Here is a 72,089-nt window from a genome sequence, read left to right as displayed (position 1 = left end):
CATTAATGAGGACAATATTCTCTAAAATGTAAACAGAGCAGAGCTGTCCGCTGCTGCTGTGCTCATTTACGTACGAGGCCAGCAGTCAACAGCGCAACTTCATTGATTATTTCAGAAGCTAAAAGTTTAGTTATGTTTTCATAGTACATTGAGTAAATGTACACATTCCAAAGTTACATTCCACCACTGGTATTGAACTTCTTTGAGTCAATTTCTCTGAACTGCATTTCTGTGGAACTGATCTTTAACCTGAATATGAAGCTGCTGACGGATTACCAAATATAGAAGTGTTGTTTCTGTCACCATGACAACCAGGGCAGGCTGAGATGTTCCTATCACATTAATGCTGTCAGGCTTCTTATTATTTCCGACAGACATGTTAACATCAGCAGAGTCTGTCAGAGGAGACAGAGTTACATCTGCAACTAACCATTATATTATTGTTGATGCATCTATTCAAGGAATAAATATTAAGTATATAAAACAACAGTAAACAGAGAGTATGAACAGCACATTTATCAGAGTCCAAAGTGACGTCTTTAAATGCTTTGTTTTGTCCGTCCAACAGCCCAAAACCCAAAGATATTGAGTTGATGTGAATTTCTTTGTCTGACGTCATGCACACATGGGCAACGATAACCCCAAGAGATCAAGGCGGCCACAGTTTTGAGACGCAGGCAGTGCAGTTGCTTTCCATCGACTGCAAGACCACAGGACTGCAGTATAGTGGTATTTATCGGGGGAAAAAACTTAGGAAATTACATTTGTATAGTTCTGTTTTCACCGTTTCAATCGCAACCCCTGCAGCTTCCTTACCCGCCATATTCACAAGTTTGAAAATACATTGGTGGTCTTGTAGCTGCCGCTCTGTAGCAAAGATGGCAGCCATTAAGTGTGAGTAGCGTCAAGAGTTCCACACTCAATGTTCTGACTGCTTTGAGTGCATCCAGGTATTCGTCGTGCACTGCATTTGGCCATACTTCATCAGTGTGCACGCACTGTTCACTCAAAAGTTTTCATAGACAGTACATTCAAGTGTAATAGTATTTATCCTATATATTGTTGTTATATATTGAAGTATAATGCAAATATTCTCCACACTTATTTCCATACTACATTAATTATAATTTATTCGTGTTTTCATACTTATTTTAGAATAGGAGCAAGGGATCAATTACGTATTTCTGATTGTGATGAATCTCTGAAAGACAACAACTTTTTTGGAATCTCCTTTATTACAGAAATGTCTACAACAGGGTGCATTCATAAAGTCTGTCTACAATGGTCAGTCCATGGTGCATGTCCATGGTTCATGATTACAATGTTATAGTCTACAATAGTGATTCGTTCAAAACAATGCTGTTCCAGATGGTACTCAAGAATGTTAATAGATGTTTCTTATACTCTCTGCAACAAACACATTTTCCCAAAATGTTGCACTATTGGTTTAAGTCTGGATTAGTTTCAGCTCTTGTAGTTTGTTCCAGCAGGGCCCTCATGTCCAACAGTGCATCCTGCACTGGTTTGGTCATATGTGTTCTATTTTCTTTGCCGGTATTGGATGATTTAAAATTGGCCACCGTGAAATCAATGTGATCGTTCATGATACTGTAGATGATTTCGTTCATTCCTGGTTCTTGAGCGCCAAAACATATCTGATTTCCAGCCTTGCAGTGTACCTGGTGAACAGAGCCAGAAGTGAAAAGGCAGTGGTTAGTAAGGCTTCAAAAACTGAGAACTCTGATATGTGTTTCAGGGAAAAGTACGCTGATAAATCTCTATGGAGGGTTGCCGTGGAAAAAGTTGATCAGATTTCTGAGGCAAAATCCGGGGACATTTTCAGCTCAGAAGCGTAAAGTAGTTTTGGAGACATGCCAAAAATTGATGGCGAAAGATATTCCCCAAAAGTATGCATATGCCTATTTAAAAGTAAGTGCTGTAGTACAACCAGCAAGGGTGCTTCTATGTGCGGAGACAAGTTTGAAAATACATTGGTGGTCTTGTAGCTGCCGCTCTGTAGCAAAGATGGCAGCCATTAAGTGCGAGTAGTGTCCAGAGTTCCACACACAACGTTTTGGAAAGGTAAGTGCTGTAGTACAACCAGCGGGGGGGCTTCTATGTGCGGATTAGTTTTGGGCTTCTATGTGCGGAGTAGTTTTGGAGACATGACTCTCTGTAATTATGACATATATTACATCTATTTTTGGCAAAAAATATTCTCCAAAATTATGAGTATGCTTATGTTTGAAAAGTAAGTGCTGTATTATAACCAGCAGAAGACTAATTATATGTGAGGTACATTTAGAGACATGACTCTATTTAATTATTAAAATATTAAATGTTTTTGGCAAAAAATATTCCTCAAAATTGCTTTTTTTGTTTTTTTGTTTGGAGACACTACATTATTTAATGATTAAATTAATACATATTTTTGTTGTATCTCTTTTCGGTGTTGTAGTTTGTAGACAGTCTCTAAGCACTCGTCTTACAGCCGTCTCACCGCCAGCTGCTCGTAGAGACCAATGTTATTTCTCCAGGTTGGAGGATGGCTCGTTTTGATGAAAATTTGTTTGTAGCTTGTTCATCATTTTATGTCACAGTTTCAACCCTGATCCTTACCTGACTTGGATAGAATCCCTTGTCTAAGGTTTTATAGAAGGAAGTGTCGGTAAAGATCTCAGGCATGGAGATTTTTTCCTCAACAGCCTGCATCTTCAGAGCCCAGAGGTGGCTGTATATGTCATGGCCATTCATTGCCTTTTAGGATGGAGACAAGACAATTTGTTTACAAAGCTGATCACCACATGTTGTACTAAAGGAACCCTGTGGAGTTCACTTGTACACCAAGATACTGTTCTGTTTTTGTCTTTTGCACTAAAATTAATTTTGTAGCCTTGAAGTATAACATGTGTTAGAGGTATTTCCTTTCTCAAAACAAAACCTGGCCTAAACTTAACCTGATTCCTCCTCATAGTTTGGAACCTGCACTGTTTATGATTATGGTTTCTTCTTCCCGACCATTGCTGGTGAATTTCAGGTATATTTTAATACCAGTGATGGAGTAATACTGGAGTGGAGTCGCGATTCTCTGGAGTCGTGACTCAACTTGGACTCGTACACTGATGACTTGGACTCGGGCCCGAGGATTTATGAAATCGGAGTCGAGCATTAAAAAAGAAAAGAGAGCTTAGCCAGAAGGCAAAGCTCTCGATCTACCGGTCAGTTTTCGTTCCTACCCTCACCTATGGTCATGAAGGCTGGGTCATGACCGAAAGAACGAGATCCAGGGTACAAGCGGCTGAAATGGGTTTCCTCAGGAGGGTGGCTGGCGTCTCCCTTAGAGATAGGGTGAGAAGCTCAGTCATCCGTGAGGAGCTCGGAGTAGAGCCGCTGCTCCTTTGCGTCGAAAGGAGCCAGTTGAGGTGGTTCGGGCATCTGGTAAGGATGCCCCCTGGGCGCCTCCCTAGGGAGGTGTTCCAGGCACGTCCAGCTGGGAGGAGGCCTCGGGGAAGACCCAGGACTAGGTGGAGGGATTATATCTCCAACCTGGCCTGGGAACGCCTCGGGATCCCCCAGTCGGAGCTGGTTAATGTTGCTCGGGAAAGGGAAGTTTGGGGTCCCCTGCTGGAGCTGCTCCCCCCGTGACCTGACACCGGATAAGCGGACGAAGATGGATGGATGGATGGATGGACTCGAGCATTCATGATATAGGACTCGGAAGTTGGATGAAGTTTCTGACTACTGCCTAAATTACCTCATGACCAGTACTGAATAGCAACCTGGATTTTGGTGCCACTTAAATGCCTGTGCTGCTCTCTGGTGCTCCGAAACAGATATTAGAGAACACACAACCATGTGACACTAGTTAACCTTATAACTTACAATTGGCAGCAAGTAACGTTAGCCTACCATTAGCTTGTAGCTGCACCCGTTTAGAATGCTGACAGCTAAACGGTGTGAAGTGTGTCTGGTGTTGTTGAAAAAACTACACACTTCCAATTTAAAAAAAAAAAAAACCTGAACAAAAGTCTTGTGGTGTATTCAAAGTTATTTAAAAAAAACGCCTTTTGACATCTTGTGGTTCTTTTTGTCATTTAACAGCCATTTACAGGTGAAATAATTTATTGTTATAGGTTAACATTTTAAATAAATCATTTAAATTTGAGCATATGGTCTTAGCAATAAACAAGCAGTTCTTTAATGTCACAGACTGAAGTTTCTTGTGCTCTACTTTTTTTCTTAAATCTTTTTTTTAAAGTATTGGTTCAGGCACCATTTAGGCACCGGCACTGTTTTAAAAATATTGTTTTAGTATAGAAAAAAAACAAAAACAAAAACGCTAATAGGTCATAAAAATGTCATATGAGTCTGTAACTGTTTCATGCAGGGGCAGGGTGTGTTCTCCACCTGCAACTGTGGGTCATGATGCGCGGCCCCTAGTACTACATGTTCACATTTGAAAGTTGCAGAGCGATGCAGACTCCGACTTTTCTTTAGTGACTTGGACTTGGACTCGAAGACTGCAGACTTGAGACTTGACTTGGACTCGAATTCAGGTCATAGTGACTAGACTCGGACTCGACTCAGACTCTTCTTTGGTGACTCGGACTTGGACTGGCACTCAAACACTGGGGACTTTGATACTTGACTCGGACTCAACAGTTGGTGACTCGACTACAACACTGATTAATACAGTAACTGCTTACACATGCATGTGTATCCCTGTGCACAAGAACAAACAACATGGGGATCCACATGTACAACATTGTTCCATAGCACTAATAGTGGTTGAAAACTTAAAAGGGTACCTTTAGCTTTCTGACAGTTCTTTTGTCAATTCACTGTGACACACAAAGGTTATGAATGAACCGCTAAATCAATCTCCTTAGTAGGAAATTGACCAGTACACTGAAAATAGAGCTGTCCCCTGAAAGTCGAGCAGTCATTCTTTTGGTTGTTGTTCCTTTGTCAGTCAGTGTGCAATGTACATCTGAGGTCATTTAGGCAGAATTAACTGCTGAGTGAACTTCTTGCTTTTCACACAGCTCTCCGGGTTAAAATCATTACACTATGTCAAGTCGTGGCGTCCCATTTGCTCAGTAAAGATGTCTGCGACGGGTACAGGCAGCTGCATATGAACACAAAGCTCTCGATCTACCAGTCAGTTTTCGTTCCTACCCTCACCTATGGTCATGAAGGCTGGGTCATGACCGAAAGAACGAGATCCAGGGTACAAGCGGCTGAAATGGGTTTCCTCAGGAGGGTGGCTGGCGTCTCCCTTAGAGATAGGGTGAGAAGCTCAGTCATCCGTGAGGAGCTCGGAGTAGAGCCGCTGCTCCTTTGCGTCGAAAGGAGCCAGTTGAGGTGGTTCGGGCATCTGGTAAGGATGCCCCCTGGGCGCCTCCCTAGGGAGGTGTTCCAGGCACGTCCAGCTGGGAGGAGGCCTCGGGGAAGACCCAGGACTAGGTGGAGGGATTATATCTCCAACCTGGCCTGGGGAACCTCGGGATCCCCAGTCGGAGCTGGTTAATGTTGCTCGGGAAAGGGAAGTTTGGGGTCCCCTGCTGGAGCTGCTCCCCCCGCGACCCGACACCGGATAAGCGGACGAAGATGGATGGATGGATGGATGGATGTTAATGTATGTGTTCAACATTATTTCTGTGGAGGCTTCAAATAAGCCTCTCCCTGTACTGCATATTTTTTTGAAATGTGTGTTCAAGCTTGTGTGGTTGGATAGTGTAAAAGGACAACTCTTTATAACAAACCAACAACAGTTATTGTATTAGTAAACTGAAGAGCAGAAGCAGAAGTAAACTGCGCATAAACTGAACTGAAGTATTGAGTTTTGCTGTGAATGATACTCACCAAGTTAGTGTACCATTTGTGTGCCTTTATAGCTTTCTCCAATAAATCAACCTTCTCTGAGTTCTGCCCAAAACAGGAAGAAGACAAGAATGTTACTTAACTTATGACATGTAGTCGGTTAGTGTTAATACTGTAATTGCAGTTCACAAATATTATAATGTAAAGCAACCCAAGTCTCTCTGATAATCACATATTTCATTACATAGCGTTACGTTATATAAGAGTTGCAGTGGAAGACCTGTTTTTTGGGGTCATCAAAGGCCTTGACAAAGGTAGCTGAGTCAGGCGAGTTTGAACTGATAAAACCCAAACGGCCCAGTCTGAAGGTACGCATGGAGACAGATTCCAGCGTAGCAGGGATCTGCTGGTGTATTCTGACAAAAGAAAGGGAAGAAATGTTTTCAACAAACTGTTACGACATACAGAGCCCTAAAACTTCTTGACCAGTCCAAATAATATGGAGGTTCAGCAAACACAGTGACTGTAATGTTTCACTAACTATCCAGTTTGATTTTGCTGAGAGCATTTGTTTCCAGCACTACAGTTTCTGGCTGATGAGAAAATGTACTGCTTGTGCCATATCACCTGGTTTCTTTACGACTAAAGCATTGAGCACAATCTAAAAACACATCAATATTAAGACAATGTGATCATTTAGGGATATAGGAGGTATGGATCTCACTAATGTAAGGTTATATAACCTAGTGTTTGAAATGTCTGCATCCTAAAGATGCTAAACACTGGAGGAGAACAAGCCTTGAGCTGATCTGGATCAAAATCGACCAGGAGCTAGTAAGCCCTTTCAAACCTTGAGATATTCTTTCACAAAATCCTAATAGATACTATCACTCTTCAAATTCAGTTCTAAGGAAGTATGGAGAGAAATACACAGGATGTAGGGTATGTCGCACATAAGACAATCCTATGCCTCTCAATGGCACAACCCAGCCATACAGAAGTCAGTTTATTGAAATGAATGGCTTATAAAAGGAATATACATGATAAGTGACTTGTACTTGGATTGAATGTCAATATCCTTCTCTGACCTTGTTCAGATATATAATTTCGAAAGTAAAAGTCATTTTTGGAAGTACTTGCAAATAAGAGATACTGAGGGCCAATTCATTCAGGGCAGGAAACCAGTGATGGAGCTTTTGGAGTTGCCTTGTATAGCACACAGGGCAAGTACTGTATGTTCTATAAAACCTTTAACAGGTTGCAAGAAAATATCCGTAAACAGTTGTGGGTCGTCTGGCAGAGGGACCTAGGATGTGGTTTCATGGATGAGGAATGGTTAAAAATACTATCACTGGGAAATATTCAAGGGGAGGCTAGGGGGACATTTATTAAGTTAATTCATAGGTCCTATTTGACCCCTTCTAACTCCACAGAATGGGATAACTGACCAGTAATTTATGTTGGAAATGTCAAACTAAACCAGGAACTTTTGTACATGCAATTTCGGAGTGTAAACTTGTTTAGCCATTTAAAAAAAGTACGAGAACACATAGGCAAGTGGTTAGGTTCAAGGGTACCTCTATCACCAAGATTATAATTTCTAAATATGTATATGTATCAAAGGCTTTTGTACATCTTGTAAACAAAATGTAAGGATACTGTCTGTATATGTATAGGTAAGTGAACAAAGACTTAATTAACAAAAAAAACACAAATATTATAAAGCCTGTACAAAAAGACATTCCATCTCCACATGACTTTTAAGCACCTCACCTGTAGTAGGCCAGTTGTATCGCCATCTGTACAAAAGCATCAGGGCTTAACTTGTAGGACTTTAAGAACGTTTTCCCAAAATTGTCAAATGTCGTAATCCTTACGTCCAGGTCTTGGGACCATCTGTGGTGGTGGGAATGGGAGACATTTCTGGACAGTGATACTTTTCTTTGGTAGTTTGACAGATTTTTGCAGAAGTATTTGACAATTGAATTGGCAGTAAAGGAACCACACTAAGCTGGTTTAAGCCCTATTAATCAGATGTTTTTGTGTGTTCATGTTCAACTTGAATCCTCCATGCACGCTAAAGTTAGCCATGGTGTTTCACATGGCTCTGTGCTTGCAATTCTCTTCTTCTTATATATGCTTCCCCTAGGCCAATTATGTTCTTCTTATATATGCTTCCCCTGGGCAATATTAATAGGAAATACTCCATACAAATTCACAGTTATACAGATGATACCCAATTATATACAGTATATATCAATCAAGCCAATAGAAATTAATCAGTTACTGTAGTTAACCCTCTGAGCCATCTTGGCTCTGCCCTTGGTCTGCATCGGCAACGGCATTTTTCGGCTTTTGAGAGCATGTAGACTTTTAATATGAATCCTACACACTGTGGTATAAGTGAGACCCAGATCCCTGGGTGTCTATGTAACTATCACAACTACTGTAAAAGCTGCTCTCACATGTCCAGGTGCCGCTTGGCCTCCTCAATGTCCTTCTTGAGTTCTGGTGTGATGTTGAAGTGTAGTCTCTGGGGTACGGGCAACGGCTCCAAGGGAGACTGCATCACCTGTTGCTTTTTCCTGTTTTCACACACAAAAGAAAATAAATGATACATAGGATAGAAGAGAAGGGAATTAAATGAACAACAACATTAAAATACATGGATATACTAACCAATCACATCTGACAGCTGACACAACAGGAGCAAATAAGTCTTAATTAGCCAATACTGACAAATAAAATAATACCTGGATCTAAGATCCTGCAGATCCATTTGGGACAATGTTGATTTAAATGTCTGATTTGATGAACCGGATAAAGTAAGGCTTAGACAAAGAAAGCCCAAAAAACAAAGAACTAAACACACAAAAGAAAAAAGCTGAATGTTTACTGGAACAGACAAGATGGCATAGAACAAAGGGGAAGACATAGATATACAAGGGAGGCTGGAAAATGAGGTTACCCTGAAGTTACTCTGTTGACTCTTCCTGCCTTCTCCAAAACTTTGAAGCAAATCGTCTTTGACTGCACTAATTGCAATCTTTAGGAGGAGGGTTGCACTCAACAACTCAAAAAATCCCTTTATTGTCTTCTGTAAAAAAGGGTCTTAATTTTGTTGAGTGTGACCCTCTTCTGTCATAAACAGTCAATATTTACCACTTTATTTTTAGCTCAGTGGACACTCCACACGCAAGGAAATGCATTCAGTATGTTTTTTAGGCCCATAGACTGCAAAAATAGTGGACGTAGCATCAGTGACATCGTCCATTGGTTTATAGACTGTGGTTTTGATGCCTGGAGTTTGGCAATGGGACGTCACCATCTAGTTATTTTTAAATCCAGACGTAATGATTTTTGATGAGAAGGTGAAGCTAGGAAGGATGACGTGGCAAAGGCAGTGTTGTTTATGGTTGCAATGGCACTAGGTAAAGCTAAAAAAGAGAGAAATTTATTGATTTGTAACCCTTCTAAAGCGAGTCATCCAGTGGAGATTTAATGTTGGGTAAACATGGATTTCCAGGTACTAGTGCCATTCATCTGCATGTAGTACAGAACATCTAAAAACTTTCTCTTAACTTACTAACTACTGGTAGCGCTAGCTAGCTCGGTTGGCTGAACGCTAATCAAGACATTTTAGGTGACCAAAATTTTCCAATTAACTTTGATGAAGTGAAAACACACAGTGAGAGGGTCAAATTTTAAGATGAAAACATGGAAAAAACCCAAAACAAGTTCATATCTATTTTACTGTACACAGGGTTTCTATCATGATTGCCATGTCAGCACGCCTTAAATCACCCCCTGCTTTATTGTTAATTTTAAAATAAATAGGACCATAATTTACAAAATGATCATCATGCTGTATTGAAGAAGACGATCGATTAAGGCCATAAAGTACTTAAGAAAATGTTTACTGATGTAATAAATCAAGTGAGAAGGAGGGTCGTTTTCTCAAACCGACTTCTTATTGCGGTGGTGTCGACCCTTGCTGGAAATGATATAGAATGCAGTTTCAAGGCACTTTCACATGGGCATAACTTTTCAGAGTAACACTGAATATAAGCAGAAACCTTGTTTAAAACATAACTCCACAGGGTACCTTTCAATAGCTCTTGTTGTAGACATGTGTGTGATTTAACAATGACAGAAATTCTTCCACCTGTCCACGCCACAGCAGGATGTTATGATTTGAAAGTCTATGTGTACTCTTTGCCTCATTGCTGAACTTTTTAATCATTAAAACAGTAAATCAAATGCCTACACCTACAGGAACGTATTTAATTTTAGTCAACTTACATGCCAGCTAACAATGTCTCGCACATGTTCATGACGACTACACCATCAGCATTAGAATTTATGGTGTTTGTACCACATGTCCCGTCTTCTCCAATAATTATCTGAAAAAAGTATAAGAAACAATTAGCAATGCATCCCAACTCATCATATGTCTGTTTGTTCCTGTATGTGCCGTGTTGCTGAAGTTATTCTAATTAGTAAATGCTAAAGGGAGAAGTTTAATATTAAAAATAATAATAATACATTTTATTTATATAGCACTGTAAATGGTACTCAAAGACACTTTACAGTAAAACCAGCACATATAGTAAATAAAAAACAGATAAGCAATAAAAACAACACATAAAACAAGCATATTAAAAAGCAATTAAAAACAATTAAACCAGGTGAGAAATGTAAGACTATTGTTATTATGTGTGGAAGGCTAATCTAAAGAGGTGTGTTTTGATTAGTGTTTTTAATTTGTCCAGGTCAGGACAGTCACAGATGTGTATAGGTAGGGAGTTCTAGAGGGAGGGGGCTGCAATGGTGAAAGCTCTGTCACTCGCTCACTGCACTTATCTGCTGTCATTGCTGTAGCTACAGTATGCTTACATCCACACCACCTTCTTTAGCTTTTTGAGTTAACTTGGCATAGTTTTCTGGTTTATATTGTGTCGATTTTGTGCAATGTCTTAATGATTCCCCTGCTGCAGTTGACATTCCAGTGCCTTTATGTGAGCAAAACACAATTTTCCGTTGGAAACCATGGGTTACAAAAGGATTTAGGGCAGAGAGTGGCAGACAAACCGGTACTAAATGCATTTTCAGACTGAGAAGAAAGAGAGACAGTTAACCCTTAGATGCATAAGTGGGGTCAAAAATGACCCCAGCGTTTGTTTTTTTGTTTTTTTGTGGTCAAAAATGACCCCAAGCATTTTCTATGGAATTTCAAAGGTTAATTCTAGGAGCCTTTGATTTTTACCAACTGTGACTGTCAGGTATACATTTACTGTTGATCCACACATCTAATGGCAGCATTCTCACCACCCTGAAGGTTATTTTTACTAAATGTTAACATTATTTTTAATACTCTCTACCAATTACTGATCTGATCACTGCTACTAACAGTGCATTAGTGTATTCCTATGTGAAACAGTGCTTACCAAAATCCCTTCATGTTTACTTTACTTTACCTCAATTCCCTTACCATGAGTTAAGTTATACAAATACTTTAATAAGTTTAAGTTGGAAGTATTGTTTAGTAGTAAGTAGTTTTTTCAAGAGGCAGTGATGTGGTTAGTTATATAATTTCTAACTGGTAACCACCAACATGTCAGAAAGGTCTGTTGGCACTTTTACATTTCAGTTGAAAATTAATTTCAGTGCTCAACATTGTGTCAGTCAATTATAATGTATCACGATGACATTCAGCCTTGATGAAACTAAATATTGGTGTGTTTACATTTCCTGTCAGTAGCTGGGATGCAACCATAGACTGTAAATATTATGGCTGCAACTTATGGTTATTTTTAATCAATTAAATGTTTAGTCTATGGAATGTAACAAAAGTTACAAGCTATAAAGACAAGCACGTTTTGCAAGATTTCATGCGCTTTCAGTAGAGCAAATACGATTTCAAAATGATTTATTATTTTTAGTAGTGGCTCTAAACCTGCTAGCATTTACAGCATTTCTCAGTAGTTCGTGAAATGGTCACATTATTTAATCTATAGATTCATGTACAAGGACACGTTTTTGTCATTTTTTTGTGTTGGTGAGGACGATTTTTAAACTAATGAATTTCAATGGGAAGCATATTTCGTGATCACAGCACGATTACAGTAGCGAGTAGTATTAAATGCAGAAAATCCAAGGAGGTTAGTTGGGTGTTGGATGGTTCGAACAAGACAGGACTTTCACCCCGGAGACCAGGGTTCATGTCCCAGCATAAACCCCAACCGTCCCATTGTTGTGGCGCGTCGGCATCCCAGAGACCTGGGATTGCGTCCCGGCGTGTGGCGTGTCCTTTCACCGTGCTTCTTTTCCTAAACCCAACCGTCCCGTTGTTGTGGCGCATCAGCGGGGCGTTGGCGTGGTGTGTCTTTTCCCCGTGCTTCTTTTCAAAAACCCAACCTCCATATAGATGCTTCCCATTATATGCTGACCACACGAATAAATGACATGCTCAGCAACGAGATAATCGTGTCTGTGTACACGAATCAATAGATTAAAAATCAAATATTTAAAAATAAATAATTAGACATGCACACTATGTGAATATACTCTTGATCACAATCATGAGGTGTGTGTGTGTGTGTGTGTGTGTGTGTGTGTGTGTGTGTGTGTGTGTATGATATTGTATTGTTAAGTAGTAAGTCGTTTTTTGACTTAAGATAGAAATTTATTAAGTTTACTGCATAAAACGCATTCATTCTAATTGGGGTCATTTTTGACCCCACTCATGGAAGAGTGTTTGTATTGGTAGGTCATGCATCTAAGGGTTAAAACAACTTTGACAAAGAGAGAGTGAATTTAATTAAAAGTATTTAACAATAAAAGGTTTCTTCTGGCCATCATTGCCAGTGTTGCCAACTTAGGGACTTTGTCGCTAGATTTAGTGACTTTTCAGACCCTCTTATCGACTATTTTTTACAAAAGCAGCTAGTGACAAATCTGGCGATTTCCTGTTGAAGCACACAAGGTCTTTCTCTCTTGTGGCTGCTAAAACACTCACCTCGCTCTTCTGTTCGGTGACTGAGAAGTTCCCCTCCAGTGCAGCACTGTGCAGTCAGTTGGAAGGGGAGGGGGGGCAGGGTGTGGGGGCCGGGCTGGGCCACATATACTTAAGTAATAATTATAATTTAATATAAATTCCTATGATGACTTTGTTGTTCATTTGGCTAAAGTTGTATAGTTCTTTCTATCTCCCTTGCTCTTAATATCTGTCTTTCTGCACCTTACACAACCACAAAGCTTTATGCAAATTATTGCATAATGACGTCACCAATATGCAAATGAACATATAACGTCATCTAGCTACTTTTAGCAACTTTTGGAGCTAGTGCTAGCTACTTTTATTGTAAAAGATGTTGGTGTGTTTTTCTAATTTGTAATATCTGTCCCCATTACTCGTGCCAGAAAAAAAACATCAGTGTTTTGTTTAAAAACTGTCATAAGTGTTATATCACCTGCAGCCCCTTGTCAAACCAGCGGTTTCCACTGTTCCACTGACTTCCTCCTCCATGCAGCACTTGGTCAGTGGCATTGTTGTGAAACGTCTCACCTGGAGGCATTGCTCCATCCAAACACACTGTGAAGATGCCGCTTTGGATAGCCAACACTGACTTTTTGTTGGTCTTATCTAATAATAATACAAATAATAACTTATAATACTTATTTAGCACCTGTAAAAACAGAGTTTACAAAGCAAGGCAAAAGCATAACAACAGAGAGCTAAACAGTTGGGCCAAACATTAGCAAGACACAAATTTGGGTTAATACAGACAACAAGACAAAAGAGTAATCAAGAGAAGACAAAACAGAAAACAATTAAAAAACTCCAGGAGGACTTCCAGTGGCTGCAATGTTGAAGGAGGGTGGAGGCAAAGTTGAGAAGTTAATAAAAATAAATGAATAAATAAGAGAGGCCCACTAAGAAGGAAAGTGCAAACAAACGACAAGACAAAGGGAATTACGCCGGGGACTCCACGGCGGGGAGGAGGAATCCGTAATATTAACAGAGATATGTAGGCTATGACAAGAACACCCACACGCAGACAACATAGGGGCCTTGACAAGATTGGAGGCAAATGTGTTGGAACTTGTGGAAAAGACTGCATCATTGGAGCAACGAACAGTAGATATGGAAGAGAGGCTGTAAGATATGGAGGCTAAGATATCGCGGCTGGAAAGAACAGTTGGCCTTCTACTCTACGTTATACCGTTCCCGCAAGATCACTTTTTTTTACCGTGGATAAGTTGATTTCACATGTTCTCATTAATAAGAGCAGAGTTGTTCTCACCCTTGATGAGGTCGATGTAGGTTTTGCTCCAGATGTCACGATGCTCTGTGGTGAGGATGCCGACAGGCTCCATGTTGTTCTGTAGTGAGGAGTTGCAGATCTTCTCCAGCTGAACACACAGCTGATCAACTGTCAGCGGAGTCCCATCACTGTTGTACACGTCCAGCACAAAGAACTTAATCAAAGGGGAGAAAAGCACATGAAACAGTATTTATTTGCACATATTTACATTCATGTACTAATTTTTAATGATTTGAAAAAAATAATAATAATTAAAGCTGCAAGCAGCAATGACGGGCCCTTGCTCCTTGCCCAGGGGTTACTGGCAGACGCAATATCACATGTAGACCACACATTCTAAGATTCATGTAAATCGGAATAACTTTTTTTTTCGACACCCACCTACAGGAAGTTGGTCCTCCATAAGTTGTGCATTGTTTTTAGCTATCAAAAATCTTTTTATAACTTTTTGTTGTGGGGGTCCTCCAAGTCTATTTGCAAGTTTTCGTGCCGATCAGACTCGCGCTCCAGGAGCAGTTAGACAAAGTAGGTTTCCCATATATCGATATATTGCAGATTATTGAAATAAAATTAAAACAGCGCCATCTAATGGGTGATTGCTGCCATGTTTGGAACAGATGCTAAACTGGCCATGTGAAACAACTTTTTCAAGTTTCGGGGGCAATCGGAATAATTGTTGCCAAGATAACGCAACTTCCTGTTTAGACAGGAAGTTGCTTAGACAGGAAGTTGCTGTAACTTGCGCATTTTTTCAACTATCATAATTCTTTGGATAACTTTTCGTCATAATGGTCAACAGATACTACCTGTAAAGATTCAAGAAGATTGAAATGACGGCCTAGGACGAGTTCGAAACAATGTAAAACACCTGAAAAATGCATAATTAAAAAAGGCCACCTTCCGGTTGGGCGGAGCTAATGAAGGTAAAAGGGAAATATGTCCGCAATGATTAGAGCAATATGTATATTAAATCTGGTTAAGATCGAAGCAACGCTGTCCAAGTTGAGGGCTTCCACGCATTAGGGGGCGCTATGGTGCGCCTCGCACTTTCATGCTCGGGCCCTAATTAAAGCTGCAACACCTCCTTGCATGTCGGGGATACTGGCAGACGCCGCTCCTCGCGACCCTTGGGACCGTGCGCAGCAGTCAAACACTGCAAATCATCACCAATGAAAAGGGAACTCTCTGCTGAGTTTAATGATACCTCTCACAAGACTTTACCTTAAATGGGTCACCAGTTATGAAAGGGGGCGTGGCTTAAACATAGGGGATACTGGCAGACGCCGCTCCTTGCGACCGTGCATTTGTGCAGCACTCAGACACTGCAAATCATCACCAATGAAGAAGGAACTCTCTGCTGAGTTCAATGAGTTCAAATGTTATGAAAGGGGGCGTGGCCTGATTACATGGGTGTGGTTAAAGTATAGGGGGCAGCTCAGTATCACATGTAGACCACACATTATAAGTTTCATGTAAATTAGATGATGTTTGTCATATAAGGCTGATTTCCTGTTGCAAGCAGGGGGTGCTATGACCAAAAGTCAATTTTGGCTTATAGATGTCCTAAAGCCTGGACCCTTGTCAATTATGAGAAATTTCAGGCAGACATGAAAATGTACACTCAAGTTACAATAACTTCTTTGTTCATTGATAAATGCTCAAAATGGCTGCCATGCCCACACCATTGGACGAAAAGTTTTTCTTTTAATAACTTTTAATCGTGAAGGTCTTTAGATGACACAGACCGAATTTGAAGTTGATCAGATGAAATCTCTCAGACTAGTTCTTAAGTATAGCACTTATAGTTTTAGGCCTTCTTCCTGTACCCACTAGGGGGCGCTATGACTTTGAGTCCATTTTGGCTGGTAGATGTCCTCAGGGTTAGAGTCTTATGAATCATGAAATGCTTCGAGCCAATTGAACAATGTACACTCAAGTTACACCCACTTCCTGTTTCGATGGCGAAACACACAAAATGACAAAACTTTTCATCTTTACGGTCTTAAGATGGTACAGACCAAATTTGAAGTTGATCGGATGAAATCTCTAGGAGGAGTTCGTTAAAGTATAACGTGGAAATGGCCAAAATCCCACTAATTTCGAACTTTCAATTAAAAATGGCAGACTTCCTCTTGGGTTTAGGGTATGCTCCAATCAGCTTTTTTGTACGTCTTGACATGGTATATATGTCTACCATGTTTCGTTAGTCTACGTTAAACGTACTGCAGGGGCTCAATTTGTTTTGTTTTTTTGTAGGGGGCGCTAGCAAGTAATATTTGTGTGCCTATTCCCTAAACCCTTAAAATACGTAAATTGTCACCAAGGTTGAGGCAACCGCCAATTTTGGTGAGTTTTTGAGTATATTAAGCCCCTCAAAAAGGCGATTAATTTGCTGAATGAAGGAATAATAATTATTTCTTCAGTTTCAATTGGGCCTTTGCTGCTCGGGCCCTAATAACAAGAAACAACAATCTGGCAACAATCAGACTACTTCTTATGCTGTGTCCAGGAGTAAGTTGCTTTATTAATGATTATCCACTTTTAGTTAGGGAAGGTGTTTACGTAGGTGGACCTTTCAATGCATTAGGCTGTGAGAAAGTGAAAATGGAATTCGTGAGCAGAAAAAGTGTTGTTCGGCAGTACTTTCAGTCAAAAGAAGGCGATTCAAGTCGAGCTACATGTTCAATTTGCAATGCCGATTTGTCTTGTGGTGGCAAGGACCCTAAACAATACGCAACATCAGAATACGAGTTGTGCATGAAGGAAGCAAGAGAGAGCAACAAAGCGGGAGTATGCTTGGAGGAAGCTTTCTGCCGACTGGTCATCGGTGAGGTCCACATGGACGGCTCTTGAGGCCATACAACAGAAAACAATCCCCCAGACCTCCTTCTTTTAACAGCCTCTTTCATCTCCAAAACGGTCAAGGATTGTATTGATTGATTTCAGTACACTCTTGAGGAAGATCACTCATTACTTGCTGGCACATCTTGGTTCTTCGCTTTCTGCAGGTGTTCCTGGGCTGGGCTCCTCCTGAGAATAGTGCCGAGAACGCCTTCCTCCAAAGTCCTACGATCTCTACAGCAACAGAGGGGTTGATCTCTCTGGCAGTTTTCACAGGCCAATCTGGCAATTTCAAATTCAGGCAACTTCAGACTGATCCTTCAGCACGCTCCTCAGGGGTTGCCCCCATTTTGATGAGGTCGGCGATGTTCTGTCTTCCTTCGACCCACCTCCAGCTCTCTACTGATCCGGCCTTTTGGATTTCTCCAATCCGGTTGGCAATAAATGTCTGATAGCCATAACTATCTTTATGGATGGCTCCCAAGATTGTCTGACTATCGACAAAATGGGTCCACCGATCAACCTTGATGTTGCAGTGCTTCTCGAAGTAAGTCTTCAGGCGGGATGCGAAGACAGCCCCGCACAGCTCTGCTTTAATGACATCACCTTTCTGGTCTAGAGGGGTGAGCTTGGCCTTTGATTCAACCAGCTTCACTACAACTCCATCTTCTGTTTCCCAACATAGGTAAAGAACTGCTCCGTAGGAAGCTTCACTACCATCAAAAACGTGATCCCCATAGGGTGACCTATGGTTCGAAGAGGTGTGAGACACTTGTTGAATGTGAGTTGGCCAAGCCTCACGTATTGCTCAAAGAGTTTTATTGCAGCCTCTCGAATACGTGGCAAAAGAGGATCATCCCAGGTGTCCTTGGAGGGGTGGTCCCTTCCTGCTTCCTGAAAGAACCCTGCGATCTGACTCAGCAGCATGTCGTTGTGTGAGAGGGTCGGGGGTGCTGCCTCTTATCTAATTTTCTCTCAGATCCAGACCAGTCCTCATCTTTCCTCGCCTCTTCGAGAAGTTCACCGACGTCAGCACACAAAGTTTGTCAGATCCAGGTTCATATCCCAATCCCAATGCTTTATTCTCCTTGTCCCGCATCAGGTTGGGGGTATCAGGTGATGAAGGTGGACCTCTTCATCCTTCAGCCACACTGAATTATACATTTTTTTTAACATCGCCAAGAGCAGCATACAATCTGCTCCTGAATCTCAGCAGATCACCTCGGATTGGGTCGAGGACATCAGGGCCTTTGTGCAGGAGGTTGTTCAGGCTTAAGCCTTTAAACTCCTGGCTACTGATCCAAACTATCCTCACTGGCGTTGAGCTAGAATGAGGATTCGGTGCAAGCAGATGTCTGATGTACCAGATTGGGCAATTCCAGCACTTGATCTCTTCCTCCATGATCTTGATGGCTGCTCCTCTCGATACCATCTCGCGGATCTGCTCTCCATAGGCCACTTTACACAGAGGCTCTCTTGCTGAAAGAGCTTTGTGCTGTTGAGCGCTTTCCTTTTAGGGCCACTAATTCTGCTGAAGCCATCTTCCTTTTCCTGCACCGACCAAGGCGCTGTTACACAGAGGGGTCTATTCGGCCTATTCTTCTTCCCTTGGTGCACGTTCACTGGTCAATGCTGATAGGGCGTTGGCAGACTTAGCGTTGACCTTGGTTTATTACTGTTCTGTGTTCTCCCCACGGAAAGGGCAACCCAGTGTACGAAGGATATTACTCGGTATTCCACATTTGTTTGTTTATTTCTTTTTGTTCACAAAGGGAAACCAGGTACATATACAGTCTATGATCGCTACCCAGTAACTTCAGCCGTACAGACAATAACGTTAATTAGTTACATTACAACATTTTGTTTATAAGAAACGAGATGAATGAGGACAGAAACGTCAACATAAATATTGACGTTTCGCGTCAGGTTCCTGATCACCCTGTCAGAGTTGTATTCGCTATAACGACCACCTCGCTCTACATTATCCCTTATGTAGAACATCAATTTAGAACATTAAGTCTAATTCACCAGAACCCGTTAGTAGTTGTCCTATATCACTTTTTAATCGGAATTCACCCCGACCATGGTATGATGTGATGTTCCTCACCTGACAGTTGTGTGCTACAGTGATGTGTTTCTCTGTGTAGAACTCCAATGAGTCTTTCTCCAGACCAGGGACAATGCAGGATGACAGAATCTGCTCATACTGCTTCATACACAGCGGCTTCCCTCTTATGTACTCAGCTGGCAGTGTACCACTGCAAACATACAAACATGAAACATTAACTCAGCCATTCAGTGTCGTATACAATTCTGGCCATTGATGACCCTGAAGCTGCCACATCCAGTGGCTGTTCAGGACCACTTTGAGTAATGTAGCTCTGCCTCCATCTTTAACGTAAGTTTAGTCTCTTCACCTACATAATAAGAGAAACTAAGGAGGCCTACACTAGCTGGAAGGTAGTACTGATTAGGGGTGGGCGATATATATCGTTGATGATAATATCGTCATTGTTGTGTTAACAATGTGCAAATTGACATTATCGAGAATTTTACTTACTTAGAAAAAAACACTTCAAAACATGCATTGGAACCGATTGGAACACTACACATTCACGCACGATTGTGCAGCGCGCTACTAGCTCTCCTGTCGGTTTATATTTATACAAGTACAGCCACACTGAAATAATCAATACAGGGCTATGATACAACACAGCCGTTACGAGAGCCTTCCAGGCGGCTCATAACATCCCGGAGGACATAGCCAGATCGGCTGCTCCAGGTTGTTTTCGGGGCTAGCACGCCGAGCTAGCTACTGGCAGGATGAGAAAATAAGTCCAGAGGCGGAGCGGAGGACTGCATTTTTGTGCACAATGAATGGAGTACCGACCGCAGGATTGTTGCCCAGCACGTCTCACCTGACCTGGAGCCCTGTCGGTAATATACAGGCCATTTTATTTACTACGAAAACTGCACACTGCTGTCTACGTAGCCCCTGATGCTAACGTTAGCACAAGTTTGGCTCACTGCTAACCATAATGAACAAACTGCAGCGTGATCACCTGGAGGGGACTTTTACAAGGCGTCCTTAAAGTCTGTAGCCTACTCCCCAGCTTTTTTCCAGCATGTAGATTGTGCTACTAGAAGGAAGAACACGCTAGACCATGTATACTCTAACCGGCAATTTCCACTCTGCGGAACGTCTCTGGAACGTCTCCGGAACGTTGACGGAGTCATTAGGTTTCCATTAAAGTCAGTGTGTGTATTTCCACTGACTGCGGAACGTCTGCGTCCCTACTCCGTCCCAGTTCCGTCAGTCCGCAGCAGATACGCAGAGCTTCTATTTTTGACGGACGACGGAGAGCTCTGCAGCAATTCAGCACATGGCAGATAGTAAATAAATATCCGGTTAATTTTCAAAATAAAATACACTGTGCTCACGGCGGATCATATTTTCCTGCACTACACCTTGAAAACACAGCACAGAGTCGTTTCCCCTCTAGTCCTCTGAATGGAAACAAACTGTTGTTGGTTTTGTGGTTCTATTCTACCTGAATTCGCGACCCGGTGGGTATTGCCGGACGGCGGAGCACGCAGCAGACACACAGCGGAGCCGGTCCGCAGCTGTTACGCATCAAGTGGAAATCCCCGGTAACATCAAGAAAGCACACAGAACTGCTCCTCTCCCTCGCCTGGGCCAGTCAGATCACATAAACTAATCCTGATCCCAGCATAAATCCCGGTCAGAAGGACTATCAGAACCTGTCCTGACAATGCCCTGTCTCATCTCCAGGACTGCTTCCAATAAGGACATGGTTGTGTGCAATATGTTACAGAACAGAGCCCTTTGTTTATTGTTATGATTTCATCTTGCTTGTATGCTGCACAATTTACATTACAGCAGAGGTGTACAACTGAATGTTTACTCAGAGTTCAATCTTCCTATACTAGTTCAATTAGTATTAGTATAGTATTAGTATTTTGTCTTTGAATTGTTTTTACTTGAATACTTAAATTTAAAGAATTATTTTAAAGAAAATAAATAAGAACTGTTTTCATTCAACATTGTGCCCATTTTTATCATCAGTGATTAAGTAACTTGGACTTTTAAAAACACATTTTTAAAGGATATCGTCTAATTATTGTTATCGTCAAAATCTGAAAAAATATCGAGATATTATTTTTTGTCCATATCGGCCACCCCTAGTACTGATATAGTCAGCTCACAGTTCGCTGTTACCCATGATACAGCATTTGATGCACACACAATATTTTTAATAAAGATTGAATGAAAACAAACTGTTGTTGATTATATTGTTCTTTCTAAGATGTGCAAAAACTGTTTTCAGCTTTTGCCATTTTGTTTTTGTAATAGTGTTACATATAAATATTGGTGCCAAATACAAATACCAAAACTGATCCAACCACAGATAATAGTGTTCTTATAAAGACAGATTAAATGTCTGAACTTGGTTGAACTTTCAACTTAAGTTGAATTCCAAACACCCTGTAACGTCATTTGTATCCTATTTGATACACAACATTCAGTGACCTCTATGTCATCCACATGATCAATACTTTCCTGAAAAACCTGTTATATGCAATCTGATGTTTTCTTCCCCTTGGTGCATCCTCCATGAACTACAGGCAGTAGAGGTCCTTTGAATATAAAATAAATAAAATGGCTGCCCTCATTCACCGACCTGTAGATGTTTTGCATGCAAATCTTAGATACTTTTTAAATAATTAGGCTACAGTAATTTCTTTAAACCAATCATAAGCCAAACAAATCAGCTGATCGATTTAACAGTTGATGTTGTGTCTCTGTTAAGCCTAAACAGGTTAAGTTAGGCAGAACTCATTAATTGATTTCCTTCAAAAACTGCCTGCTTTTCTTATTCATTTTGAAACATCAATCCATGAATCCATATCTTAACCTCATGATCTGTGATAACCGTCATTTATTTTGCCATTCAGTCCAATTATCTGATTCTTTTGCTCTCTTAACCTGATTAATAAACTCTTTTGTTTACTGATAAAGTCGTCGTCTGTCTGTCTTGTTCATGAGTACAATTTTGCAGCTACAAATTTCACAGTATCCAATTTAAAACTGAAATACTGTATTTGTTGATTGGAATATCTTTTGTCATTAACTTATGTTATACTTAAGATTTTATGGTTTATTACAGTCAATCTGAGTGACTTCTGTTTTTAAACGAGGTGGTGCCCTATATTAAATGAGTGCAAATTGTATTCATCTATTAAGCTGGTTGACAAAACTGAATTTGAAATGAATCTAATCAAAATCTAATACAGGTGTACTAAACCATTGATTCACGTTACAATACTGAGGGCCCTTAACAGTCCTAAAGTTGCATAAATTAGGACTGACTGGAAAGTTGAGACTCTTGTTGATTCAGTGAGCCCAAGTGTATTCATCTATGATGATGTTAGTCCCCATTGGAGCCATTTCATTCTAGTGAGAACATTTTCTGAAACTTTACAGCCACAAACTAGATACATTGTGGCATTCAGATGCTTTTTGGCTTTGTTAATTTGTTTTTGTGTGTATTTTCAGATAGAAATAAAGTACACTGTATAAGATACCAAAATGTTTTTTTTTTAATACTTTATTTTACATTTTGTCAAAAGGTCCAAAAATACTTTGGTCCAAAATGTTCTGGCCATTACAGTATTAGTCTTATTTAGGGTTTACTGGAAATAAACATTACAATTCTTCATAGAACTGATGTTATACTGTATATCTGGCTTAAGATAACATCATTTTAAAAAGCATATCACTGTTTCCAGGCAGCAGTGGAAACTACTGAACGTTCTTAATGTTAATATGTAATGCGACTGCTTCTACTGCCAAAAAAACCCAATCAGCTTAAGGTAATATTAAGATTAACAGACATAGCTTATTACATTGTGTTTAACAATAACTCATGACAGCAAATAATCTTAATAATAAAGATATTGCGTGTCTGGGGGAAAAATGAACATTTTAAGCTTAGTACTCACTTCTCAAACATTGTCTTAAATTCCAAAACAGCCGTAATTATTTGGGCAGCACACCTGGACAAAGAAAACATGGTTATTCATTTTAATGTTCAAAAGGAATTCTAAAAATTTGAAAATGAGACTTTATTTATAAAGGAATGGTACAAATTACAGAAGCTGAGATATCCTGACTTTTTGTTCCTCATATAGGTCGATCTCCTAAAACTAAAAATTCTGTCTCAAGGACAATCCAAGATGACCCTGATAGGGTTGGGTACTGTTCCCTTTTTTTCCAGAACCGGTTCCGATAAAGGTACCTCAAATTCAGTTCTGGTACCCAACGGTACCTTTTTTTCGGTACTTTCCCATTACGGTACTTTCCTGCATAACAACAATTTATTTCAGTTGTAAAAATAATTAACCTATTTATCCAATATACTTACTACCATCTTGTTATTTATTAAGAACATTTTACACACCACACAAAATAAGAAAAAACAGCATTAGATCAAATATTTTTTCTTGTCTCAAACTGCACTGAAACTTTTATTCTTGTATTTGTATCTTATTCTATTTTAGCCTTTATCTTAATCTATTTTAGTTTTTATTTCATATATCTTTTTAATTGCTCTTTAATGTTTTATGTTAAGCACTTCAATTTCCTTTGTTGCTGAAATGTACTTTAGAAATAAAGTTGCCTTGCCTTACAATCTCAAGCATGTAAATCAGTCAAAAGGGCATAGCGAACAATGTTGGGCCTACAATCTCCAGCCTGTCAGTATGTCAAAAGGGCATAGAGAACACTTTGTGTCTTTCTAATAGTACGTGTCCACATACACGTTTTCACGGATGGAATCCTTCCTAGAAAAGCATACTACTGAACTTGCTACCAGTTTATTTTCACTGACCACTGACAAGCAAAGAACCGCGATGGCTGCAGCTGATTGGACGAACGCGTCACGTGGGGCTGGCTTCTCCCGAATTTCAAAACCGACCATAATGGTGGCTCATTCGGAATACGATCTTTTATGTTACAAAAATAGTTCACCGAAACGTGTTTCTGAAAACATTTTAAGCGAGAAATAGACCATGCAGTTTCTGAATCTGTCTTCATTTCAGATCGACAAAGGTCAGTTTAAAAGATTTTTGTCAGCTTTTGAGAGGCGGTGAGCCGTGTCGGACGTTCCTCATTTGCATAAAGTTGGCTGATGCAAATGAGGAGTGGGTGACTCGACGCCCCGCTTCTCCAAAGTCCCTGCGACGCTACCAGAATACATTGCACGGCTGCTCCCGTAGAAATTAATGGGAAACAGTGAAATGATGCTGACAATGGACACACAGAATAAATGGAGGTGTAACTGCACTGCGACTTGCCATTATATTCTAATGCAGCGAACGGTGTCTGCATGGAGTTTTCAAAAGTCTAACCACATTTCCATGATGATTCATCATGTTTATTAATTAATAGTAAAGTTATAATTTTATAATTAGTTCAGTGTCATCAAAAATCATTAGTTTATATAAATTAATATAAATTTGGGTAGATAGTTTTGCAAGCCATCTATAAACATTATTTGAATGGCTTTTCCAAAGTTGCATGTAATGCTAAACATAATTAGTTAATTAATTAGCGGTTTAAATTACGCAACATACACTTGGCCCCATTAAATCTTTTTTTGTTGATCTATAAAATAAATGAATATTTATACCCTGATGGTAGCTGAATCATGTTAATAATAATATAATAATAACATTATAGCATTAGGCTACAGTGTTTGGTACAGTAAAATAACTGTTAACTCAAATGTTATTAACTGTGTTTATTAGTGATGGTTTTATATATATATATATATACCAACATTTCTTCTAATGTTTTGTTTATGGTAAATGGTGAACATAGAAGTATCCGAGAGGGTTGTCCCTCATGATGCTATACTCTCTGGCCATTGAGCCTCTCTTGAATCAGCTCACACAGGGTCAAAGGGTTAACATTTTCAGAAATGTTCATTTTAGTTAGCTTGTTAGAATATGCTGATGATGGCAAAGTTTTCATCACAGGTCAAACAGATATTGAAACATACAAACAGAAGCCCAAGGGGATGGAGTGCTTGGGTATTTTTCCTGAATACAAACTGGACAGGGCTAATAGAAATGGTTGGTGCTCGATGGTATAGATGGCCCGATGGTCTAGATGGGCTAGATGGTCCAGCCTCAGTTGTCCTACATGAGGAGGGTTCTTGTGTGTGTGTGTTTACCTTATTTGTTGCTTTTTGTCCCTGAAGTCCATTTGTGGAAAGATATACCCAGACTTTGAAGAGCCCAACAAAGTGTTACGATTGTCGAACTCAACCTTCATGAAATGGTCTGTCATCTACAAAGAGTTACAAAAGTATAAGTGACAAAAGATACATACAGACAGACAAAGTATTTTGAGTTTGTGAAGACGCTGGTGCCTTTAATTTATGTAAAATTTTTCTGGGCATTGTCTGTCCAAATTAAAGGTAGAGTAAGCAATGTAAATCCAATTAAAGTTTTGTCAAATTCAGCGAATATCTCACTTGGCTCTCGATTTTTGTTGTGTGAGCTGAAAAAATAATCTGGTACTCCTACACAGCTTTGGCTGTGTAAATGGAAAACAAACAGAAAGGAGCAGAAGAGCCAGAAAACACTATTCCAGCGATTCAGGCGCCAGTTGCTCGAGCAAGACAGTGATGGGGGCGGGACGAGGCAGCACACACATACAAACACATGAAGGACGAAGAGCCTTGTTAACATCAGTGAGGTGTTTGTTTTCCCCCTGAGTGGCTTTCCAGTGGTAGCGATAGTTTTCTAATCCACGCTTTAGCCAACCCTCTGTCTACAGAACCACACTCTCTCTGTCATAGACCTAAGTTTATAAGAAATTAATTTTATTTCATTGGTTTAAATGCAGTCAAATCATACGTTGTGAAGTAAAACATTATTTAGTCAAGACAATCATTATTTTCTAAACTTGGAAATCTTATAGAAATCCCATCCCGCACTGTGTTTTGAGCTCTCCGTCACTGGCAGAAGATGTCTGAATGACTGATTTGGAGCTAAAACACTGCAGAATGTGTGAGCAGGTCACCCCCATTGTGTCAGTGAAAGGGTCTAAAGATGTAGGTGTAGTTGTTGAGCTCACCCAGTTCTCAACGTTGTCTGCTTTCCTCTCCAGGCTTCTCTGCAGTCTTTCTCCAACACCTCCTGCTTTCCGAAACTCTTCCATCAGCTCTTTTGTGCGCTTCAACTCTTTCACCTCCACCATGGGCTCCATGTAGCTCAGGTAAATATCACAGGTCTGCTGCAGAGGAGGGGGGGCAGGCATCTTGGGCAGTTCTTTCTGCTGGCTCAGGTTTCTTCCAGCAACCAGAGTCGATGATACAGGTTTCACCAATTGCCCGGGCTTCACCATCCCCACCTTCACCTAAAGGACACAACAATGTACTCAGGGTCAAAATATTAGCCCTATAACCCAGAAAATGGTTACTCTCTGAAAAAAATAACCTATCATTTTAACCCAACACAAATAACCCAGAAACTGGGTTAAAGAAATAACCCAATAGTTTTTAGAGTGTAGTTTTATGCATTCATAAACAGATGTACCCACATGATGTTGTCTAGCTAGTGTTATTTCAGGTAGCTACATTCTAGACATTGTAAACAGGCAGAATTTTTACTTACCAAAGCCCTGCTGCAAATTCTCAACATTGTGCTTTTCAGAGAAACCCCCACAGACTGAAGTCAGACACTATTTACCAATTAAATGTGTTTAAGGAATACAGGTGGATAATGTCTGGAAAAGAAAAGCTTCTGCTATATGAGAGAAGTTGGTAACAACGGCTCTGCTGCCAGGTCAGTGATCTCACTATCTGACATCAACTGAATATAAGGACTGGGGCAAGAACTGAGCAAAACTTTGTCTTTTTCCACGCCTTAGCCTGCAGTGTTTGTCCAACTCAGAATCACGCCAAATTCAAAATAAATTTGAACTATTCATTTATTTGCATTTTACTCAGTTTTGTTTGAATAAAATCAAACATGGATGTTACATCAATCATCTGCCTCACATTTCAGGACAGCTGTTTTCCCAAAGGTTAAGTCCTGTTTAAAATCATCAGTACTTAATGAACGATACCTAACCCAGGTTGATTTAGCAGTTGAACATTGTTTTTGCGTTACTGAGCATGCATACTTTACTGAGCTGAAGCTAAATTTAGCTTCTCTCCAAAAGTTACATCATGAGAGAATCGGGGCGAATGACACAGGGAGGGCACCATTCTCCCATGCCTTATGTTATTCTGAATAAAGCAACTATGAAAATGCATCTGCAGCACACTGTATTTTGTGACCTCAGTATAATTTTTGCCAAATCCCTTAAATTACTTAATACATGCAATTTTATGCTACCATTAATCATATCCTATTTATCAATGTTATAGATGGACCAGGTCAGCACATTATTTGAAGGGCCTGAACAAGAAGTAATGTTTAGTTAACAATGATGACAACACTACAATTCTTCAGAATATATGTACACTGCTCTGACTGGTCAGTTTTTGCTGAAGAATACATGAACATCATTAATAAATCAGAAATCATGATGATTGAAATACCTTAATTGATGCATTAATGAACAACCCAGTCTCACAGCAGTTCATAATGGCATCACAAAAAGAAATCTATTAGATCGTGATACCATCACAATACTTTGAAGATTTTTGTGATGCAATCACATTTTGTAAGCTAATGTATTTCAATGGGACGCATCTTTCACAGCACAATTCTTTCTGCCAGATAGGCTGCAGCAGAGAAGCTGTATACAGCTTTGCTATCATTGGTATTTTTAATACAAATACATAATATTCGTTAATATTAATGTTTTTGTCTAATGTTGTATTTGTGAATTAACAATGAAGATAACATGCATGGATAAACAGATGTACCCACATGATGTTGTCTAGCTAGTGTTATTTCAGGTAGCTACATTATAGACATTGTAAACAGGCAGAATTTTTACTTACCAAAGCCCTGCTGCAAATTCTCAACATTGTGCTTTTCAGAGAAACCCCCACAGACTGAAGTCAGACACTATTTACCAGTTAAATGTGTTTAAGGAATACAGGTGGATAATGTCTGAAAAAGAAAAGCTTCTGCTATATGAGAGGAGTTGGTAACAACGGCTCTGCTGCCAGGTCAGTGATCTCACTATCTGACATCAACTGAATATAAGGACTGGGGCAAGAACTGAGCGATACTTTGTCTTTTTCCACGCCTTAGCCTGCAGTGTTTGTCCAACCCAGAATCACGCCAAATTCAAAATAAATTTGAACTATTCATTTATTTGCATTTTACTCAGTTTTGTTTAAATAAAATCAGCTTTGAATCAATGAGTAAAATGTAATTGTATTTTATAAAAGAAAATTGCTAACTTACTTATTGGGATGTCTTTGGTTGTAATCACCTTAAACTTTTGGCCATTTTGCGCCACATGGATGTTACATCAATCATCTGCCTCACATTTCAGGACAGCTGTTTTCCCAAAGGTTAAGTCCTGTTTAAAATCATCAGTACTTAATGAACGATACCTAACCCAGGTTGATTTAGCAGTTGAACATTGTTTTGCGTTACTGAGCATGCATACTTTACTGAGCTGAAGCTAAATTTAGCTTCTCTCCAAAAGTTACATCATGAGAGAATCGGGGCGAATGACACAGGGAGGGCACCATTCTCCCATGCCTTATGTTATTCTGAATAAAGCAACTATGAAAATGCATCTGCAGCACACTGTATTTTGTGACCTCAGTATAATTTTTGCCAAACCCCTTAAATTACTTAATACATGCAATTTTATGCTACCATTAATCATATCCTATTTATCAATGTTATAGATGGACCAGGTCAGCACATTATTTGAAGGGCCTGAACAAGAAGTAATGTTTAGTTAACAATGATGACAACACTACAATTCTTCAGAATATATGTACACTGCTCTGACTGGTCAGTTTTTGCTGAAGAATACATGAACATCATTAATAAATCAGAAATCATGATGATTGAAATACCTTAACTGATGCATTAATGAACAACCCAGTCTCACGGCAGTTCATAATGGCATCACAAAAAGAAATCTATTAGATCGTGATACCATCACAATACTTTGAAGATTTTTGTGATGGGATCACATTTTGTAAGCTAATGTATTTCAATGGGACGCATCTTTCACAGCACAATTCTTTCTGCCAGATAGGCTGCAGCAGAGAAGCAGCAGGAGTAATGTATCCTTACCAGACTGACATATGTTATTGTCGAGGTTGAGACCTTTCCAACGATGTGTTTGCTATAGTCCTTCGACAATATTTAAATTTTTACATATCATGGAGACCAATTTGCAGGCAATATTTTATTGTCCCCAGAGAGATATCTGCTTTGAGTTCAAATGCTTCAAACATAACACTTGTGTTATGTTTGAAGCATGAAATGTTTTATCATACAGTCCATTGTACATATGAACACCAAGGTGCCTATAGGAGCAGAGCCGATTGATTGGTTCATCATTTGTGACCTCTGATACCCACAGTTAGTGAAATGGTTGAATGAGATGTCAGAGTTGTGTCTGTTTGCAGTATAGGCTGAGGTAGAAGTGTGCCAAAAATGCCAAAACTAGGGATGCACCGAAACCCAGAGTTCGGTTCGGAATTCAGCAGAACTTTGGGCTTTTTGACGGAGTTCGGGTACTGCGAACATTAGAATTTTTTTCTGGGAGAATGGTGCTTCTGTCATTCTCCCTGTGTCATTTGCCCTGATCACCTGTTCTTTCTTGAACTTTTGGAGAGAAGTACAGGTTCTTTTGAAAAAAAAAAACTTTTGGCTGTACATATTCGCAACAGCAGTCTATAAGCAGCCTGAAACTGTAGGTGCGCCAAATTGCAAAACATAATGCCAATACTATACAATGTTGCGGTTGTTGGATGGAATGTGCAAAATACGGAGTGTGGAAGTGTTCACAGTATAAAGAATTAAAAAAACAAAGTGCACCCCCTCCCCCCCACACACTCCCTGACTGTGACAGGGCAGGCCTATGTCCTTGATTTCCCCATAACCACTTACATGCTGTACCAACCACAATAAACAGTTTTCTCCCTCCGGCAGATTGCTTGAAGCCAGCTCTCTGTGTCCCTATTTAATGAGAGCTCTACATTTGGTAGGGAAATTTTTTTTCAAGGTAAATTTGTTCGTTGGTTTTTGAAATAGTGGGTGGGGTAAAGCCAACTCTTGGTGATTTAATGTGTGAGGGAAATGTGACTATGGGCCTAGAGTTTGGGTTTTTGCTACTATTAACATAGCATAATCTAGACAAATGGCTATAAACAAAAAAGGACAAAGCTGATTGTTATTGTGATCCAACCTTACATGAACAATAATTCTATGCTTTTGTCTTTTATTGCTTGTCATCCCTTGCATGAACAATACATAAAAATGATTTGGGCATGCATGTTTTGTCCCCTGAGAATTGTGACATTGACATTTTGGACAATGGAAGGCCATAAAGAGAGCTTAGTCCAGTGATAAGTATCAGAGACATTGGCCCAATCCCAAAGTGAGCCCTGAGGACTAAGGACTAAAGACTCACAGACTTAATTGATCTCAGGTGCTTAGTGAGTGAGTGTGTGAGACCACATGGGCTCAAATAGGTATAAATGGGATTGGGACAGCACTTCGCACGAGATCACATGTTACCTTGGCGATGTTTAATAAAAAAGATGTCGCTGACACTTGCCGGTTTGGGAATTTTCATTTTAAGTTTGTTGCTTTCCACACGGCCAAGGCACAGGAGACGGCTGCGTGATTCCACATTATTTCAAGCTCTTGTTTTACAAACTGAAAAACAGGTTGGTCTGTTCCATGGCCGTGTGTCATGCTGTTGTTTACCTTTGTAATTTCCGGATTTCCATACGGTCTCCGCGGTAAACGTCACAACGCTTTGAACTGTGGGTAATTCCCTTTGGTGAAGTCTGCATCGATGCAGACTCATGGAAAGGGCTCGGTAAGTGTGTACTCAAACCCTCACGCCCTTTGAAATTCGACATTGGGACAACCCTAAGCCCTTACGAATTTCGCGAGAACGCGCACCAAAGTCCGTGAGTCTGTGAGTCCGGACTTTGGGATTGGGCCATTGTGTCCCTTTTATTTCTCTGTGTAAAAGTATTGTTGGATAGTTTAGATTCTTCCATCCATCCATCTTCCATCTTCGTCCGCTTATCCGGTGTCGGGTCGCGGGGGGAGCAGCTCCAGCAGGGGACCCCAAACTTCCCTTTCCCGAGCAACATTAACCAGCTCCGACTGGGGGATCCCGAGGCGTTCCCAGGCCAGGTTGGAGATATAATCCCTCCACCTAGTCCTGGGTCTTCCCCGAGGCCTCCTCCCAGCTGGACGTGCCTGGAACACCTCCCTAGGGAGGCGCCCAGGGGGCATCCTTACCAGATGCCCGAACCACCTCAACTGGCTCCTTTCGACGCAAAGGAGCAGCGGCTCTCTCCGAGCTCCTCACGGATGACTGAGCTTCTCACCCTATCTCTAAGGGAGACGCCAGCCACCCTCCTGAGGAAACCCATTTCGGCCGCTTGTACCCTGGATCTCGTTCTTTCGGTCATGACCCAGCCTTCATGGCCATAGGTGAGGGTAGGAACGAAAACTGACCGGTAGATCGAGAGCTTTGCCTTCTGGCTCAGCTCTCTTTTCGTCCACAACGGTGCGATAGATTGAATGCAATACCGCACCCGCTGCGCCGATTCTCCGACCAATCTCCGCTCCATTGTCCCTCACTCGCGAACAAAACCCCAAGGTACTTGAACTCCTTCACTTGGGGTAAGGACTCATTCCCTACCTGGAGAAGGCATTCCATCGGTTTCCTGCTGAGAACCATGGCCTCCGATTTAGAGGTGCTGATCCTCATCCCAACCGCTTCACACTCGGGTTGCGAACCGATCCAGTGAGTGCTGAAGGTCGCAGGCCGATGATGCCATCAGGACCACATCATCTGCAAAGAGCAGCGATGAGATCCCCAGCCCACCAAACTGCAACCCGTCCCCACCCCGACTACGCCTCGATATCCTGTCCATAAATATTACAAACAGGATTGGTGACAAAGCGCAGCCCTGGCGGAGGCCAACCCTCACCTGAAACGAGTCCGACTTACTACCGAGAACCCGGACACAGCTCTCACTTTGGTCATACAGAGATTGGATGGCCCTGAGTAGACCCCCTCACCCCATACTCCCGCAGCACCTCCCACAGTATCTCCCGGGGGACCCGGTCATACGCCTTCTCCAAATCCACAAAACACATGTAGACCGGTTGGGCATACTCCCAGGCTCCCTCCAGGATCCTTGCGAGAGTGAAGAGCTGGTCCGTTGTTCCACGACCAGGACGGAATCCGCATTGTTCCTCCTCAACCCGAGGTTCGACTATCGGCCAACCCCCTCCTTTCCAGCACCTTGGAGTAGACTTTACCAGGGAGGCTGAGAAGTGTGATACCCCTATAATTGGCACACACCCTCTGGTCCCCCTTTTAAAAAGAGGAACCACCACCCCAGTCTGCCACTCCTTTGGCACCGTCCCAGACTTCCACGCAATGTTGAAGAGGCGTGTCAACCAGGACAACCCCTCCACACCCAGAGCCTTGAGCATTTCTGGGACGGATCTCATCAATCCCCGGGCTTTGCCACTGTGTAGTTGTTTGACTACATCAGTGACTTCCGCCTGGGAAATCGGCGACAATCCCCGTTATCCTCCAGCTCTGCCTCTAACATAGAGGGCGTATTAGTCGGATTCAGGAGTTCCTCAAAGTGCTCCCTCCACCGCCCTATTACCTCCTCAGTGGAGGTCAACAGTGTCCCATCCTTACTGTACACAGCTTGGATGGTTCCCCCTTCCCCCCTCCTGAGGTGGCGAACAGTTTTCCAGAAACACTTTGGTGCCGACCGAAAGTCCTTCTCCATGTCTTCTCCAAACTTCTCCCACACCCGCTGCTTTGCCTCTTTCACGGCAGAGGCTGCAGCCCTTCGGGCCCTTCGGTACCCTGCAACTGCCTCCGGAGTCCTCCGAGATAACATATCCCGGAAGGACTCCTTCTTCAATCGGACGGCTTCCCTGACCACTGGTGTCCACCACGGTGTTCGTGGGTTACCGCCCCTTGAGGCACCTAAGATCCTAAGACCACAGCTCCTCGCCGCAGCTTCAGCAATGGAAACTTTGAACATTGTCCACTCGGGTTCAATGCCCCCAGCCTCCACAGGGATGCACGAAAAGCTCCGCCGGAGGTGTGAGTTGAAAGTCTGTCGGACAGGGGCCTCCTCCAGACGTTCCCAATTTACCCGCACTACACGTTTGGGCTTACCAGGTCTGTCCAGAGTCTTCCCCACCCCTGACCCAACTCACCACCAGATGGTGATCGGTTGACAGCTCTGCCCCTCTCTTCACCCGAGTGTCCAAAACATACGGCCTCAGATCAGATGAAACGATTATGAAATCGATCATTGACCTTCGGCCTAGGGTGCTCTGGTACCAGGTACACTTATGAGCATCCCTATGTTCGAACATGGTGTTCGTTATAGACAATCCATGACTAGCACAGAAGTCCAACAACAAACAACCACTCTGGTTTAGATCAGGGAGGCCGTTCCTCCCAATCACGCCTCTCCAGGTGTCTCCATCATTGCCCACGTGTGCGTTGAAGTCCCCCAGCAGAACAATGGGGTCCCCCACTGGAGCCCCATGCAGGACTCCAGTCAAGGTCTCAAGAAGGCCGAATACTCCGAACTCCTGTTTGGTGCATATGCACAAACAACAGTCAGAGTTTTCCCCCCACAACCCCGCAGGCGTGGGGAGGCGACCCTCTCGTCCACGGGGTAAACTCCAACACAGCGGCGCTCAGCCGGGGCTTGTGAGTATCCCCACACCCGCCCGGCGCCTCACACCCTGGGCAACTCCGGAGAAGAAAAGAGTCCAACCCCTATCCAGGAGTATGGTTCCAGAACCGAGACTGTGCGTGAGGTAAGCCCCACCAGATCTAACGGTAGCGCTCCACCTCCCGCACCAGTTCCGGCTCCTTCCCCCCCCAGAGAGGTGACGTTCCACGTCCCCAGAGCCAGCGTCTGCCGCCCGGGTCTGGTCCGTCGAGGCCCCTGACCTTCACTGCCACCCATGTGGCATCGCACCCGACCCCAACGGTTCCTCCCACAGGTGGTGGGCCCATGGGCTGAGAGATGGGAGCCACGTAGCTTGTTCGGGCTGTGCCCGGCCGGGCTCCGTGGCAAACCCGGCCACCAGGCGCTCGCCCGACGAGCCCGCCGTCTGGGCCTGGCTCCAGGCGGGGCCCCGGGCTCCCTCGGGCAGGGTCACTCCATCTCTACCTTGCTTCTTCATTGGGGTTTTTGAACCATTCTTTGTCTGGCCCCTCACCTGAGACCACTTTGCCTTGGGAGACCCTACCAGGAGCACAAAGCTCCAGACAACACAGCCCTCAGGTTCACAGAGACACACAAACCTCTCCACCACGATAAGGTGATGGTTCACGGAGAAGTTTAGATTCTTTTCAAAATAAAATGTTAACTTTGGTTTATTCATTTAGGACAACAAAGAGCTATTCTATGTGGCAAATCTAGATAGAATGTACAAGAGGCACCTCAGATGGCTTACTAGCTTACATCGAGTCAAGCCTTTCTATGCGTTGAAGTGCAACAACACAGCGGCAGTTTAGAGGATGATGAGTGCTCTGGACACAGGTTTCGACTGTTCTAGCAAGGTACCAATGAAGAATTAAAAAAATAATCTAGCTCTCTGACTTCTCTGTTATGGAGAAAGATTGTTTCCTTCTCAGATTGCCTATTGAAACATGTTTTGGTCAAACACAGGGTGAGATCCAGATGGCCCTGTCCCTCGGAGTGACACCTGATGATATATATATATATCATAATTTATGCACATACAACCAAACCAATGTCGCACAACAAACACGCCTGTGTTCATGGAGTAGATAGGATTAATTTTGATAGTGAGGATGAACTCCTAAAAGTGTCTCTTTGTCACCCCAAAGCCAAGTAAGTGAATGTTGACTGATACTTTTGCTTCTATGTTTTCGCAGTTGGCGAAAATCTAATCTCCAGGTCCATTATAACACTTATAAAGAGAGACTTCACATTTATAATTTGGAACTAAGAAATGCAAGGCGGTCCTTTTTCTCTGACATTATTGCCAGAAACGATAATAATTCACGTGCTTTGTTTGCTACTGTTGATAGATTAACAAACCCTCCAGTACCACTAGCATCTGAACTATTGTCTACCAAGGCTTGCAATGACTTTGCCTCCTTCTTCACAGACAAAATTCAGAAAATTAGACAAACAGTCAGTGCTTCCATATCAAGTACAGGATATGTGTTGTCACAGTGTGCACGCAAAACAAATTCCAACATAACACAATTTCATACGATCAACCGTAAAAACCTGGAGGACATTATACAACATCTGAAAACCTCCTCCTGTTGCCTTGAAATTATACCAACGGGTGTTTTCAAAAATGTTTCGAATTGTTTGGCTTCTGATCTTCTACAGACTGTAAACACGTCTCTGCTCTCAGGTATCTTCCCACAGGCCCTGAAAACTGCAGTCATCAAGCCACTCCTAAAAAAGAACAATCTAGACACGACACTAATGAGCAATCATAGAAAAAGTGGTTTTTCAACAACTCAACCTTTTCTTATCGCTAAACAACAGTTTTGATGCCTTCCAGTCAGGTTTTCGACCACACCACAGCACTGAGACGGCTCTTGTTAAAGTCTTTAATAACATCCACTTAAACACAGATAGTGGCAAAATTTCAGTCTTAGTATTACTTAATCTCAGTGCTGCATTTGATACGGTAGACCATGACATATTGCTTGACCGATTGGAAAACTGGGTTGGTCTTTCTGGCTCAGTACTAAAGTGGTTTGAATCCTATTTAAAGAATAGGGACTACTTTGTGTCTATAGGTAATTATACATCTGAGCATACAAATATGACATGCAGAGTTCCCCAAGGCTCAGTTCTGGGGCCTCTTCTGTTCAACATCTACATGCTTCCACTGGCTCAGATTATGGAAAACAACAAAATAAGTTACCATAGTTATGCGGATGACACACAAATTTACATAACCTTATCGCCAGGGAACTATAGCCCAATACAACAATTAAATATGTGCATTGAACAGATTAATGATTGGATGTGCCAGAACATTCTTAAATTAAATGAAGAAAAAACGGAGGTGGTTGTTTTTGGACCAAAAGAGGAACGATTGAAAGTCAGCGCTCAGCTTCAAACGACAATGTTAAAAACAACAGACAAAGCCAGAAATCTTGGAGTAGTCATGGACTCAGACCTGAATTTTAAAAGCCACATTAATATAATAAAAAAATCAGCCTATTATCACCTTAAAAATATATCAAGGGTTAAAGGACTTATGTCTCAGCAGGATCTGGAAAAACTTGTCCATGCTTTTATCTTCAGTAGACTTGACTACTGTAACGGGGTCTTTACAGGTCTCCCTAAAAAATCAATCAGACAGCTGCAGCTGATTCAGAAAGCTGCTGCTCGAGTCCTCACTAAAACCAAGAAAGTGGATCACATCACTCCAGTACTGAAGTCTCTACACTGGCTTCCAGTGCCTCAAAGAATTGATTTAAAAATACTTTTACTGGTTTATAAATCACTAAACGGTTTAAGGCCAAAACACATTTCTGATCTGCTACTACATTATGACCCACCCAGACCTCTCAGGTTGTCTGGGACAGGTCTACTTGTTGTCCCCAGAGTCTGAACTAAACAGGGGGAAGCAGCGTTCAGTTTTTATGCTCCACATATTTGGAACAAACTCCCAGAAACCTGTAGGTCCGCTGCAACTCTCAGTTCTTTTAAATCTAAGCTAAAGACCTATCTTTTTGATGTTGCTTTTCTTTAAATAATCTATTTTATTAACTTTAATTTCTTATACTTCACTGTAACTTTTATTCGTATACTACACTATCAATTTTATTCTTGTCTTTTAATGTTTTTAATTTGTTTATTAATGTTTTTAAATTGTTTTTAATTGTTTTCTAACTGCTCTTTAATGTTTTATGTAAAGCACTTTGAATTGCCCTGTTGCTGAAATGTGCTATACAAATAAAGCTGCCTCACGTTAAGTGTAAATTCTTGTTTTTTAGTATTGATTAAGTTATTCAATCACTTTCTAGACTGGTACTCTGCATCGCAGTGGATGACTCCAAATCGCCGGTAAAAGTCACTTCAAGTTGGCAAGCTGCTGAAACTGTCATCTTTTGATACTACCACTTTTAAAGTTTCAAATATTACACACAGTGGCTATATATTATTTTAGACTGCTGCCAGTAGTTGGATGTAACTAAGTAGCCTACAGTTACTCGAGGACTTTATTTAAGTACACATTCACCTTATCGTGGCGGAAAGGTTTGTGTGTCCCTGTGTACCTGAGGGCTGTGTTGTCTGGAGCTTTGTGCTCCTGATAGGGTCTCCCAAGGCAAACTGGTCTCAGGTGAGGGGCCAGACAAAGAATGCTTCAAAAACCCTATGAGTGAGCGAGGAAGAGCTAGAGTGACCCCATCTGGAGCTAGGCCCATTTGGAGGGCTCGTCAGTGAGTGTCTGGTGGCTGGGGTTTGCCACGGAACCCGGCCGGGCACAGACTGAAAAAGCTACGTGGCACCTATCTCTCTATCCCATGGGCCCACCACCTGTGGGAGGAATCGCTGGGGTTGGGTACACTGCCACACGGGTGGCAGTGAAGGTCAGGGGCCTTGACGGACTAGACTCAGGCGGCAGACGCTGGCTCTGGGGATGTGGAATGTCACCTCTCTGTGGGGGAAGGAGCCAGAACTGGTGCGTGAGGTGGAGCGCTACCGGTTAGATCTGGTGAGGCTTACCTCTACCCCCAGGGCGTGAGGCGCCGGGCGGATGTGGGGATACTCACAAGCCCCCGGCTGAGCGCCGCTACATTGGAGTTTACCCCGGTGGACGAGAGCCAGACGGTTGTGGGGGGGGGGAGAGGAAACTCTGACTGTTGTTTGTGCATATATGCACCAAACAAAAGTTTGGAGTATTCGGTCTTCTTGGAGACCTTGAGTGGAGTCCTGCATGGGGCTTCAGTGGGGGACTCCATAGTTCTGCTGGGGGACTTCAACGCACACGTGGGCAATGATGGAGACACATGGAGAGGTGTGATTGGGAGGACCGGCCTCCCTGATCTAAACCTGAGTGGTTGTTTGTTGTTGGACTTCTGTGCTAGTCATGGATTGTCTATAACGAACACCATGTTCGAACATAGGGATGCTTAAAAGTGTACTTGGTACCAGAGCACCCTAGGCCAACGGTCAATGATCGATTTTATAATTGTTTTCATCTGATCTGAAGCCTTATGTTTTGGACACTCCGGTGAAGAGATGGGCGGAGCTGTCAACCAATCACCATCTGGTGGGGAGTTGAGTCAGGAGTTGGGGGAAGACTCTGGACAGACCTGTTAAGCCCAAACGGGTAGTGTAGGTAAATTGGGAAAGTCTGGAGGAGGCCCCTGTCTGACAGACTTTCAACTCACACCTCCGGTGGAGCTTTTCCTGCATCCCTGTGGAGGCTGGGGGCATTGAGCAGCGAGGAGCTGTGGTCTTAGGGTCTTAGGTGCCTCAAGGAGTGGTAACCCATGAACACCGTGGTGGACACTGGTGGTCAGGGGAGCCGTCCAACTTAAGGAGTCTTTCCAGGATATGTTATCCCAGAGGACTCCGGAGGCAGTTGCAGGGTACCGAAGGGCCCGAAGGTCTGCAGCCTCTGCCTTGAAAGAGGCAAAGCAGCGGGTGTGGGAGAAGTTTGGAGAAGACATGGAGAAGGACTTTCGGTCGGCACCAAGGTGCTTCTGGAAAACCATTCGCCACCTCAGGAGGGGGAAGCGGGGAACCATCCAAGCTGTGTACAGTAAGGATGGGACACTGTTGACCTCAACTGAGGAGGTAATAGGGCGGTGGAAGGAGCACTTTGAGGAACTCCTGAATCCGACTAATATGCCCTCTATGATAGAGGCAGAGCTGGAGGATGATGGGGTATTGTTGTCAATTTCCCAGGTGGAAGTCACTGATGTAGTCAAACAACTCCACAGTGACAAAGCCCATGGGATTGATGAAATCCATCTAGAAATGCTCAAGGCTCTAGGTGTGGAGCGGCTATCTTGGTTGACATGCCTCTTCAACATTGCAAGGAAGTCTGGGACAGTGCCAAAGGAGTGGCAGACCGGGGTGGTGGTTCCCCTTTTCAAAAAGGGAGACCAGAGGGTGTGTGCCAATTACAGGGGTATTGCACTTCTCAGCCTCCCTGGTAAAGTCTACTCCAAGGTGCTGGAAAGGAGGGTTTGGCCGATAGTCAAACCTCAGATTGAAAAGGGACAATGTGGATTCCGTCCTGGTCGTGGAACACTGTACCAGATCCTCACTCTCGCAAGGATCCCGGAGGGGTCCTGGAGTATGGGATGAGGGGGTGTCTTCTCAGGGCCATCCAATCTCTGTACGACCAAAGCAAGAGCTATGTCCGGCTTCTCGGCAGTAAGTCAGACTCGTTTCAGGTGAGGGTTGGCCTCCGCCACGGCTGCGCTTTGTCACCTATTCTGTTTGTAATATTTATGGACAGGATATCAAGGCGTAGTCGGGGTGGGGAGGGGTTGCAGTTCGTTGGGCTGGGGATCTCATCGCTGCTCTTTGCAGATGATGTGGTCCTGATAGCATCATCGGCCTGTGACCTTCAGCACTCACTGTATCGGTTCGCAGCCGAGTGTGAAGCAGCTGGGATGAGGATCAGCACCTCTAAATCCAAGTCCATGGTTCTCAGCAGGAAACTGATGGACTGCCTACTCTAGGTAGGGAATGAGTCCTTACCCCAAGTGAAGGAGTTTAAATACCTTGGGGTCTTGTTCGCGAGTGAGGGGACAATGGAGCGGGAGATTGGTCAGAGAATCGGCGCAGCGGGGGCTGTATTACATTCAATTTATCGCACCGTTGTGACGAAAAGATAGCTGAGCCAGAAGGCAAAGCTCACCTATGGTCATGAAGGCTGGGTCATGACCAAAAGAACGCGATTCAGGGTACAAGCGGCCAAAATGGGTTTCCTCAGGAGAGTGGCTGGCGTTTCCCTTAGAGATAGGGTGAGAAGCTCAGTCATCCATGAGGAGCTCGGAGTAGAGCCGCTGCTCCTTCGCGTCGAAAGGACCCAGTTGAGGTGATTCGGGCATCTGGTTAGGATGCCCCCTGGGTGCCTCCCTAGGGAGGTGTTCCAGGCATGTCCAGCTGGGAGGAGGCCTCTGGGAAGACCCAGGACTAGGTGGAGTGATTATATCTCCAACCTGGCCTGGGAACACCTCGGGTTAATGTGGCTCGGGAAAGGGAAGTTTGGGGTCCCCTGCTGGAGCTGCTCCCCCCACGACACAACACCGGATAAGCGGATGAAGATGGATGGATGGATGGACATTTGTATTTTAAACAACTTTATGCAAATTATGTTCTTTCTACTCCACATTTGTCTGAAAAGTTTTCATACCCTTACTGTCTAGTGAAAACATGTATCTCAGCATTTCAGATGGGATGAAGTGTTAAGGGGAATAGGGAAAAATATGAACTAACAGATATCACCATGACACATCCCCAGTTGATTGCTTTTGTAGAGTTTAAAAATGTTAAAACAAAATGCTGATCTTTGATGTCAATGTACTTTTATTTTTTAATATATTCACAATATACGCTGCAGCTGGGTTAGGCAGAATAATTGTATCAATACTGTTAGACCAAATCAATATCATACTGATTCCACTTGAGCAGTAAAAATTAGCTTCTTCATGTTAATTAAATCATGTCTGTCTGCTATCCTAAACTTAGAGGGGGTGGCCCTTCTTTTGTCACACGGCAGGAAGAAACCTTTTGTCTATCCGTCTTGGAGCCGATCCCTGCTGGCATGCAGCATTTATTCCTGTAGCTTGAAAATAATTCACATCTCCATGTTATAACCTTCATCAATGACCAATGGTAACCTTGAACACAAATTAATTTAAAAGTACGTCCTTCTTGTGGGGGCGACGAAGAGATCCAATGGGATGCGCTCAGGGACATGGACATGTCACCGTGAACCAATAGAAAATGGTCCTAAAGCCACGTGGGAAAAGGAACTGCCCACATCTCCAGGAGAATATAGTGAACAGCATCTTTTCAGCCCACTGTAGCATTAAAACTTGTTTTTGTCATTGCACCAAGCCTCTCTTCCCTCAAAATCTGAAAACGTAACACTTTCTCCTGCCCACATCTGGTACACAGGTCAGGGAGAGCATTATTATACTTATTTAACTTTTCCGGTGTCACATATGTCCTCATCAGCCAATTGTATTGGAGACGTTTGAAGCAGGAATTGACAGTTTGAGTTTGTGCTACAGCACACGCTGCCTTCCAATCCTCAGATATAATGTTCATCTTTCATGTCCATTGTCCAGGCGTTTTGAGAGAGAAGATTCAGAGGATCCTTCTACTAGGAGGGTATATTGCAGGGGTCATCAACTACATTTTTTCAAGGGCCAGGATTTCTGTAAGCAGACACTCCAGGGGCCAGACTTTCAAATAAAGAAAATAAAATGTATTTATACCTAATACTTCTGTCCTTGTTTTTTTTTACATGTATTAGTTTGAACAGACTCCTAAAAAAATGGAAAATCCATAATGATATCTAGGCTACTAAACTAGAAAATGATCTTAGATTAGGAGGCAGTTCACTGAAGAGTAATGGTTAAAGTCTTATGGGATTACGGAAAACGCTGTCGTAGTATGCAGTGTCCTGATTGGTGAAAAATGTTTGAGGAGAACAGGCCTGTTGTTAGGTAAATATGTCACTGTCAAAGAGCCTGAAGCAAAAAGTTGACGTGGGAAACCACAGCCACGTGCTAGCAGCACGTCGGTCCTCAAGCCCCACTGTCCTCTGCTCCCTAGCCCCATTTGACTCCAGGGTTGATTTATTTTGTCATTCCTCCAGACCCCCTCCCACTCTCTGGGCTGTTTTTGGACTGCTTTCAGCAGTCGCTCTCAGGACTCAGGTGATACAACATTAAAATCATCCTGTGTTTGCATATCAAATTAAACCAGCGTTGGAGGAAGTATTCAAATCCTGCCCTGGAAAAACAAGTTGCTAAATGTGGCACAATACATCTCTTCTCTTCATATGAGATGCATTTGTTTTTTTGATCATGATCCCTGAAAATTAAATGTAATGAACTAAAGTAAAAGTCAAGTCAAAGTCCTGCCTTGAAAATGTCACTTTAACAAAAGTATTTCTTTATATACATGAAAATGTAGTTGCTCCCCTTGACTTTTGCTTGTGCTTTCGTTGCCTAAAGCTAACCCCAGATTGACTGAGGCGACTGAGGATGTGAACCCCAGTCTTTGCTGTCAAAGTCCTCCACTTTAATACGCCTGCTTTTATTCTAACAACACAAGGTCAAAACCTAGCATGTGGCGGGACCGTGTATGGCCAGTGACCAAATTGTCAGCAGACTGTATATTTAAATTTATCAATACTCATGATAAACATTTTAATAATGGAAAAGTGCAACCATTGTAAAATGTAGGAAGTTTTTTTAATCGCATCCTGCAGGGTTTTTTCCTGCATAAAGAATTCTTTGGCACCCCCCAAAGAGGAAAACCTCTTTGGGGGGCCAAAGCCAGCACCAAAGGAAAAATCACCAGCGCCAAAATGGCTTGAAGCTCGTTACACATGCGGCGGGCGCTAAGCTGCATTGTTTTAAATGGACTTGTACGCTCCGCTGTGAATCTAGTGGCTCCTTTTGCCAGCCAGGAACAGAGCAGAGCTTCACAGTTCCCTGCTGATGACGGTCCCAAGGGCAGCAGGGTCACCCGGAGATACTGTTATGCCTATTATTTGCCTAACATGCAAATAACTGTTGCCTGTGGACAATTTCCATGAAGCCAAACAACAGAGGTATTTTACATTGTTCATAACGAACAATAAGCTTTATCAGCCGTCGCCAGTCTGAAGTCACACACTGAGGTGAAACGAGAGCAAACAACATGGACAAAGTTCTTCTCATTATGGCTGCATCAGGCAAGTGTTTATTATCTCATAAATGTGTATAGTCTTTTATTACAGTACATCGATTTATCCTTGCGACTAAAGAGCAAATAGAGAGAGAATATTATGACCCACTTTGGTTATATCATTATATTATATATAAATCAAGTCATCTTTATGTCTTTAGCACATTTAAAATAACAGAAGTTGAAGAAGTTGTTTACAATAAAGTCAGATGGTTTAAGATTTGCCTCAAAACAGATAAACATTACAAAGATAAAAGGTACGTAGCATGACAAAACAACTGACATGATAAAACCAAAGTCAGGTAAATAAATTACAGTTACATTCAAAAGTTTTCAGTTTCAGTTTTCAACAATCAAAAGGTTTTTCAGATCGTAGGCACTGTTAGGTGTAACTGTAACATAAAACTGTTCATCATCAGCATAACAGTGATGCAGAATGTCTTAAAAAGGCGTTGATATTAAATGTATGTCCTTCACTACAGGGCTGAGTGCTGCCTCGTCCCCTGCTGGATGTCAGTAACATTTTGTTTATGAGCGGAAGACCTTTACTCAAGCACAGAGTTACTGCAGAGAGAAATACACTGACCTGGCCACTATGAACTACAAGGAGGACATGAAGACCCTGAACAACACGGCAGTTTTAGACAACATGTTCTTCTCAACTAACAGCTCTGTGAGTTCCCTTTTCTCTCTCTACTTCATCTTGTGACAAAGATGTTAAGGACTGCTGGTTTGAAACCGTCCATAGTATCTACTAATAATTACAGAGAGCAAAACCTGTTTCAATGTTCATATGGGATGGGCACCTGGATATTGTGTTTTAGACGTTTAGTTGTTTTTTTATACTTAGATTTTACTTATTGTTTGAACATATAGAAAGCAAAACAAAACAGTACTGTCCCAGTAGAACAGTGACTATGTTTACATGCACATAATATTCAGGTTTTTGCTCTTATTGCGAAAACGTTTACCAGCGGTGGAGTTGATGGACCGTGCCAACACAGCTTCCCGCTTTCATTCCTTCAACCAGCTTCTTGAAAAAGTTGGTGTAGCGATGTATGTGCATAACCAAAATCCTGTTGATATCCAAGTCTTTGATAATGTTTAAAAGTAGCTGTGTTTCTCCTTCTTATCGTGTCTGCAGCCTTGCAAACTGTTAAAACCTGAATAACACCGAATATCCCACGTCTTAATCGGAACATGCTATACTCGGAAAAAGGCCTCATACGGAATATCCAACTGGAAAATGCTGTTTACATGACCTGTATCAAATTTGGAATATTGTCATATTCGGAATAATTGTGGAATATTGGTGTGCATGTAAACGTACTCATTAATGGCAGGTATTATGTCAATTCAACATCTCAGCATTAGGTATAGTCTTATGGCTTATAATGGAGGAGTCATACTTTGCATTGCATTCATTTTGGGTTGCTATAATGAGCAAGATTTTAATGATCACTTGGAATGAATGCATTGAATGGCCTTGCTCCAGATTATATCGAGGATTTATTTACCCCCTATGTGCCTGGCAGCTCCCTTAGATCAAAGGATTCAGCTCTGCTGGTTGTTCCGAGGTCTGGGCTTGTGATCAAATGCGACCGGGCCTTTGTTTCTCATTGTTGTTGGTTGTGTTCTTGGCTTTTATCTGCTGTTTTTTTTTTCTGGAACGCACTTCATAACCTTGTTAAGAAAAGTGCCTTAGACACAAAGTTTGATATTATATTATAAGTAGAGTAGAAGGAGAGACCATCAACCATGTCTCTTATTCTAATAAATATATTATCCATTTTGTCCACTGTGGCATAGAAGTCCTTTTGTAGCCGTAGTAGGAGTCAGTCTTTCCATTTCATGAATCTCTTTTAATAATTTCAAACCAATTATCTACTGTGGGTGGATCCCTCTCTAACCATTTACGAGGGATTGTTTCTTTGCTGCTGTAATCAATGTGTATCAATTGTAAGTTGCTTTGGATAAAAGCGTCAGCTAAATTACATGTAATGTAATGTTATATGCCAATCAAATATTTATTTCAGCGAGCCTGGATAGGGCTGCACGATGGCCAGGTCCTGGGCAGCTGGGGCTGGTCACTGTCAGACACAAGTTTCTACAAACCTGGGGAGACGGAGTTCAGACAATGGAAGACTGGACAACCACAGTATGACAACCCCTGTGCAACCATGTTTGGTACTGGACTATGGGACAACTTCTACAGTTGTAACAAAGCCATGTATGCAATCTGCGTAAATGTCAAAGGTGAGAATATTAACTAGTGAAGTTTCCCTTCTCTGCTCCTCTTTGTTTTCAGTATTTGGGCCTCTGTAGTATCAATCAATCTGACAAACTTGACTTGTACAGCACCTTTCACACAGGTTATTGCCATTCAAAGTGCTTTATAGGTGAGTGACAAGCAAATAATTAGATGGCAGGAATGAGAGCAGTAAAGTGGCTCAGTGTGTCATCACCATTGCTGTGTAAGGAGACAATGTGTCTTGTCAACACCACCAGGGGTGGACATATTATATATATATATTACAGAGATTAGACATGTGTACGTTCATATGCACACAGTTAAGACCACATGATTTCCCCCTTGTGGGATAATAAAGTTTACTTTGACTTTGGACAGCAAATATTGTCACATGTAGGGATGCAGGCTTGGAGCCAAACTGCAGAGACGAGGAGGAAATAGAAGATTTAGAAGACTTATCAAATAATACGGCTCACAACAAAGGAAATCCTGATGCAGGCAGGCAGGCAAAAGTGGTGCCAAAACACAGGGAGTAACAAACTCAGTGAGCTGACAACAGACAATAGATGCACAGAAACTAAAAACATGAGGTAACGAGGGTAAAACGAGGTGCAGGTGAGGGCTGATGAACAGGTGAGACACATAAGGGCGGGGCAGACAATCGCAGAGGCGGGAAAATACACAAGGCAGGAAGTAAAACAAGACATAACTCAGGGGAATCAGACTCTACAAAATAAATCAGGAAACTGAAGCATGAAATCAAACAAGGAAGGAACTAGGAAAACAAAACAGAATTAACATGGGTAAAACACAGCAATGAACAAATAACAATGAACCTGTCAAACACATGGAATGAATTGACAAAATAAAACAGGAAAAACCACAACTGAAAACTGCAACCATGACAAATATAAACAGAACGTACGTGTGTGTGTGTGTGTGTGTGTGTGTGTGTGTGTGTGTGTGTGTGTTTGAGTGAGCGTGTGCGCTTGTTTAACTATATTTGTGGGGTCCAATAACCGGGAGTCCAGTATACTTGTGAGGTCCCGACAGCTTTGTGGGGCCAAATGCTGGACCACACAAGTTTAAGGGGCTGTTTGAGAGTTAAGACTTGGTTGTAGGATTAGGGAGAGAATCAGGTTGTGGTTAGGGTGAGGCTAAGGGTTAAGGTTAGGCATTTAGTTGTGATGGTTAAAGTTAGGGTAAGGGGCTAGGGAATGCATTATGTCAATGACAGGTCCCCACAAAGATAGTGCCACAAACTTGCGTGTGCGCGTGTGTGTGTGTGTGTGTTTTTAATTAACCTGAGAATATATTCATATGTAGAAAAACAACAATATAAAGTAGGTCTGTTGTTTTGTAGCTTTTACAGACAATCCCTTTCTAACATGGAGGACTGTTAAAAAAATCAGTTCATTAGTTTATTGATGTGGTTCCTTATATCTCAGTGGATTTAGCTTAGAGATCATGAAGGCATGAATCCCAGATGTGGACGGATGGGAGGCTGTATGTTATGCCGCCTCTACACTTTTCTGTGCTCCATTTTCAGGGTCAGATGTGACTTTTGTCACAATCACCAAAGCCGTGACATGGACCGAGGCACAGAGCTACTGCAGAGAACACTACACCGACCTGGCCAGTGTGAGAAACCTGACAGAGAACAGGAAGGTATATGATACGACATTTACACAATATACTGAAAACATTGGATCGGTAGCCTGGATCGGCCTTTTCCGAGACTCGTGGAAGTGGTCCGATGGGAGCAGCTCCTCATTCAGGTTCTGGAAAAAGGGGCAACCTGATAACAAATACGGGAACGAGACTTGTGTGGCTGCAGACTTCAGCAACTCTGGAAACTGGGAGGACTGGCCCTGTGACATGGAGAGAGCGTTCATTTGCTATGGCCCACGTGAGCGAAACATATTCCTTTATTTAAGCAAATCACACATCACAACAGCTAAATTAGAAGAAAAAAAAAAGTCTCTTAAGAAAACTAAACTAAACTAAGAAACAGTGGCAGAAGTATACAGATCCTTTACTTAAGTACTAATACAACACAGTAAAAATACCCTGTTGCAAGTAAAAGTCCTGCATTAAAAATATTACAAGTATCTTCAGGGAAATGTAAAAAGTAAAAGTACTCAGAAAAATCCTCACATTTTAGAAACTGGAAAGGATCCAAACAGTTGTGTTTAATGGTCTAATCATTTCAGCTGGACTTGTAGGCCGTTATATTGTTGGCTAGTTTAATTTATAACAAAACATCATATTTTATTAACTATGTGTGTTTGTTTTTTTAAATCTTAATGTGTAAAGTAACTAAAGCTGTCAGATGAATTTAGTGGAGTAAAAAGTACAATATTTCTCTCTCAAATGTAGAAGTAGAAAGTGGCATGGAAAGAAAAGACTCACGTAAAGTACAAGTACCTCAACATGTGTACTTAACAGTACTTGAGTACATTCCACCACTGCTAAGAAGACTTAGTGACATCTGAAGTCAATCAAACGCAATCTAAAGTAGATGGCATTTATTTTTTATGTCAATGGTTGTAATCTTAACACATTCATGTGCTAACCCGTGTTTCACACGGCATTTAGATTTAGATTCAGGTTTACATTAGTATCAAATGAGAATATAAAAAGAACAAAACAAAGTTCTGGACAATTCATCTAAACACTCATGATGTGGATAATTTTCATGGAATAGTTTGAAAAGTTAGCATGCATGATGATACGTTTAGGTTGACTTAATGCTGAAAATCTGCAGCTGATGGAGGTCATTGTTTAAACTGTTGATGGGGAAGGAACAGCATGCTGATTATTATCCAGCCCGAAATGTTATATCTGATCAACTTTGGTTTCTTTTTTCAAAGCGACGTCTGTTTCAAAGCGAGTGATGAAAGTGCGGTTTGAGAACAAGAACTCTCTGGATGTGAATGACCCTGTTGTGATGGAGGCCATGTTGAAGCAGGTAAATCACGCATCAGACGTTTGTGCAAAAACAGAACAACCAAATGACTCTTCAAAGCATTTTAAAATAAGAATTCAATTTTTCAATTCAATTTTATTTATAGTATCAAATCATAACAAGAATTATCTCGAGACACTTTACAGATAGAGTAGGTCTAGACCACACTATAATTTCCAAAGCCCCAACAATTACAGCAATTCCCTCAAGAGCAAGCATTAGCAGTGGCTGTTGCGACAGTAACAAGGAAAAACTCCCTTTTAGGAAGAAACCTCGGCAGACCCAGACTCTTGGTAGGCGGTGTCTGACGGGGCCGGTTGGGGGTGTGATGAACAGTGGCAAATAATAGTCAGATTAAAGATAATGGGACAGTGACTTCGAAGGTAGATAAGATAAAACATTATTGGAAATACCCATTTCTTCGAAGGCTCTATACAATATACTTATTACAATGCTTTGGCCTGCCAGGTATGTGCCGTGAGCTTTGTGCCGAAGTAAAGAGTAAGTAGTGGCACTATGTGGGCCTAAGTGAGGGAGAATTAGGACTAGTTATGAATCAACATTCAGCAGAAACTTCTATCTGACACCAAACGCACCAGGAAAATGTACAAATGCAATCCAGCAGTCTGAGAAAAGTATGTACAAAAGACTTCTAAAAAAAAAAAAAAAAAAAAAAAAAAAGTGCAAAATATGTGTCTCTCTGTAAGTGATGATAATGATGATGATGATGATGATGATGATGAAGTGGAGGAGTTTTGTGTCTCAGCTCAAACAGAAGCTGAGGGACCAGGGGCTGAACGACCACATCAAACTTAGCTGGAGGAAGCAGGCCAATGGAAAAGTCTTCCACACGGAAGACAAGAAGACAAAAGACAAGGAGGAAGAGGGATAAGCTATAATGTTGAATCGCTACATCTATTTCCATCAGAGAAAAGTGTGTTTCTTTCTTCAAAGTCAGAGTGTAACGGGCCAGAATAGAGCTGCAACAATCTGCTGATTCATCGACGATCGCAACTATTTTGATAATCACTTCATCCTTTTAGTCATTTTGCAAACAGATATGCAAAATATTCACTGCCTCCCGCTTGTATTTGTCATTTTTTTTTTTATCATAAACTTATCATTTTTGGGCTTTAGACAGTTAATCCCCCCTACCCTTATATGGATCCAGGGTCTCACTAAAACAGAGTGAATGGTTATGGTAGGACAACAGTAAATCTAAATCTGAACATATTGTGTATAAAAAAATATATTGCTTTATTAAAAATAAAGTTGTCTTTCGAAGAGGAGGTTGTGGTTTTGGTTGTAGTTTGTCCTGCTTTACTGTGTTTAATGTTTCCCGGTTTCCTGGTTTACTGTGACATGTGTTCTGTTATCTGTGCTTTGACATGTATGTTTCATGCTTAGTTTCCTGTTTTATTTCGATGTCCCTCTGTTTCTCCTATTCCTTGTCTTGTTTTACTTCCTGCCTTGTGTTTTCCCGCCTTTGTGATTGTCTGCCCCACCCTGAGGTGTTCCACCCGTTCTTCAGCCCTCATGTCACCTGTCAGGTTTGGGGAAGGTGCTCGTGCCGTAACAGGGATTGTGAATGACGTTATGGGGAACTTGGTTTTGCTTTCCAGATTTTTATTGAGAAACAAAATGTGTTCTACGGTGCTTGGTTAGAGGCGGTTTCGTCGGCTGCCGACTACTTCCCCAGCCTTGGAGAAGACCCTCTCACATGGCACTGATGATGCTGGAGTGCACAGAGAGCTTAGTGCTATTTTAAAAACATTTGGAAATACAAGTTGGTGCCTTTTCCAGTATTTAAGTGGGTCCTCTGACATAGGGAAATGTGCGCCTTTCAAATACCTATGGTGATTTCTGCAAGGAGTGAGGATTGCTAGTGATATCCTTTCACCCAGTTTGGTGCGTGTTCCTTCCTGGTGGGGTGAGACAATATTAGTAGGTTCTGTGTTGTATAATAATGATCACAATAATGAAACAAAATAAAACAAACCAAACGAAGGACCGGAATTAACATTGCCTTGAATGTTGTGGCTGGGTGGAGCATTGGATGTTGCAGCTGCCGCAGCTTCGTGTTTCAACAGGTTCTCACTCCCATCTCGTAAAATACACACGCTTGGTCAGGTGCGTTTGTTGTTGTTTTTGACGCTAAAAGTCTCCTTTAGCGTCATATAACACGTTTTGGATGTTAAGGAAAAGGTCGTGGGTGGGTTTACGTTTCCATGACACGCGTGAACAACGGGACGGTTGGGTTTAGGAAAAGAAGAAAGTGACTTTAAGAACTGTGACACGCGGGTCACGAAACCCGGCCTCCTGGGTGAAAGTCCTGCGTTTGACTCATCCACCACCCCAACCAACCTCCCCATGTGGAATTTCAGCCTTACATACTACTCGCTACCGTAGTCTCTTAGTGTTACATCATCTTCAAACCCCGTGTAGCTACTGCTCTCCCCAGTACGCTACAAACACATCCGTATTTAATGAGTTCGGAGTGAGAACGGGTTGGTTTTGTACGGAGGTGCCTCAACACTGAAGAAATATTGTTGTATGACAGTTCTTCTGGGCACAGTAAACACCGAACCTTAAAATAATGCCATGAGTATGACTGTTTCGAAATAAAAACCTGGACTGTCCTGTTAGAATAGCCTACTTGATCTGAATTACTAGGTAGTTAATGCATCTAGGCTACTTTGTTAAGCAGATAATGTCTGAATGACAATGACGCTAATAATAATAATAATAATAATAATAATAATAATAATAATAATAATAATAATAATGAATAGGCCTAATAATACAACAGTCCATAACACGTAGCCGTTTACCTTATTCGCGGATAATATGTCAAAATGTTCCCACACCCTTGAATGCTTCCTTACGTATGTCCACGTTGTATTTCGAATAAACAGGCTCTGAAATAGGCCAGTCTACTCGATGAAACACAACAAAACTTCTCAAGGTGTATATATGGGGTATCAAGAATTTGAATCCAGCAAACCCTTCTGGAGTTTCAGAATGCTTATTTCACATGCTTATTTCAATTTGATACAAGCTGCACCACGGTTTCGAACCAGTGTGCTTTGTGGGAGTGATACTAACTTCGGTGCCTTGGTATCAAACGTCCCATCACTAGACAAAAGTAGATGTTTTATTAACGGTAAGAAAGTCTTTATTTATGTATTATTTGTGTATTTTTATATGTATATTTTTGAATTTTTTTTAGCATTTAACTTTGTGCGAATCCGACCTGCGGCCCTTTGCTGCGTGTCATCCCCCCTCTCCCCCTGACTTCTTGTCTAATACAATCACTATCTAATACAAAATTTTAAAAGCCTGTTTATTGATTTAGTGGTGAAATTACAATATAGAATTTGGAAATCACTACACACTGGCCTGAAATACACACAGACATGATCAGGACCTATTCGTGCACAAATGGATAGATGTCAGAGTGAGTGGGCTGCCAGTGCTGGACCAGCACCCTGGGCAGTTGGGCGGGGGTACAGTGCATCGCCCAATGGCACCTGGAGTGCCCAGGAGGTGAACTGGCATCCATTCTCTGTACTTTGGTCCGTACCGGGACTTGAACCAGCGACCCTCCGATTCCCAACTCAAGTCCCTACAGACTGAGCTACTGCCAGCCCAGATATTATTTAAAAAAAATAAACAGGTCACGTAACCAGACTTGATAGCAGTGTTAATGCTAATAAATAACTAACTAATCTTGGTCACTCTGAACCGCAACATCAACAGTAGTAGTGTTGCACGGTGTTCCGCTACTAGAAAGTTACCAAGATACTCCACCGTTACTCATGACGAACAAATCAACTTTTCTGAAAATGAAAGGAGTGTCATGCTTACCGAACGTAGTTACCGAACATCACTGGCATACTGCGTCCAGCACAATGCAACAGGCTCACAAAACTCCAATCAAGCTGTCAAACTACGCAGTTCTGATCAAATACTGTATGATGATTCTGTTACTGCATTGCCTATTTCTAGCCTGTTTAGCTACATTTGGAGCTTCCCTCACTCTCCCGGCTCCTGATTGCTGCCAACCTGGTTCACCTGCTCCCAGCTGCACACCTGCAACCCATCCACTAATCAACGCTGCACCGTAGCAACCACTCACTGATGGCCACATCCTCGTCTCAGCTACAGTGGTAGTGGCACAGCGCAGTCACTAGAATTGTGCATTCCAGTTTATTTCCTCCCGTATTTTCACTGATTTGCTTCTAACCTGCTTTTCCTGTGCCATATAATCTCTGCCTGCCTGATCATCATAACCTTTTCCATCAAATAATTGAATTGCTTTAACTTGATGGAATAGTGACAGAGTGTATGTGATTAAACACCACATTGTTAAGGTGAAAAATAAGTTCAGACTGCAGCCTTTTATAGCAGTTAACATTTTATTAATCCACTTGACAGAGCAGCTTCAACCACAGGTTGCTTTCCCGCTGCACATTAGGTTTTCATTCTGTGCCATGACTGTACTGTGTCTGATATCACTCACTCATTCACTGCTCGCTACTCACTTTATGGGGAGATACATGTAAAGGACTGTTATTTTTATGCCTTACTTGCCTATACTTAATAATACTCTTGATAAACAGCTTTAAGAGCTCTGTGAAAATTCACGCCAGACAATATTAATCTTTCTTTCTTTATTCTCACAATCATTTAAATATTTTTGATCAGTAGAAAATAATAACTCGACATTAAACTGAGACGTGCTGCTCTTTCAAGAGGTCGTCAACTTGTTAGTGATAAGATGAATATGATGCCAGGCCTTTGTATTTAAAATAGATAAATACATATATAATTACTGAATTGTCAATGTGAAAATGAACTTGTCTAGTGTCAGACAGCATTTCTGCCTTTGGCTTTTAAAGGATAATTCTGGCCTAAAACGAACCTAGGGGTTAATATGTGGTGGCAAATTTTATTTTAACCATTTGTTTAATGATATTAACCATTTGTTTAAAGATTGTTTTAAACCTCCACATAATCCTGTTCCTTCCTGTAGACTTTTAAAGCACCAGAGAGGGAAACAGTTACAGCCGTCAGCTATAGCCTAGAGAGTTATTTAGTTTTACTAGCTTGAAGCTCCTCACATTGTTGACTTTTTGCTTAGATAGAAGTGGAGAAGGCCGATGACGTTTACGACAGTGAGAACTACGTAGGTTTCTGTCTCCTGAGATTGTTTAGGCTAATGTTAGGAACGGAGAGCAGAGGGGAAGGAGAGACAATGGTTTGACTGTTAATGATGTCCTCTTTTCAACTATGAGCATGCTAGAAGATACGTTTAGAGGGGTGGCTTAACAGAGGTTTTCACTATATGAAGTGTGGATGTTTAGACTTTAAGTTAGAAGACCCTTTCAGATGTGCCGTGGTACTTGTGAAACAGTTTTCTCTGCATTTGCAAATGTAAATAAATACTCAAAGACCAGACTTTGGATTAATTCTCAAACAGTCGTTATTCGTTTTCATTTTGATCATTGATATTACTAAACGCTGCTGCTTCAAGGAAAACTTCCACCACAAATAACATAACCGAGTCGAGCATTCTCTGGGACATGTTTTCATGCTAATCAAATGTGTTTGTACCTTGAAACAAGCTAGCGCAAACCGCTGATTAGCTTACAAGGCTAGTATTCAAGGCACTTGGAAAGTGGAAAAACAAATTGCTATTTTATACCACTAACAAGGCTCAAAATATCACCACACTTCAACTGGAAGCATAATGAGGGTCCCTACATGCAAACCGAAGCATTGAGAACTTTATAAGTGTACAAAAAGTTCATTAAAAAGATAGATTATAAAGACAGTAGTATTCATGTTTACATGTTGGTGCCATCTTGAAAACCAGTCATGAGCAGTCGAATCACGAACGCTGTGTTTGAGCTATGTTTCTGGTTGCACGCCGTTTGTCGTTCAACTGGTCATTACTGTGTTCCCAAGATGGTGGCCGCCTGTATACGAGAACGCTACTGTCTTTCTAAACTATCTTTTTAATAAACTGTCTGCACACTTACAAAGTTCTCAATGCTGGCCCTCCTCCTGCTCCTCCTTCTCCTGCCCCAGCCTGTCGCTGCATCAGCTACATTTGCAAACAAAAATACAAACACATTTATTGTTACTTTGCCTTTTATTTCTTACCTCTTAACTCGTAGTCGCTCCTCCTCAGCCTGGCTTGGCCTTCGTGAAACACACCAAGCCAGGCTGCACAGATTAGACGAGGTCAAGCCTCGCATTATCGGATATCCTGGATTCATAAACTCTGCTTTTGTGAAACAGCCCACAGGGGCATAGAGTAGGGTGTGAGTCTTTGCTTACCTCTCATCCCTGTCAGAAAAAACATTGCAAGCTAAGACATGTTGATAGACAAATTTACTCAATGTGACAGTTTGTGACATCATTACAGTCATTAAATTACATTAAAGGCCCTAGACACACACACACACACAGGTGTTCATTGGTGATTGGACCTTTTCCAGGACTGTGTGGGTGTGGTTAGACTGAGTGATTAACATCTTCCTGAGTCCACTGGCGTTAACCTACCTTTATATTCCGTTGATGTCAGATAGTCTCTAGATAGTTGAGCTGGCAGCAGAGCCATTGTTACCAACTCCTCTCATATACCAGAAGCTTTTCTTTTAAAGACATTATCCACCTGTATCCCGTAAACATATTTAATAGTGTCTGACTTCAGTCTGTGGGGGTTTCTCTGAAAGCACAATGTTGAGAATTTGCAGCAGAGCTCTGGTAAGTAACAACACCTTATTGAATTACATTAGCTAGACTAAATCATGTGGGTAAATTGATTTATCCTTGCATACAACTAAGGTTTGTTACCCTATATTTGTATGTCTTAAATTCTGGCAAAAAATATTTTTTATATTTTGTTTTTAATTATTGTACTGGGTCTATACCCCTTTAACTGTTATGTTAAAGCTGAGTGCGTAACTTCTACATTTCCAATTTTGAGCCTGTCAGTGGCAAAAACATCACTTTTAGGGACGAAATTGATGCTGCACATTTACCCTACTGTATATGGTTACATTGCATCCCGTTTCACCGCTGACGGTTGCCAATTTCAGAGATTTTAATTCACATCATTACTTAGACATCGATGCATGGAAAAAAACACGAAATTACCCTTTAATCCAGGTCTTCTTCTTGCAGAATATATTGTAATACAATAAGGACTTACTGGTATCTAGTCAAGTTGAAACAGCTGTCATAAGTTACAACATGCTTGTATTTGAGTACATTGTTGTGTCCTTCAGGTAAAGGTGGGGATGGTGAAGCCCTGGCAGTTGGTGAAACCTGTATCATCGACTCTGGTTGCTGGAAGAAACATGAGCCAGCAGAAAGAACTGCCCAAGATGCCTGTCCCCCCTTTGCAGCAGACCTGTGAGCTCTACCTGAGCTACGTGGAGCCCATGGTGGAGCCGGACGAGCTGAGGCGAACAAAAGAGCTGGTGGAAGTGTTTCTGAAAGCAGGAGGTGTTGGTGAAAGACTGCAGAGAGGCCTGGAGAGGAAAGCAGACAACACTGAGAACTGGGTGAGCTCAACAACTACACCAACAGCTGTAGACACTTTCACGGACACAATGGGGGTGACATGCTCGCAGATTCTGCAGTTATTTGGCTCCTGGTTTACTGAATGAGCAGCTCATAGTGCACTCATCTTCTGGATTCAAACACATTCTGCCAGTGATGGAGAGCTCATAGACACAGTGTGGGGTGGGATTTCTATAAGATCTCCAAGTTTAGAAGTTAAATCATGATTACCATGACTAAATAATTCTTATTTCATAACGTATATCTTGACCACATTCAAACCACTCCTTTCTTAGAAAAATTGGGTCTATTGCGATGTAGTGCTAAATAAAACAGAGGGTTGAACCAGAAAGAGAGGGATGGAGTGGAGAGAGAGAGGGTTGAGCCAACAAAGAGAGGGATGGCCTAGAGAGAGAGAGAGAGGTTTGAGCCAGAAAGAGAGGGATGGTATGGAGAGAAAGGGTGGGGTCAAAGTGGCAGCTGCACCTGCTCATAGTTGCAGACGAACATGATGTTGTAGATGTAACACTGCAGTTACAGCCAGTAGTGGTTTTACAATACAATCATCATCACATTGAATGAAAACAAGTTGCCTCCTGTTCCTTTGGCCGGCTACAAAATAAATCACATGTGATCAATAATAGTCCCTGATCTGTATTTCTAAAGTTGAGTCTTTCTTAAATATGTCATCACACTCAATAATCTCAAACCTAAAGCCACAGTGACAGTACTAAAAAGTATTTAGGGGGATTTTACATTTAATGTAAAACCTATTGTTTTCATCACATAGCTGACTAGATAACTATTTGACACTGTAGTTATAATAAAGTGAAATGTTATTTGGTCATTTTATTTACATAGCAGATTTAAACTCAATACAATTCTGGGACTTGTATCAATAAAATGTTGCCACCAGTAACTGCAGGTGTCACCAAATTCATAACCAGAAATAAACCTAAAGGATTGTCACTATAAATTCAAACCATGAATTCTGTAGCCATACTATTTGTCAAAGTGCATGTTCAGTACTGGTTTTGTACACTTTGTGCCACCCTGCAGGGGATGAAAAAATGTCTGTCTGTTTGTATCTTTGTGTCACTTATACTTGTTACTCTTTGTAGTTATCAGATTTTTATGTGGACGCTGATAATCTCATCAAACGTACGTCCCTCTTAAATTGGTCTGGGGTGATTTTTCCACGAATGGATTTCAGAGATAAAAAGGGACAATTAAGGTAAACACACACACACACACACACACACACACACACACACACACACACACACACAGCCAGACCCTCCTCCGCAGCACTGTTGAGGAAGGTCTGGCAATGCGAGACTAGGGTTAAAGAACGCTCCCCATGTAGGACAACTGAGGCTGAACCATCCAGCCCATGTAGACGGGCACCAACTATTTCTATTAACCCTATCCAGTTTTTTTTTAGGAGAAAAACCTAAGCACTGTATCCCCTGTCTGCTCCACTGCAGTCCAGCTGGTAGTTTTGGTGGCTCTTTTCATATCTCCACCGTCCCAGTACAAACCCCTCGCACTCGGTCCTCTTTGCAGTGGATGCCCATTCATATTATGCCTGCTTCGGTTTTGTCTATTTGTTTGACCTGTGATGAAAACTTTAACATCGTCAGCATATCCTGACAAGCTGAATTTATACTTTCTGAAAAGGTTAACCCTTTGACCCTTTCTGAGTTGATTGAGGCTCAATGGCCAGAGAGTATAGCATCCTTGATGAGGGACAACCCTGTCGGATGCCTCTCTGTTCACCATCCACTTCTAACAAAATAGTAGAAGAAATGTCAGTGACAATTTATAATATGTAACCATCACTAATTAAGGGTGAATTGATATTTAATTAAATTTCAGTTCATAGTTATTTTACAGTTAAACAATTAAATGATAATTATTCATGTTTACAAATTTTTAGAGCTATAATGTTATTGTTATGTTATTTTAACAGTTTATTGTTGCACACATAAATATAATTTTATGTATCATATTAAGCATTTGTTAATGATTACCAAATGTTTTGTAAACCTCAAAGAAATAATTTGTTAATACCAATTATACAGTTGGCTATTGTTAAGTTGCATCTGATGACTAGAATACCTTGTCAATGGTTAACAAATAGTTTCTAAAGCATCTATTAACATGATTTAGACAGATATCGGTGTACAAAAAGTACCTTTCATAGATCACCAAAAGAAAGATTGAATGGGGCCAAATGAATGTTAGATGATGCTTTATAAACCACTTTAATTATTAACTAATCATTTTAGCATTAGATGCAACTTTATAAAAGCCAACTAATATGTATAGATGGTTTACTAAACAATTAACAATTGATAAAGTATAAACTCAAAATTCATGAACAATTTTATTACACTAAACTTCTTACAAAATAACAAATAAGTATAACCAAAAGCCTCAAGTGTCCTAAATAAATAACTGTGATCAACTCAATCAAAAGCTTGTGATTATTATATTGTAAAACAGTCGCAACATGAACTCTTCAACAACTTTAGACAAATCAATAATGACAAATTATTAAAAGACAGTAACCCCAAATCAGTTGTCAAGAGGAGTCATACTGTTGTATAATGTCTTTTGTGGCTCTGCATGTAACTTTTCAAAGACTTCAAATTTTGGGTTTTAAGAGGTTGACGTATACGAGGGTCAAAAAGTCAGGATATCTAAGCCTCTGTAACGTTGACCATTCCTTTATGAAAGTTTGTTTTCGAACATTAAAATGAATAACAAGGTTTTTTTTTTGGTCAGGTGTGCTGCCCAACTAATTACGGCTGTGTTGGAAATGAAGACAATGATCGACAAGTGAGTACTATGCTTAAAATGTTCTAATCCTCACTGATTATTTTTCCGTCATAATTTATTGGTTCACACAATGTTATAATTAATGATTATTGTGCAGCTCAAAATTGAACCGTAATATTTACTAAAGCTGATGTTGTTTTTGGCAGAAGAAGCAGTTAAATTACAAATTAACATTAAGAACGGTCAGAGGTTTCAACTGCTGCCTGAAAACGGTGATATGCTTATTAAAATGATGTAAAGCCAGAGATATGAAATCAGTTCTATGAAGAATTTGAATGGTGATTTTTTTTTTCTCTAAAGCCTGAACCATCAATTAAATTCTGCCCAGAAAATTCAAATTTTTTCAATTAAAGTTTTTTCGGACATTTTGATAAAATGTAAAACAATATTTTTAAAGAATATTTTGAATACATGATATGATATTTTTCTATCATCTTTGAAACATCAGGCATTTATCCAAATTATTCACAAAACATGTCATTGTTTTTAGAAACAAAGACATTTTTTATAGCATTATCAACTGCTCCATTTCACTTGAATTGCCATCCATAATCATTCTATGGGCATCTTGAACACTGTACTGTCTTGCTATCTGAAAATACACACAAAAACAAATTAGGAAAGCCAAACATCCTCTGGATGCCATCGGTCTCTAGATTGTGGATGTACAGTTTCATTGGTCTATGATTATCCTCAAGGTCACAACAGCTTATTTTACAGTGAATGGTCTTACTACAATGAAATGGCTCTTTTGGGGAATAGCATCATCACATATGAATATGATTGAGCTCATTGAATCCACAAGAGTCTCAGCTTTCCAGTCAGATGTGATTTATGCAACTCCAAGACTGTTTAGGGACCGCAGTATGCTGACATATTCAAACAAACCCTTATAGAATAGATGGAAACAACACATTTGTACTGTATGAGAAAAATGGGCATTTGCATAAAGGGTTCCCATAAAACCCATTTTCATTTAAATATCTGGCAATGGATATCCCAGTTGCTCTTTCGCCAAAATGTAGACAAACTTTGGAGCATTACTTTTCCTCCATCCAAGCTTGGTTCCACTGGATTCCTTAAATCATCTAGATTAATGTGATACCACTAACTTCACGCTAGCCTAAAATATGAATATGAAAATAAATACAAACAGCAAAATACAAATATAAATACAAATCGCATTTTATACATACATTCTCAACACGATTTTACTATGGAGTAAGCTACAAAATATAAATTAATTCATTATAAGTTGCTGCAATCAATATAATATTGATATTGAAGTATTTTTAACAATATAAATGTTATTCTTACTGTAATTTTTATTTAAATTATTAAAGATTTGCATGCTAAAAATTTAAAGGTCAGTGAATCAGGGCAGCCATTTCTGATTTTCTATTAAAAGCCTGAAATTTACCAATACTGGCTGCAGTGCATTGATAATCCACCAGGGGGCAGAAACATGTAACATTTACCATTTTCATACAACAGGTTTTTCAGGAAAGTATATCATGTAGATGACATAGTCACTGAACGTCTAGTATCAAATATGATACGAATGGCATTAAAGGGAGTTTGGATCTCAACTTAAGTTGAACTTGTAGAAGTTCAACCAAGTTCAGACATTTGCTCTGTCTTTTAGGAACTCTATCATCTGTGGTTAGATCAGCTTTAGTATTTGTATTTTGCACCAAAATCTATGTGTAAGATTATTCATAGAAAAGACATGGCTCAAGCTGAACACATCTTATGGAGCACAATGATTGTGGCAAAAGTTTGTTTTAATTCAAACTTTATTAAAACATATTGTGTGTGGATCAAACGCTTTATCATGTTAAAGTGAGCGGTAAGCTGACTATATCAGTGCTACATTGTATCTGGTGTAGGCCTCCTAATTTCCTCTTGTTATGTAGGTGAAGAGACTAAACTTACGTTAAAGATAGAAGCAGAGCTACATTATTCAAAGTGATCCTGAACAGCCACTGGATGTGGCAGGTTCATGGTCATCAATGGCCAGAATTGTATGTCACAGTGAATTATGTTTGTATGTTTGCAGTGGTACACTACCAGTTGAATATATAAGAGGGAAGCTGCTGTGTATGAAGCAGTACGAGCGGATTCTGTCATCCTGCATTGTCCCTGGTGTGGAGAAAGATTCATTGGAGTTCTACGCAGAGAAACACATCACTGTTGTACACAACTCTCAGGTGAGAAACATCACGTAATTATACCATGGTCTGGGTGAATACTCAATTCTGATTGGCTGTAGGGTTTCTATTAAAAAGTGATATAGGCCACCAACTTACGAGTTCTGGTGAAAGTGACTGTTTAGCATTCTAGATTGATGCCCTACATTTAAACCCCCAAAGAATTGTGAATCTGTTATTTCTAGAGGTGTGACGAGATCTCGTCCCACGATTGAAACGACTGAGTTAACTTTTGCAGAGCGATGGCAAAAGAAAAAAGCTGCCTGTAAAACCCAGCGTTGGAACGTTAACTCTCTCTCTCTCACCTTCTCTTTAAAGAGACACACACACGTCCGCAGCGTGCAGTTCGATGTGTCGCTGTCTTGCGCAGACCACTCTCTTTCTCTGTTAAATTAGTTGGGAAGTGAACAGCAAAACCTAACTTTAACTTTTAAAGATATTCATATAGATATTCGTCCTATAATGGTCATGAATTGATACTAGAGTAGCCTACTTCCTTGTGTTGGGAATTCGTAGGATACAGATTCAATCATTGGCAAATTATCAAAGTTGTTTTATCAATATTAATAAAGTTATGAATATGGTTATTAATAACTTTATCAAATTGACAAACAATCAAAATGGGGCACCACCCTGCAAAGTCAGGGACCAATAATCAAACAGAAATAGTCTCATTAGGTGGTATTCCTTTAAAATACAGATCTTAATTAATTTGATTAATTTATCTGGTATTCTTTAAAGGAACAAAAGGAAGGGGGAATTTGAGCACTGACCTGTGTTCAACCAGCAATTATTACAATAAGTACACAAATAATCACAGACAACTGCTAATTAAAGTATAGTAGAATTTATTGACTTCAAAATCATCAATTGCCGATCAATAATTCTTCAATTAAAACCAATATACCTTTTTCAATCTACAACAAAACAAACCAGCATGTGGGGAGACACTGTGTGTGTGTCTGAGAGAGAGAGAGAGAGAGAGAGAGTTGCTCGGTCACGTCCAGATTAGCCATTAGCTCATTGAAGCTAGGCTATGTGTTAGCTGCACAAAAGCTATTTAGCCTCAAGAGGGCGATAGTGGGCTGCGTTGCAATGCCAAGTGACTAAGCTAGTCAGTTACCTCTCAAACGAACGTGAGGTTGACAGTTTGTGGGCCCTCGTATGGGCCCACAAACTGGGGAGCAACCTTCTTGGAGGAGTGCTGAAGCAGGAGGTCCTGGGAGGAGAGCCACACCCTCTGGCCCCCCGGTAATTGATAAGCGTCCGGGAGGAGGGCTATGGAGCAGTCGTAGGGGCGGTGGGGGGGCAAGGACAAAGCCTGGTCTTTGCTGATCACTTGGGCAAGGTCGTGGTATTCAGGGGGGACAAGAGTCAAATCGGGTCAGGAGGAGCGAGAGATAGAGGAGATGCACCGGGGGCTCGGGCAGACAAAAGGCATGAGGAATGGCAGGCTGGACTCCAATTTCTGATCTTCCCCCACGACCAGTCCACATTGGGGTTGTGGGTAATGAGCCAGGGGAGTCCGAGAACAATGGGTGAGAGTGAGGCGGGGATGAAGTGAAAGGACAGGGACTCGTGGTGGTTACCGGAGGTGAGGAGCTGGAGCAGGGGATTACAGTACAAAAGGTGAGCGACTGACCATTAAGGCTAGTGGCGTGAAGGGGCGTGTCGCGGGGAATTTGGGGGATGGAAAGCTGTTGAGCGATTTCGATGTCCAAAAAAGTTTTCATCGGCGCGGGAATCTACCAGTGCTCCCAAAGGGAGTGTCCCCCCCTGCCACAATAGGGAAACCTCCAGTAGGAGGCAAGGGTTGGGAGAGGTCTGGCTCGCCAAAGCTCCCACAGCTACTGGCTAGCCGACTCTTTTGGCCGGACAGGGCAGGAGGAAATGAAATGACCGAGGTTACCACAGTAAATGCAGAATCCAGCCAGACGATGGCGCTCTTGCTCTTCTGGAGAAAGACGGGCGCGGCCCAATTGCATGGGTTCAGGGGGGGGCGGAGACGGGGGTGCCGGAGGACTGATTGAGCGTGGTTGGGAAAGCGAGGGAGCATAGGCCCGAGGTGGCAGAGGGCAGGACTGGGAAGAGGGCGAAGCGAGCGCTCTCTCTCCCCCTCTCCCGGATGTGTTTATCTAGGTCAATTGTGGTTTCAATAAGGCTGTCCAGGCTCCCCGGCTCGTCCCTAGCGGCTAGCAGGTCTTTCATCTGCTCGCTAAGCCCATTCAGGAACACGCGACGGAGAGCCGGACTGTTCCAGCCTGATCTAGTGGCCAGAATGCAGAAATCGACCAAATACTCCGCGACACTGCGATTACCCTGACGGAGATACAAAAGACGGGAATTGGTTTCAGCCCCCTGCACAGGGCGATCAAACACCCTCCTCAGTTCCTCCGAAAAGTCAGAGTATGAGGAGAAGAGATCGCGGAGCAGCCCGGCGACAAAACACACCCTGGCCTCGTCAGAGCGGTAGGTTACTGGCTGCCCCTGGAACACCAGGGCACACTGCACGAGGAAACCCTTGCACGTTTCCAGCTCACCGGAGAATTTGTCAGGCGGAGAAACCGGAGACTCGAGGGGAACGGGCAGGGCTGAATTTACCATGGGGCGGCGATCGGAATGAGTGGACGGAGCAAGGTTACTGGAGGGATGGGGAGACTCGGGGGGGGAGGAGCAGGTTGGCCGAGTCGCCGGACCTCCTCGACCAGGGAGCCGCGGGAGAGGCACTGGGGCTGGGTACTCTGGGGAACACTGGGAAGCTGTAGCCGAGTGAGAGAGGCTGGGACTGGAGAGCAGAGGGAGCGAGGAGAGCCTGAAGCAGGGTGCCGAGGGAGGGGGTCAGTGCGGTGAAGCCAGCTGACTGGAGATGACGGTAGCAGATGGTAGATGGTGACTGGGGAAGAGAGACACAACAGGTGAGTGAGCGTTCAGGTAACAGACAAGAAAAAAACCAACGAGAATCTCAGAGAGGTTCATCTTTGTGTTTCACCAGAGTGACTGGAGCAATGATCAAGCAGAGATAGTCTGTTGAGCCAGGGTAGAAATACTGGTCTTGATTGTAGATGAGGGGCAGGTGTGTGCAGCGGGAGACGGTGATGATGGGGTGGTAACCAGGTGTGCTCAATCAGCTGGCAGCAGCAGTGGGAGGGGGAGAGCAGAGTAGGCACAGAGAGAGAGGCAGGCAAATAGGAAAACAGAGGAGGAGAGAAAACCAACCGAGAAACAAACCAGAGAATAGTAAACAAAGCAGAAAACTCACAGCCAGCCGACCCCAACCATCACACTCGTTTTTCATTTTGTTGTTCATTGAAGTTTTCTGTAAAATAGTGTTAAAATCTTGTCTCGTCTCGATCTTGTGAACCCAATAACATGTCTCTTCTTTTCTCATGAGCTGGGTGTCTCGTACCACCACTAGTTATTTCCAACACTTAGTTTAGTCCTTCTGTGCCTTGTCCGTTGCACACCAGAGGTTTTCGCTAACACCTAAGCTGCACAAATTAAGTTACACTGCCCCTCTGAACTTACTCGGTCTGACATCTTGTTTGTTGTTCAACTCGCTACTTCAGGCTGCGGCCGAAAGTACACACAGCGTATCATTTGTTTGTGAAAGTCTTGATATTGATTTGGGGACAATGATATGGCTGGATAACTTGCTTGTTTTGTTGTTGTCCAACATTGTTTTTCTTTTTTAAATAATTCCTTGCATTATTTCAGTTATGTGTTAATCTGGAAAATGCTTTTTATTTTGTGAAGATGAGTACATGAAAATAAAAATCTGTATTAAGTAATGCAAATTAAAGTAAAACAAACTAGATCACGTTGGAAATACTGCTGTTGGAAGCACATTCTACTAATTCAGGGGATTTAGTATTACAATTCTAAGTGTTGTAACATCCTACAGTTTAAAGAACACTTTCTTTAAGGGGTTGTGCATAAGACTGACATGACTCTGCCATGACCATGACATGACACCTGTCATGACATGAAGGAGTATTTATGAATGTTCATGGCTGCCATTATGTGTCATTCAATAAGATATGACACCTTTTAATGCAAAGTTAGCATTTTTGAACTTTTTGTATTATGACATCTTGACATTAAGCAAGACCTGTAACCCCCCCTGGCCATTTCCAGCATGAGAGATAATTGGTATGCATTGCTCATGGGTTGTCTAAATTAGTCTATATGCAGAATGTTCCACTTCCGGGATTGTTCTGTTGCCGTTGGAAATTCTGCTGGATGTCAAACTCTGAGGACTCTGGTTACCTGCTTCTCAGATCTCTGCAATGTAAATCCACATAGCTAGCTAGACTATTTTTGAGTTTTCTGTTGCACGACTAAAACAACTTTTAAATGTACACGTTCAAAAACGTTCCTTCCCGAGGCTATTTTGCATTAACACCGGGGCTGCATCTGGTGCTTAGTGCCGCCCAAGACGATTGTGATTGGTTTGAAGAAATGCCAATAAACCAGAGCTTGTTTTTCTTCCATCCCGGAATGCTGTGTGGACTAGCCAGACCCTCCTTTGCAGGGCTATGGAGGAAGGGCTGCCAATGCAAGACAGATATCCCTGGTCAGACCTTGGTCATTGGTGTGAAAAAGGTATGAGGCTGAGTCAAGACACTCTGCAAAGAAAGATCATTTGATGCCATTGGTTTTGTTATTACCCACAACCATACCTTGCTGACCATAGTTGAGAGTTGGAACATACATCCACCACTAAGTCAAGTAGGCTACTTCACCTTCAGTCTTACATCCCTCTTTACCCTGACAGTCCAATACAGTCATTCGCATCGCTGCCAACAGTGCACCAGTCAAGCTGTCAACCTCATGCTCTAAAGGCGGTTACAGACCAACCAGATGGCCAACAGTTGGCAGAAAAGGGTAAGTCGGACTGATCAGTCTCCCCGAGTTGGACCAAAAAGTGCCTCAAAACACACCGAAGAGACGAGAAGTAATGCGTCTCCATAACAGCAGGCGGCGCTAATCTATATTGTTGCCCAACAAATCAAAACCCGCAGCTGATTGGACGAACGTGGGTTTGTTTTCTCTGGAAATTCAAACTAGACTGTCATGGCGGCTTGTTCAGAATACGGTCTCATATTGAACTAAAATAGTTCACTGAAACATGTTTCTGAAAACATTTTAAGCGAGAAATAGGCCATGCAGTTGCTGAATCTGTCTTCATTTCTGATCAACAAAGGTCAGTTTAAAAGAATTTCATCAGATTTTGAGAGAATAGTCACGCTCATTCCGCTCGCCATTTACACGTGAGTCCCGACTGCCCTGTCTCCGACTGAACACGTCAGGTCGGCCAAAATTAAGGCCGACATCCCCTCAGACGGACGACGGCACGAAACACACGGAACAGACTCGAGCCACCGACCTCGCCAGACTTTCCAACGGTTGATTATCGGGTTAGTGTGTCAGCACCCTTAGCCTCACTCATGAACAAGACCCCAGGATATCTGAACTATTTCCCTAAATTGCATGCAACAGCTAAACTCTTTTCCTTTCAGACCACTGTGTTTCTGCAACAGGAACAGTTTTCCTCTTCAGTTTTTTTCAATTCAAATCAATTTTATTTATAGTATAAAATCATAACAAGTTATCTCGACACTTTACAGATACAGTAGGTCTAGACCACACTCTGTAATTTACAAAGCCCCAACAATTCCAGTAATTCCCCCAAGAGCAAGCATTAGCAGTATTTACAAATTGTAATTACGAATAATGATTGTAAATGAAATTACCACAAAGTAATTTCCACACAGACACCCTGAGGCCCTGGGGGGCACCTGAGCTTTGCTCAGTTGGTAACCCAGTCTTGCTTTCATGTGTTTTCATCCCTTTGGATTAAGTTCTTTGTGCTGGACATGTACAACAGTGATGGGACTCCGCTGACAGTTGATCAACTCTGTGTTCAGCTGGAGAGGATCTGCAACGCCTCACTAGAGAACAACACGGAGCCTATCGGCATCCTCGCCACCGAGCATCGTGACATCTGGGGCAAAACCTACATCGACCTCATCAAGGGTGAGAACAACTCTGCGCTCATTTATGAGAACCTGTGAAATCAACTTATTGTCTACAGTAAGAAAGGTGATCTTGTGGCAGAGTGTAAACCGCGTAAATTCTATAATAAGCTGTCAAAACGAGAGGTATGACCATACACAGTTGGGGGTTCAGTGCCGTGTTTAAGGGCAGCCAGTACCAGTATTGCATTGTTTTTTTTGGTCCGTTCCAGCAATATGTCTGCTCTGTTAACCAAGAAGATGTATTGTTGATGAAAGACAGCACTAAAATCACTAAAATGCAGTTAGGGTTAGGGTTACTGTAAAACTCTTTATTTTCATTGCCTTCCACCTTTTCTTCCGCCCCCAGCAACACACTCATATTTTTGAGCCGGCTGACTCCGTCTTTCTGAGTCCATTGCGAGTCCGTCTCTATACTCGGTCCGATTATTGTGGTTGATTTACGCAGATTTTTGCTAAATGGCTCTCATAACATATCGGATTGGGTGGCATATGCTGTCCAAGACTACTGGAGGCAAAATGTTTGTGATTACTCTATATTTTAATTGTTATATTTTGTGACCAAATTTTGAATCTGCAACATTCTCTGCCAGGTAAATGTAGTAGTACAATTTTTTCCTCTGAAGTAGAAGTACAAAGTAAGTCAGTAGTAGGATATAGTGTGCATATAGAGTTGCATATTGAGTGCTTTGGGGTCCTTCTGGAAGTAATTTTGGGGTAGTACTAGTATATATAAAATGGGGATAAATAACCTTCTATAATACAAAGACACAAAACAAAATTTAATTATTCTACTAAGTTCACCATACAGTTTGACAGTTTTGTTACTTTTTTAGTGTTTTAGTTTTTGAGCCTTAATATGTTCTTGGAATTCAAAATGCTTTTACCCTTTTTTGACTATTTTTATTTGCTTTGTTTTTTTATTTATTTCTATTTTGTCTAGATCTATTTTTCTATGTTGTTTATTTACCCAAATTTTGTCCTGCTGACGTTTAGCCCCACTGTTTAGCCCTCTGTTGTTATATTGACCCCTGGATATCCTGCTTTGTCTGTCAAAGCACATTGTGAACTCTGTTTTAAAGCTGCTATACAAGTTATTATTTGTATTATTATTAGATAAGACCAACAAAGAGTCAGTGTTGGCTATCCAAAGCAGCATCTTCACAGTGTGTTTGGATGGAGCGATGCCCCCGGGTGAGACGTTTGACAACAATGCCACTGACTCGATGCTGCACGGAGGAGGCAGTCAGTGGAACAGTGGAAACCGCTGGTTTGACAAGGGGCTGCAGGTGATATAACACAAAGGAAAATTATACACAAAACACTGAGGGTCTTTTTCTGGCACGAGCACTTGGGACTGATATCACAAATTTGAAAAGAGACAGCCAGAAGAAACCTTTTTATTGTTGAATACATTTCTCTCTCTCTTGTTTCTCTGCATAAACGCACCAGTCTATGCAGTTGTACTGCTGTATCGGCCGATCCATCTTGGTTAACCAGTAATCATAGTCAATAATAATCAGTACAATAAAAGCACCAATCAACTGCTGAACAAATCTAAACTTGTTCCTTAAGCGTTGGTTAGAATAACTTCAGCAACATAGTTGCACATACAAAAATAGACTCATGAGAAGTTGGGATGTAATGCTAATTGTGTTTTTTGTTTAAATATTTTTTCAGATAATTATTGGAGAAGACGGGTTATGTGGTACTAACACCTCGAATGTCAATGCTGATGGTGTAGTCATTGTGGAGATGTGCGCACGTTTGCTACACCTAATGTAAGTAGACCACAAATATATTCTCTTTTGTAAGTGTAGGTGTTTTGATTTGCTGTAATAATCACATAATAAAAAGTTAGGCAAGTGTACACATAGAGTTTAAAATCATAACATCTTGCCGTGGCATGGACCGGTGAAAGGATTTCTGTCTTTGTCCAATCACACATATATATGTCTACAATACTGAACTATTCAAAGGTGTCCCTGTGGAATTTTGACGTGAACAAAGTTTCTGTTTACATTCAGTGTTGCTCACCCTTCTTGAGGTCTAACCATAGACTGTAAAACATAATGGTCAAAGTATGGAGTTTCCAGCAGGTGAAAAAAATAAGCGTGTAAAGAGATTATGAGAAAATTAACCTACTACTTGATTTATTACTTCAATAAACATTTTAATTGTGAATTTTGGGTCTTAGTCGCTACATTAAGTATTTTCCATACAGCAGGGTGATCATTCAGTAAGTTATGGTCCCAGGCTACACGCCGACGTGTCAATCAGGACAGAGGCTTAGCAATGCGTATCCATGTCACTGTGGACATTAAAATAGACTTGCACTTGTTTTTTGGGTGTTATCGCTGTTATCATCGTAAACTTTGACCCCCTCACTGTGTGTTTTAACTTCATCAAAGTTAACTGGAAACTTTTTTGACTCGCTGTACTGCATGCGTGCAGGTGAAAGGCACCAGTACCCCCATTGTATACATGACCAAAGAATGCTTTTAGTGCAATAAGTGCACAATTAAGACACAATCATTTCAGATCTTTTTTTTTGCTCTTGGTATTTTAGCTGTCAGATGTGCTTGGTTAGTGTTTATGTGTATTTTTAGGTGACTTTGGTTTTTCATTTAATTCCCTTCTGTTCCCTCCCATGTATCATTTGTGTGAAAACAGGAAAAAGCCACAGGTAATGCAGTCTCCCTTGGAGCCGCTTCCTGAACCCCAGAGACTACATTTCAACATCACACCAGAACTCAAGAAGGACATTGAGGAGGCCAAGAGGCACCTGCACATGTGAGACCAGCTTTTAGTTGTGATAGTTACATAAACACCCAATGACCTGGGTCTCATTTACTAAACAGTGCATAGGATTCATACTAAAAGCCTACATGCTCTCAAAAGCAGAAAATTGCTTGCACCAAAAAAAAAAAATCAGACTTATAAAACTTCACCTCACACAAGACTCTACCTTAAACACTTCAAAAGTTATGAAAGGGGGCTTGGCCTGAGTAAGTGGACGTGGTTAAAGTATCACATGTAGACCACACATTCAAAGTTTTGTGTAAATCGGATGTTTGTTATATAATGCTGATTTACTTTTGCCAACAGGTGGCGCTATGACCAAAAGTCAATATTGGCCTGTAGATGTCTTCAGGCCTGGACCTTTGTTGATCATGGGAAATTTCTAGCAAAACGTACAATGTACACTCTAGTTACAGCCACTTTCTCGTTCATCGCTAAACACTCAAAATGGCCACCATGCCACGGCCACACCGTTTGACAAAAAGTTTTGCTTTTAATAACTTTTCATCTGCAAGGTGTTGAGATGGCACACACCAAATTTGAAGACAATCGGATGAAATCTGTAGGAGAAGTTTTTTAAAGTTTAGCACCATGACTTAACTTGTTGCCAGCAGGGGGAGCTATGACCAAAAGTCAATATAGGCCTGTAGATGTCCTCAGGCCTGGACTCTTGTCGATCATGGGAAATTTCAAGCAGAATGGACAATGTACACTCTAGTTACAGCCACTTTCTCGTTCATCGCTAAACACTCAAAATGGCCGACACACCAAGCCCACACCGTTCGACAAAAAGTCTTGATTTTAATAACTTGTTGAAATGGCACACACCAAATTTGAAGTAATTTGAAGTTGATCAGAAAAAATCTCTAGATGGAGTTCGTTAAATTATAGCACCTTGACTTTTAGGTCTACTTCCTGTTGCTACTAAGGGCCGCTACGACTTTGAGTAAATATCTGTCTATAGATGTCCTCAGGGTTGGACTCTTATGAATACTGAAAATCTTCGAGCCAATTGGACAATGTACACTCAAGTTACACCCACTTCCTGTTTTGATGGCGAAACGCACAAAATGGCCGCCCCGCCATTGTACGTATTGACATGCTACATACAGTACAGGCCAAAAGTTTGGACAAACCTTTTCATTCAATGTGTTTCTTTATTTTCATTACTATTTACATTGTAGATTCTCACTGAAGGCATCAAAACTATGAATGAACACACATGGAATTATGTTCTTAACAAAAAAGTGTGAAATAACTGAAAACATGTCTTATATTTTAGATTATTCAAAGTAGCCACCCTTTGCTTTTTTTGATAACTCTGCAAACCCTTGGTGTTCTCTCAATGAGCTTCATGAGGTAGTCACCTGAAATGGTTTTACCTTCACAGGTGTGCTTTGTCAGGGTTAATTAGAGGAATTTGTTCCCTTATTAATAAAAAAGCAAAGGGGGGCTACTTTGAAGAATCTAAAATATAAGACATGTTTTCAGTTATTTCACACTTTTTTGTTAAGTACATAATTCCATATGTGTTCATTCATAGTTTTGATGCCTTCAGTGAGAATCTACAATGTAAATAGTCATGAAAATGAAAAGGAAACACATTGAATGAGAAGGTGTGTCCAAACTTTTGGCCTGTACTGTATGTGTACCACGTTTTGTTAGTCTATGTTAAACGCACTGCAGGGGCTCAATTTTTTTAATATTATAGGGGGCGCTAGCGAGCCATTTTTATGCGCCTATTCCCGAAACCATTACAATATGTAAATCTTCACCCGGCTTGATGCAACCGCCAATTTTGGTGAGATTTCCAATATGTTACCCACAACTCTCCCCTTTACAGACATGCACACTTTATGATACTCTCATGTAGTATTTACCAAATAACATTTTTGCATGCAGTATTAATCTTTTTTTTTCTTTTACTCCTATTCTAAAAAAGGTGCATTTAAAAGATTAAAATAATGTATTGCCATATCAACTGCAGTTGATTTGGAATTTGTCCATCCATCCATCCATCCATCTTCGTCCGCTTGTCGGGTCGCGGGGGGAGCAGCTCCAGCAGGGGACCCCAAACTTCCCTTTCCCGAGCAACATTAACCAGCTCCGACTGGGGGATCCCGAGGCGTTCCCAGGCCAGGTTGGAGATATAATCCCTCCACCTAGTCCTGGGTCTTCCCCGAGGCCTCCTCCCAGCTGGACGTGCCTGGAACAC

The 72,089-nt window shown here is 41.6% G+C and overlaps 3 protein-coding genes across 3 annotated transcripts; 2 read left to right on the top strand and 1 right to left on the bottom strand.

Moving 5' to 3' along the window:
• Positions 1 to 1,278: 1,278 nt before the first annotated feature.
• On the bottom strand, positions 1,279 to 26,773 carry LOC114550703 (carnitine O-acetyltransferase-like). Its single transcript, XM_028571476.1, has 14 exons — positions 26,697 to 26,773; positions 26,158 to 26,439; positions 25,250 to 25,365; positions 23,016 to 23,069; positions 19,099 to 19,249; positions 14,130 to 14,304; positions 13,296 to 13,468; positions 10,126 to 10,226; positions 8,289 to 8,408; positions 7,597 to 7,719; positions 6,104 to 6,239; positions 5,866 to 5,928; positions 2,620 to 2,757; positions 1,279 to 1,679 (listed from the first exon to the last, which is right to left on the bottom strand). The coding sequence occupies exons 1-14, from the start codon at positions 26,721 to 26,723 to the stop codon at positions 1,440 to 1,442; spliced, it is 1,899 nt and encodes a 632-aa protein (XP_028427277.1). The 5' UTR covers positions 26,724 to 26,773; the 3' UTR covers positions 1,279 to 1,439.
• A 17,011-nt stretch (positions 26,774 to 43,784) lies between these two features.
• LOC114550671 (C-type mannose receptor 2-like) lies at positions 43,785 to 49,300 on the top strand. The gene is made up of 5 exons (XM_028571430.1): positions 43,785 to 43,862; positions 45,226 to 45,445; positions 46,990 to 47,349; positions 48,314 to 48,411; positions 49,175 to 49,300. The coding sequence occupies exons 1-5, from the start codon at positions 43,785 to 43,787 to the stop codon at positions 49,298 to 49,300; spliced, it is 882 nt and encodes a 293-aa protein (XP_028427231.1).
• Positions 49,301 to 55,155: 5,855 nt separating this feature from the next.
• Positions 55,156 to 69,869, top strand: LOC114550670 (carnitine O-acetyltransferase-like). Its single transcript, XM_028571429.1, has 9 exons — positions 55,156 to 55,182; positions 55,707 to 55,985; positions 57,105 to 57,217; positions 58,774 to 58,827; positions 60,887 to 61,037; positions 66,899 to 67,073; positions 68,189 to 68,361; positions 68,753 to 68,853; positions 69,746 to 69,869. The coding sequence occupies exons 1-9, from the start codon at positions 55,156 to 55,158 to the stop codon at positions 69,867 to 69,869; spliced, it is 1,197 nt and encodes a 398-aa protein (XP_028427230.1).
• The last annotated feature ends 2,220 nt before the right edge of the window (positions 69,870 to 72,089 follow it).

This window comes from Perca flavescens, chromosome 24 (genome assembly GCF_004354835.1).
Source record: "Perca flavescens isolate YP-PL-M2 chromosome 24, PFLA_1.0, whole genome shotgun sequence".
NCBI lineage: Eukaryota > Metazoa > Chordata > Actinopteri > Perciformes > Percidae > Perca > Perca flavescens.
Note: the sequence above shows the minus strand (reverse complement) of the source record. Positions and strands in the feature narration are given on the sequence as shown.

Bases quoted from the DNA above. Each gene is read 5' to 3' on its own strand.
- LOC114550671 (XM_028571430.1), top strand. From the start codon at position 43,785: ATGAACTACAAGGAGGACATGAAGACCCTGAACAACACGGCAGTTTTA. The intron at 43,863-45,225 runs GTGAGTTCCCTT...TATTTATTTCAG, and splicing joins TCTTCTCAACTAACAGCTCT to CGAGCCTGGATAGGGCTGCA. The intron at 45,446-46,989 runs GTGAGAATATTA...CTCCATTTTCAG, and splicing joins AATCTGCGTAAATGTCAAAG to GGTCAGATGTGACTTTTGTC.
- LOC114550670 (XM_028571429.1), top strand. From the start codon at position 55,156: ATGTTGAGAATTTGCAGCAGAGCTCTG. The intron at 55,183-55,706 runs GTAAGTAACAAC...TGTGTCCTTCAG, and splicing joins GAATTTGCAGCAGAGCTCTG to GTAAAGGTGGGGATGGTGAA. The intron at 68,854-69,745 runs GTAAGTAGACCA...GTGTGAAAACAG, and splicing joins GCACGTTTGCTACACCTAAT to GAAAAAGCCACAGGTAATGC.
- LOC114550703 (XM_028571476.1), bottom strand. From the start codon at position 26,723: ATGTTGAGAATTTGCAGCAGGGCTTTG. The intron at 26,440-26,696 runs GTAAGTAAAAAT...TGTGTCCTTTAG, and splicing joins GAATTTGCAGCAGGGCTTTG to GTGAAGGTGGGGATGGTGAA. The intron at 2,758-5,865 runs GTGAGTATCATT...CCATCCTAAAAG, and splicing joins ACAAATGGTACACTAACTTG to GCAATGAATGGCCATGACAT.